This window comes from Chaetodon trifascialis, chromosome 4 (genome assembly GCF_039877785.1).
Source record: "Chaetodon trifascialis isolate fChaTrf1 chromosome 4, fChaTrf1.hap1, whole genome shotgun sequence".
Classification (NCBI taxonomy): Eukaryota; Metazoa; Chordata; class Actinopteri; order Chaetodontiformes; family Chaetodontidae; genus Chaetodon; species Chaetodon trifascialis.
Window position 1 is genome coordinate 19,560,407 of NC_092059.1, and position 59,996 is coordinate 19,620,402.

At 42.0% G+C, this 59,996-nt stretch overlaps 2 protein-coding genes and 1 long non-coding RNA gene across 8 annotated transcripts; 1 reads left to right on the forward strand and 2 right to left on the reverse strand.

The window, feature by feature from the left end:
- Positions 1-618: 618 nt before the first annotated feature.
- On the reverse strand, positions 619-42,079 carry dnajc6 (DnaJ (Hsp40) homolog, subfamily C, member 6). 6 transcript variants are annotated; one of them, XM_070960478.1, is made up of 19 exons: positions 41,650-42,079; positions 35,615-35,759; positions 27,754-27,889; positions 18,902-18,951; positions 17,914-18,062; positions 16,421-16,543; positions 14,075-14,208; positions 13,596-13,790; positions 13,351-13,468; positions 12,647-12,726; positions 12,306-12,499; positions 10,476-10,853; positions 10,012-10,080; positions 8,609-8,710; positions 8,286-8,423; positions 7,862-8,194; positions 7,478-7,626; positions 6,859-7,035; positions 619-3,717 (listed from the first exon to the last, which is right to left on the reverse strand). In XM_070960478.1, the coding sequence occupies exons 2-19, from the start codon at positions 35,625-35,627 to the stop codon at positions 3,616-3,618; spliced, it is 2,640 nt and encodes an 879-aa protein (XP_070816579.1). In that variant the 5' UTR covers positions 35,628-35,759; positions 41,650-42,079; the 3' UTR covers positions 619-3,615. The 6 variants fall into 6 exon arrangements, with proteins under 6 accessions (XP_070816579.1, XP_070816577.1, XP_070816576.1 ...); XM_070960476.1 differs by having other exon boundaries at positions 7,862-8,197; positions 9,937-10,080; positions 41,650-41,906; XM_070960475.1 differs by lacking the exon at positions 41,650-42,079 and having other exon boundaries at positions 35,615-36,021.
- Positions 42,080-45,209: 3,130 nt separating this feature from the next.
- ak4 (adenylate kinase 4) lies at positions 45,210-54,102 on the reverse strand. The gene is made up of 5 exons (XM_070961689.1): positions 53,549-54,102; positions 52,544-52,663; positions 50,657-50,829; positions 49,509-49,627; positions 45,210-47,435 (listed from the first exon to the last, which is right to left on the reverse strand). Exons 1-5 carry the CDS (start codon positions 53,688-53,690, stop codon positions 47,309-47,311), a joined length of 681 nt encoding a protein of 226 aa, XP_070817790.1. The 5' UTR covers positions 53,691-54,102; the 3' UTR covers positions 45,210-47,308.
- Positions 54,103-55,090: 988 nt separating this feature from the next.
- On the forward strand, positions 55,091-57,721 carry LOC139330305 (uncharacterized). Its single transcript, XR_011602129.1, has 2 exons — positions 55,091-55,516; positions 56,103-57,721. It is a non-coding gene; the product is annotated as an uncharacterized lncRNA (long non-coding RNA).
- The last annotated feature ends 2,275 nt before the right edge of the window (positions 57,722-59,996 follow it).

A 59,996-nucleotide genomic window follows, 5' to 3' on the forward strand; every position in this document is an offset into this window, starting at 1 on the left:
GTTAAAATGCTGCTTCTCCCCTGAAACCACCGAAAGAACAAAGCAAAACAGTATTGTACTGTCTGGCTGGGGCCTTTGTCACATTTCAGATGTTTTCAGCACTTCCACCCAAGAGGTATTTCCCTCTCTCAACGTCTCAGGTGGCGTCATTTAAATAATGATGTGAGGCTTAAAGAGGCAAAATTATCCAGCGTTTGGTTTTGTCTTTTTCTTCATGAGCCCTCCCTCTTGTGATGCTATGAAAGGGGTTAGTGTGAGTTGCTCAACTAAAACATCCATCAGAATTAAGTAAACTGGGTCCAGCAATAGCAAAACGATGCATCGCAGTGTCAGTAACAATCTAACAATGACACAATATATGAGTCACAGGGTCAATTTTACTGCAGGACAACTACTACTAAAACTTCTGTACTTTTTCATATGAAGGACTTTTACTTGTAATGGTGTAATTTTTAGATTGCTGTACTGCTACTTATACTTAAGTAAATTAACTGAGTATGATTGATCCACTCGTGAGCAGACTGCACACCTCATTTAAGACAATACTGTGGTTGATGTGTTGTGTGCTGCTGCCCTCTAGTAATCAAAAGGAGAAGCACAAAGACACGCAGAGCCTGCTGAATGTGGCCCACCCCTCCTGTTTTCTGTTTACTATTTATTTTTGTGCACTGCACTTGATCATTATGTACATCCTGTAACGGTAAACAGAACTGAAAAGGAGCACATGAACAGAACTTTTACACAATTTAGTAATACTTGAACAGCAGACAGGCAAACACATAACATACAGTAGTCTGTATCCAAATCTGATCACTTCCATACATACCACGACTTCAAACAACACACATCCATTGACTACAATATAGAGGTTAGCTTCGTAACATAGCCGTAAGATTGCAGATAGAGAATTCAGTCGGCGAGGGAGCTAATGAAGATTATTTCACATGTAAGTCCTCAGTGTAAATAGAGAAGCACACACTACACACCTCCCGTGTCTGTCAGTCACCAAAGAAAGCAGTAGCCTCTAGATCAGAGTTCAGCGTCTTGTTCAGGGATGTGATCCATTCTGGGTCCCAAACCAGCTGAAGAAACAGCGCTTTATAGTAGGCATACTCTTTTTCCACAGCATCCAGTCCTCAATGTAGATGACTAAAGTGGGAATACTGGGCAATAATGAAGTCCAACAGAGGGGAAGAAACCATGATGTTTATGAGGATTAAAGACAACAAAAATCATTTAATCCTTCATCTAAATTTCCAAACCAGAGTAAGAGAGCATGAAAGCAGTAATGATATTTAGAGTTCAAGCAGTTCATGAGCATGTGAAACGTGTTGAAATTGACTTTAAACACATCTTTGAACTGATAACACATCAGAATAGTGTGACAGTAGAACTGTCAGGAACACAAAGCTGGAAGATGAGGAGGTTATAGGATCATATTAGTGTCCCGTGAAAACATCAAACTCCTTCAGTTTGCCCTTGCTAATAAGTAAATATATATTTTGTTCTTGCATATGTTTGTCTTCGCCTGCAGACTTCATCCCAGGACTATGAAATACTTTTTACACAAGAAAATGTCAATTTCCATCATACGAAGGAACAATCACATCAGTCAGCATATCAGTGAATTACATGGAGAGAATCAACATCTGTTCTGGATTCAGACTATTAGAAACACCACCTGCAACATGTACAGCTCCTGAAAAAAGGCTGACTCTGAGCCACATGTGTCCTGTCTCACTCTTGATATGAAGTAGTGTCTTCCAGACAGATAGCTGCATGATCATTATAAATAAAAGCAGTATGACAGAAATGTCTCACAAACGTAAACAAATTACATGAAGAGATTAAAAAAAACATATTGCAATCGCTGCAAATCAGTGTTTTGATAAAAGTGTCATAATGACAGCAGATATATGTTGGATCTGAGCGAAATTAGAGATAGGAAGCAGCGAGATGCTGTAAAGCACATTACTTGACTCATCAGCCTTACACTTCACATATCATCTTATGAGAAAAAAGGTGTCTGCAAACTCAGCCCACAACACGTCTGTGGGGTCAACAGAAACGTCAGATGTGCAGCGCTGCAGTGTTGGAGCACATTAAGTGCCATTTCAGTGAGTTGGAAACAGATATTGCAGACTATGAAAGGCTACACACACAAAAACTGTGATATAGCCTTTCAAATGATTCCCTGGTTGTGCTAGCTCGTCAGCCGGTTGATGAGTTAATGGCCCAAAAACCCTGAACATGTCCTTTACATACAGTAGCTGTTGACACGTGCGGTTTGTTTGAACCAAAATGCAGCAGGTCGGATACACGAAACAACAAAATGAAGTCAATAAATAAATAACAATGGCTTTCCCTTCAAAGCTGCACCGAGTAAAGTTGTCAGTTTGTGCTTTCACAGAGCTCCCTTGGAAAAAATACAGGTTCCTGTACGAGTGAGTATGCACGAGGCCTCAAGGTGCTTCATATATGGAACTGTACATGTGCTAATCCTAAAATACAGTATACAATCACCAGTTCCCTGCAATCATGGAAACACACAAGGCTTGACTACAGCAGACACACCAGTGATGAATGACATGAAGTCAGGATTTTCAATGGTAGCAGCCTTCTGACCTGCGTTTTCGCTGCCTTTCTTCAGTTTAGTTTTTCATGTTCAATTATCCTCAGCAGACTAAACCCTGAGGCAAATGGAGATGAAAGCCAACCTGTAATCAGAGTTACTATCTAAAGCCGTCGTAGCAGTTAGCTTTCATTCTCTTTGCACTTTCATAACACTTTTAAATTAGACGGATTGTTACCTCCAAACAGCCTATTTTTGACTAAGAAAAGGTTTGGCTTCGGTTCACTTTCACTTCTATCAGTGAAAAACATCCAGTTACTCAACGTCGCCGTTCTTTTTTGCATTTCTCAGAACATTTAATCGTATGAAAAACTGTGATTTGATATGACAGAGCTCACCGTGAATCCGCTTTTCACACAACGTACATATCAAAATCTACTTCCCCGACAGAGTGTTTGTGTGTAAATAGCATGACTGCTGTTAAATGCTTTTTGTGCCTCACAGACTATCTGGCGCTCTGAATGCTGTATTTAGAGCAGTCTGTGAAATGCTTTTTCAGTTTACTCCCTGATGTGTTTTTCTCTTATCTGTCTCACGTGTCCATCGTCTCCATGCTCTCTTTTGATCTGAATCCTCTGAATCAAGCCTTTCTCTGTTTTTCCAGACACCCCGGTGACGTCTGCTTTGATTGGTGGGTTGCTTCAGGGCTAAGAACACTCGACAAGAAGGACAATGTTGCACCACATACATACAGTAGGTAGGTACATTTGAGCTACGGGGAGTCATTAGTTCAGTTGCTGTTGTTGTTATTCTGGACACTGGAGTTCTGTAGTCTTTTGCCGTCTTTGCAGATCAGCTGGATGTTCTGTGTTGTGTGTGTGTGTGCGGTGAGAAGAGAAGTACAGGTCAAAGCACGAGTATGAAGGCAGATGTTGTCGGGTGCGGCTGTAGTATGAAGACGAGAGGTGGTGACAGATTTTTTGAATTTGATGACAGAATCAGCAGGGACGGCCGCTCCTCGCTCACTTCCTCTCATTATTTATTCAGTAGAGGGGTTTTTGTCCTTGGCTTTCAAATTCTGACCAGGCGTCATTTAGTTCCATGAAAATCATCTTGGCATATTGTTCATAGGGCTGTCCTGTTGCCTGTGAGGGAAGACAGAACAATGCATAAGTTTAAATTTCAAGAGCTGTGATATCAAGCGATATGTGCTTCTGTCCGTTAAAAAAAGAAAAACATCACATACACACGCACAATATCAATGCATTCAGTCACGCACAGGTGAGGAGGTGCTGGAAAAAATAATAAATGGCAACAAATGAACTGTAGTCAAAAGCAAACAGCTCAGAGAAAACAAGCAGCGGCTCTGAAAATGGATTGCCAAGCAAACAAACACACACACACACACACACACACACACACACACACACACACACACACACACACACACACACACACACACACACACAAAAAAAATGGGGTTCATCAATTACAGAAAGACTCTTTAGCACAGATAAGTCACTATTATTCATTTGAATCTATTCTTTTATTACTTCTGTATTGTGTTTCTATTTCATGTCTTGCTTTTATTGTGAAGCTACTGATGATGATGATGATGATGATTATGATGATGATCTATATTTTCTCTTAACAATAATCAACACCTACTGTATGTGTGTTTAAATACGTGCATGCCTCTGTGTGTGTGTTTATGCATCCACCGCGGTGTATACCAGGAGAAGACCGTTTTTATGTCTTACTGTATATTGATATTCATCTACCTTTGGCTGTCCTAAACAAAGGTGTTTTTCTGGGATTATGCAGCAAAGTCACATCTGATATAAAGCTGCCTCTCAGTTTGTCTGTTGTGATGACTGAAAACCAGCCACGTTGTAATGATTAATCAGTGGGTATTGATCTTGTGATTCACTCACTGCACCCCTGCATTTTGGGCTATGCCTACACTCTGATAAAAGAGAGGGTGAGAAGTCTTGCACTTTTTCCTTGCATGCCATGATCTAACGACAGATCTCAGAGCCACAACCTGAATGCTCCGACAGTCAGAAGAAAAAGGCTGCCCTGAAGACTGAAACCACAGGTAAGGCCATTTTATAAGCTGCTGCTCTGCTTGCCTTTCCTTTGCTTTTCCTTTCGTAAGGCCATGGAGGAACCTAGCTTGCTGTGCCTTTGTGAGTTATTCTCTGTTCTCTGGATTCTTTTCACATATGCGAACAACCTTCCAGACTCCTGGTGATGGTGCTGATGTTCTGCTAGAGGCTGCTGACTCGCTCTGCATGACGGAAACACATCTGCAAAACTGCTCTAGACTCCAACCGTGAACATCCAGAGCCAGATATTTTGGCTCCATGGCTCCCACTGCAAGAATGCCCCTGATCCCACATCTCCTGACACTGATCTTAGTGGCGTCGACCATGGGAGCGCCACAGGGCAGGAAAGCACCGGACGTAGTAGCTGATATCAACATTTTTCTGACAATGGCATGGCAGGTAGCCAGCCACATACACCCGAATTCCAGCTGTTATGTCTGTGGCCTAATGCCCTTCACAGCTGGAGAAGGTTTACCTCTAATGGCCTTACCTGCTTCTGACTGTGACACCTGCCACCTGATGCATATTCCCATGTCTCAGTCTTATTCTCACCCTGATTGTGCCCAAATGTCCAAAATGAGACCACTCAACTGCTCTGGAGGACATGCAAACTGCCACAGATGTCTCAAAACCCCCAAACCTGTTCCCATACTGATGATTCCACAGCCGTTCCCTTGGTGTCTGCAGAATGACGGCGACACCCCCGTGGGAGAATCTGACTGCCTTCGTACATTCAAATGGGACCCGGAACAAACCAGTTTTGACTTTAAATCTGTGGATTCTGCACCTCAGCACTGTCTGGAGACAGCAGGCCAGGCTCGCCTCAGCGCTCTAGCTCACCGCACTGCTAGCTGCTCCATCTCCTCTCCTGTAGGAATGTACTGGGTATGTGGGAGCCTGGCATACCCATATCTTCCTGTGAACTACAAAGGACGCTGTGGCTTAGCATACGTCGTCCCAGCTATGAGGGTGGCTCACTCCCTGCCTCAGAAGCCTCTTCTTAAACGAGCACGGCGTGGAGTTTCAGATGTCTTCGGGACTCATCATCAGTCACCTTTCAAGAATGCACTTGGTCCCCTTCTTCCTTTTTACGGAATCATGTCGGCTTTAGATCAAATTGCTGATCTGTCTCATGCAATAGAAGTTATAGCTAATGAAACTGGTAAGGCTCTCATGCTCATATCGAGTGAACTCGCCTCTGTTAGACTCCTAGCTTTACAAAACAGAGCAGCTTTGGATTTTCTATTAGCAGCCCAGGGAGGAACTTGTGCTGTTATTGGTTCTGAATGTTGTACCTTTGTGCCTGAATATAATGCAACGATTGGTGATATAGTAAATCACCTTCGAGATACTGCTAACTCTGTTCACCAGGACAGCAGTTCTTTATTTGACTGGTTGAGAACTACTTTTGGATCACTGAGTTATCCTGTTATTATGGTGATGATTGCTTTGGTTTTATTCATTGTATTACTAGCTTTGTTTATTTCATGTGTGAAAAAGTTCCTGTTCAACTGCTGACCAGCATTACTGATCCTTCAGGGACACACTTTACACTGTGTCTGTACTTGGCTGTCGTGCCTCACTTTGGTGCTTTGTTTTCCTTCATGCTACATGTGTTGTCAAATTGGTGAAATTTCTTAATTTGCTTGGGTTTTATCTATTTGCATGTGTTTCATGTGTAAGCAGCAGTGCATTGAGCTCTCAGGGTCACAGTAGTAATGTCACCATGCTGGTGAACAAATCTTCTCTGAGAATGACATTTGGCAAACAAAAGGAATGTATAGTTTATATAACATATAAAACATGAAATATTTCCCTAGTTAGTGTAAGAGCACTGCTTTATGGTCATTTTGTGCCAAAGAGAGGGGTTACCACTTCAATACTTCTCTACATATTGTGTTTCAGTATTAAGAGAAGAAGAAAAGAAAAAGAACATTTGAATGGATAGAAACTGGATTGAAATTTGAATTATTCTTACTGCTTTTTACACAATTAGAGGGACCCCAAACACTGAGGAATTAAAGGCAATATAAACAAAGCACAAGCGCCAACAAAAGAGAAGCTGTGTGATGCAGGGACAGAGATGCCTTGTTTTCTCACCCTTCGTGCATAAAGATCCTCACTTCCATTCCTCCAGTCTCATAAATAAAAGTACATTTCTTTCTTTATCTGTCTCACCTTATCTGGGTGGACAACCAGGACTGCTTTGCGGTAGACCTTCTTGACCTGGTCTGGTGTAACCAGGTCAGCCATGCCCACAGGCTTCCAGCGCGTCTCTCCCTCCCACAGCACAGTATGCATGGTGGACAGCAGGGCACGGATGTTACGCTCCTTCCCCTCAATCCAGTCCAGAATCTGGGTCACAAACAGGAGAGCAAGGGAAGTGGAACCATTAGCCAGTGATGACCAGATTTGGAACAATAATTAGCAGAAATGCTTTCAGTGAGTTTGGCTCTGATGAAATGTTTAAAGGAATAATTAGAGGAACCCAAATTTGGTCATGGAAGACCTACATTGGTCGCTTCATTAATTCTGGAATAAACAGAGAGGCTTTAACAGCCAAAGGTTTTTGAGTACACTATCCTTCTTCTGGGAATCACTGAACTGTTTCTATTGTGCAGCACTGAATAAACAGAGGACAAAAACCCAATGAAATGATGTCAAACTGTAACTCTGTGTAGTGATGATGTAGTGATGCAAGAGTCATGGGACTTTGTGCTGTTTGTCACAGAGACTTCAACAGCAACCTGCTCATTTCTCATTAGTACACAGATGTTACCAGAAAAACAGCCCCTGCCTTTAGTTTCTCGGGGTCCATCTCTTTGGCCATCTCCTCCTTCCTCATCTCTGCTATAGTCCTGGGCCCTTTCTTCTCTTTGGCCCCTGCAAAGCCTTGACCAGACAGCAGGTCATCAAAGTTGGCATCCGAGGCCTTGGGCTTAGAAGCTGGCAGAGAGGGACACAAACACAACGAGAGAAAACACACTTTTTAAAGCTACTTATCTTCCTGCACTGTTGGATGAAATGTGCTGTGAACAACTGACTAAAAAAATAAAGTGACACTCCTAAATCCTTGAAATATTCAAGTTTTTTAGAAGAAGAAACAAATTTCAACCAAATGCTGAAATCTGGTCAACATTTAACAGAGAGCTCCAAGTCTAATTCCACATCTCTTGCTCACCCATGCTAGCCTGTGCTTTGCCCCCTGCGCTGGGCGAGCCCCCTCCCATAGCAGAGAAACTGACGTTGTAGTTGGGTCGGTTCTGGGGCGATGTGTGAGACATGGGGGTGTGGCTGGGGCTGGGCTTTGGCTGCGAGGCAGGGCCCTGTCCTTGGGGCTGCCATCCTCCACCGCCTCCAGCACCTGGCTGCCATGAGGGGAAGCTGGCTCCTGTGTGGGACTGCCACCCTTCTGCGTGCTGGGGAGATGGAGGAGGTCGCGATGGGGAGCCCATGGGAGGGATGGAAGGTGTAGCTCCAGTAGGTGTGGTGGGTTTGCTAGAGAAGCCAGAACCTGCCGACGGAAAGGACAGAGATTATGACACAATGTATGATGGTGAAAATAACAAAAACTCATGAACTTCACAAGATTTCCACTGCCTGACCTCCAAGGCTTCCCCCGAGGTTGCCTATGTCAGCAAACGGGTCCAAGGTGTTTGGCTTGGTTTGGTGGGTGGGGGTGCTGTGGAGCGAGCCTGTGGGGCTGGTCGTAGCTGAACGACTGCCCATACCAAAGCCTGCTCCTGGATTAATCAGCAAACAGCAACGACAGGAGAAAACACTTTTAGTTCTTTTGATCTTTAGCATCAGTTTCCAGTGATACACACAAAAAGTTGTAACTGGTTCCCGAATTAAAGTACGAGAGAAACATTCAATGTTGTTTGTCTTCATGTGAGCGTGCGCATGTGGTCGGGTTACTGCTCCCTACCTGTGCTTGTGGTAGCAGGTCTGTTCCAGTCCCATCCTCCCATGGCGTTTTGCTGCTGAATGTTGACAGTTGGGGTGGTGGGTGGGACAGGGGAACTTCGGCCTATTCAAGCACATAAAGGTTTGTCACAGACTGAGCAGTCTGAACCCACACAGCCAGAGAAGTTGAGCTCATGAGAGGCGTTAGAGAGGCTGTTGGATGTCTAAATGGATCTAGCTGTTAGTTCTTGACACTATATTTACTGCTGATATCTTGTTGCTTACATGGTACTAAGGTAAAGGGCACAGGTCATGTACATTATTTTTTTCACAGATTCAGACCTGTTTTCACAAGCAGTACTGTGAGCTCAGGTTGGGTTCAGGCCAGCAACAAGCATAAAATAAATATATATAAAAATAAATGTTACTTTCAGTTTAAAAATGAGTAACACTGATTATGCATTCACACACTGCTCTATAAAGGTATAAAGCAGTGGTGGAGGAATTATTCAGATCCTTTACTTAAGTAAAAGTGCTAATACAACACATTAAAATACTCTGTTAAGTAAAAGTCGTGCATTGTAAGTATTACTTTAGTAAAAGCAAGTTTAATCAGGAAAATGTACTCAATGCAGAGAAATGTCCCGAGACTGTTAAATATGTATTATTATTATTATTAAGCCGATAAATGTAGTGGAGTATAAAGTGTAATATTTCCCTTTGAAAAGTCGTGGAGTAGAAGTCAAAAGTGGCAAGAAAAGAAAAAGTAAAGTACAAGTAATTCAGATGTACTGTATTGTTCTTATGCAGTGTACTTGAGTGCATGTACTCGGTTATGTCCGACCACTGAGACTAAAGAAATGTGGAAATGTAAAGCAGCAGTATTTCCCTGCTGTGTCTGAAGTTACAGTACTGGCTGTGGGATGAGCTCAGGCTGAAAATGTTGTTAGTTAGACAGGGTTTAATTCCTGCTGCAGGTGAAATATCAAACCCATGCAACCTATGTGCAATACTAATCAGAGAGGCTGCAAATACTCATGATACCCACTCAAACCCATTCACTGCCAAAAACATAGGACAGCAATATAAAAACGACTTCTCTTACAAAGCGGGTGTGTGAGGAAGCAGTACGCAGAGCAAAGCCAAGAATGCAGGAACATATGAAAAACATGGTGCAGTTGAGTGAATCTTAGGAAAATAAATAAATGAACAAACTGCATGTTTATGTGCGCAGGCGTGGCGGCAGACTTGCATCCCGTCCAGTATAGCATGCCTTACCCTGACGTGGACTCTTTCAAAGGCTTTATTGCATCCAAAATGCTGTGAGAGAGCAGTAGCAGCATGCCTTACCCAAGCTTGTAGGCTGCAGGGTGGGTGATGGAGAGCGAGCAGCATGCAGGAAGGGGTCTGGCTGCCCCATGTTACCTGGTCCAAGGAATGAACCCATCATGTCCTGAGGTTTAGGCATGGGACCCGCCCCAAAGGGATCAAACGCTGAGGGAAACAAACATAGCCACTGTCCTGCTTGTTTCATTCTAATTTGTTTGGGAACACGCTCATTTTTTACCCTTTTAAGTGCTGGACTGATCAGACAGAGCTGTCAACTCATTACACTCATTACAACTCTACTGGCAGGGTTTATCCACATTTAAAAATCACAGATTACAGCATTACAGCATTAATTCTTGTTTATGCATTTATGTTTTAAGATGCAGAGATTTAACTGCATATCATCTGATGAAAGTGGACTTGAGTTCAGATTCCTTTGTCAGACTACTGAGCTCAAGTATAAGCTTTCATGCTTAATTAACTATATCTATATTTGTTTCTAAAACTACTGAAACATACATACATTGTGCCACATCACGTGGATATTTGTTTTATCTCACCTGGTGGCGCAGGAGAGGGACATGGCGAGGCAGTGTTTGGGACTACTTTATGTGGTGTGGACTGGGCAGATGACGGCCCACTGGTTGGCTGGGGTGGCGCCCCGAACAAGTCTCCTAAGAGGTCAGTGGTTGTGGCTGCAGTAGACAGGGGCTGAGACGAAGGACGCGGGCAGTTGATCCCCTCCCCATCGAGGCCAAGAAGATCCACTTCCTCGGCGGGTGCATGGGCGGCAGGCATTGGAGCAGGGGGTTCAGGTTTTTGGGGGGCTGCACTGGCGTTGCTTCGCTGGCTGGAGAGAGAGAGCATCTCATCGTCCGAGGGCTCGCTCTCTTCGCAGTGGCCCCGGCCGTCTGGACCTCCATGGGGCCGGCTTGGCTCTGCAGCAGAACGAGACAGAAATAGAAGGAAAGAAGTAGAGAGAGAAAGAGACAGAGGAAAAATGTAGGGAGTTACCAAATGAAACAGCCGCATTCAAAGTGGAGAAAGTAGAGCGTGGAAGACATAACAAAGCAGGGAATTAATTGGGGCAAAGCAGGCGGAAATACAGAGTAGGTTAAGAGAGAAAGGGACAAGACCGGAGTAGGGAATAATGGGCAACTACGTAGGTCATCTCTGCTACAAGCACCACCTATTCTCCTGATACTGTGTGCTACAATACACTATGCTGCACACTTTGCAGTTTGGTAGCTGCTTTCAGCTCAAGTGATTGGAGGAGATAACTTCTCAAACAGCATGATAGATCTTTATTTACAGGAATCCAATCAATAAAATATAGAGTATGCTTTTAAAGAAGGGCTGAGACATACGGTATGAGTGCAAACCTCATATAATCTGGAGCAATATTTCACTTTGCTAGAGCATTTTTAATTTGGACCACTTGTATAAGCTGCACTTTGCTTCCTCTAGCTATTTTGACTGGTATGCTTTTTTCCCAGATCTCCTTATTAACAAAGACTTCATAAAAACATTTCTCTGGATACGGGGCAAAAAATCCACTAGTTTCCAGTAGTCATTTACTCGGGGAGGTGTGTTAGGGGAATTACTTGCACAGGCAAATTATTCAGGTCCCCAGATGACTGATATTTATGTCAAAGATACAGTGGATTAAAATTATCCACCAAACTGATATGTCACTACATAACAAGGATGGGGTTGGCTTAAATTCAATCATTACAGATCATAAATTGAAAAAGCCCAGTGATTTTCCAATAACAGAAGATAAAATTATCAATATAGTTATTGAGTATGATTGAATTAAACCAAATCCTGGTTAACTACTGTCACTGTGCAGCTCTGCAGTCTCCTCTACTGTCTTACCCTCCAGATCCAATCCCTCCATCTCATCTTGCAGGGACAAAAATGAGAGTTAGTCAATTAGTTTGATCATGCGTCTGCATGTAAACATATGTGAATGTGTTTTTGCATGGCAGCACTTGTGCACCATCTGCAGTGGTGGAAAGTAACACCACCGCAGATGGTGCCAACCGTATACAGTAGTACTTCAAATTAGCAGCCAAGTTATGACACTAAAGTACCACTAACATATCAATTCATCAATACTGATCCAATGATATAATAGTGATGGGGACTTCTCTGCATTATGTGTACTTTTACTTTGACACTCTGAACACTTTGTTTTATTTTCAATGGAGTGTGTTTTCACTTGTTTGTTGACTTGTTTCTAAAACGACTTTCAGAATAATGACAGTTTCACAAGTCATTTTGAGGTTAGGACAGTTTCTTTCGGTTTATGTTTGGTTTTAAGACAGGCTAAATAGCGAGCTGTTAAAGAATTGTGTAAGAGCTAACTGTTCCCATCCCCACAGTACCAGCTATAGCCAGTGCGTCCTGATGCTCCTGGTGGCAGGAGAAGAGCACGTTTGGGCTGAGGTCTTTACAGGGGAACTGCTCCCACGGCGGCGTCAGGTCTTTTTGCTTGTCCACCCCCTCCACCTCCACATCCAGTATCACATGGAAAAGCTGGGGGTACTTCTCAGGAGAGTCACATGCATCCAGCTCTGGTCTGAGGGGACAGATGATGTGTATGAGAGGGAAAATATGTGTGTAACAATGAAAGGCAGAGAGAAGGGAAGCAGACTGGAATTGACGGGACTGTTTTTAAAACATGTCTCTAAAAATCATAGCTAACATATAGAAGAAATGTCCTTACTTGTTAAACTTTAGCATGGTGGTGCCAGGAGCAATGAAGCCAGTGTGGAACTGGATTTGGAAGATCTGGGTGTTGGACACCTAACAACAGTAAAACGTGTAAGTTTGGATGATGTGATATTTCAGTGTATCATACTGAAGTGCATCAATAGTCAAATAGTAGTAGTGTCTCATTGCATAACTGTAAGCACAATGTTCTGGAGAGTCTCAGAAGTCTCAAAAGGCACATCAGCATGCAGTCCGTCACACTGTAACCCATCTACCTGAATGGATTTATGGTTGAAAAAGAAGGTGAACTGTCAAGTTATTACCTAAGCTGTCTGTTGTGAAGGTCAGTTAGATTTTGGCAGCTTCTTTGTAGGAAACTATTTACTTACTGACTTACTGTAAAAAGTATTACTTACTGACTTACTGTAAAAAGTATTAAAAACCTGCCTCCAACATGTCACTTCTTGCTTTTTCTTTGCTCCTCACATTTTCTGGGTTTGTGCTTGGAATCAAAATAGGCTGCAACCACACCCTGATGCACCCTGAGATAGTTATGATCTAGTGCCAAGATTTTTCTAACTTTGTTGTTTTTGTCGAGACTGATTAGGATGTTGACTTTATCAGCACACATGCATGGTTTGTAGTTTGGTCCCTCAACAGTTGCTGGTGTTTACAGTTTAAAGACTTTGTAGGATACAGCAGATCAAATAAGTTTACCTTGGCCTGCAGACGCCCTCCAATGGTCGACCTCATGTGATAGACTGAAACAACGACATCTCCTTGCACACTCACACCCAGAGGGAAACCTACTTTACCCTCTTGGAGCCTGTGCTCTCTGGACACAGCAGGGAGAAACATGAATGTTATTACAACGACGTCACATAATCAGTGAATGTAGTCAACATGAAAACAGCAACTGTTAATCTCACTGTGTCTGAGAGATTTAAATGTCCCCATCCTACCTCATCCTCTCGTACTCCTGCGCAGTGGTGAAGATCTTCGTCTCTCCGATGAGGACGTCGCAGAAGGGCCGACAGCCGCTACGCTGCTTGTTGAAGCAGGGAACCGGACTCATGGTGAGGGCCTTGATCACCAGGGGCTTGGAGTGGGGTAGACTGGGCTTCTCTGATACCATGCTACACACATAGCCTATGTACCTGCATGGGTAAGGGAAAGGAAAGATGATCCTTTTTCATCCTGAAGTGATAAATGATTTATATGTACAGCAGCTGCATCTACAAGCAAACACTCAGCAGTTAGAGGAGGATGATCACATCCATTGAACACAATTATTCTATTGCTGCCATTCCCATAAACTCTCAGTCAGCTTGGACCAAACCTGTGAAATTGAAATTTTCTGTCTTTCTGTCTCACTTCCCCCCTTCTCTTTCTCACTCTCTGTCACACACACACATGTTCGCACATGTTTGGGGATGCAAACCTGCGGTGTGAGGGCCAGAGGCCAGAGCCTGGTCTCTTGGCGCTGAGCAGCTGCATGGCAGGAATTGGGTTGTTGAAGAGGTGGCAGAAGCAGAACATGGCACAAACCAAAACACCCGACGGAGCGCGACCGTCCTGAAACACACACAACAAAGGAGACACTGAGACAATTTATGAAAGGCTGAGCTGTTTTATATTTTAAAGCTTGACCAATGCACTTTCTGGTCTTGTCCATGTTAGCACTGCTTTCACTGACATCTCAGCCTTACAGCTATGACAGTATCAAATGTGAACATGTGTAGATGACAACACTGAACACAGTGACTCAAACTGTCTGAAAGCTCGCTGTAGATCCACACTATAACTCAGCTCCAAGGCGAACTGTTAAAGTAGCCATCATAGCCATCGCCATAGCTCAAATAATTTCATACAGTATATACGTCTGAGAATATGTCTGATGATGAAGTCTTGTATCCCCATAGGCCAACACTAAATGTAATGGGAGTAAATATGTTTGTTCACTGAATGGATTTCTTTTATTACACAAGGTCATAGGGCTCCATATACATACATAGTGACCTTGACCTCTGACCTCCGACCACCAAAATCTAATTAGCTCATCCTTGAGTCCAAGTGAACATTTGTGCCAAATTTGAAGGAATTCCCTTGAAGTGTTCCTGACATGTAACGTTCACCAGGGTGGGACGGACGTCCATACGAACGTGCGTACAAACAAACCAAAAACATGAAGCTTCAGGACAAAGCTGTCACCGGCAGGAGGCATAAAGAATCTGACAAGGTGAGGACACGGATCAAAAGCTGCATTCACAGAGCCTTCATGCGCTGCAAAACGTCGTCCTGCATTAGAAACGCACGCAAGTTAAAACCACCAAAGAGCCAACCTTCACAGAGAAGAAACCACTGACTGACTCCTATTCCTCTTCACAAAATCTACAGAAGCCACACTATTGAATGCCTGTCTGTAAATGACTTTTAGCTGTAACAGCGTAATGGTGACATTGAAGAAAGACGTGTAAGTGCATGTACAAACCTCAATTCCATTCAATTTAATTCACAGGTACACACACAAACACACCTGCTCACAGACACATACACAGCCAATAGCATTAAAATGACAGCAGGGCTGATGTTAGTAAAAATAGAGATCATACAGTATAACCAGATTGGGATAGCTCGCCTACTTGTAAACAAGGAAAAGCAGTCAGTGATTTGGGTTCTCAGCCAAATTATGTGACTGTTCTTGTGATCTGAAGCAGAGAAAACAGTTTTTAGGAGAGAACTGTTTGGTGGAGGTTATGCAAGATGGAGCAATCTGCCAAGCCACAGCCAAACCACAGTAACTTGGCAATAACATGCTCTGCCACATGCCAGTGTACAGAACTGCTTTCACTGAATTAGAACAGGCCGAAAGGCCCAGTTTCAGTGAATACTTCAGGGGCGACTCTAGTCCAAAACATATGTAGTGTTGTGTTATATTTGTGCTTGCTGACACTATCAAGCCTTAATGTGTCATCATATGTCGACCAAAAGTACAACTGGCTGCCCGGGAAAAACTGATCTCTGTCAATCAAAATGCATGTATTTTGGATGAGAAGACTTGTTTATCTATCCCTGTCACTGTAAAATCTGTTTTACCAAACACTTCGAGAATACATCAGAGTAGCCACCCATCCTTTCCAATTCCTGACCAACACACTGAAACAGGACTCACATCCACACCTGCACTCAATTTGAACCTCCAAGGCCAACACACTGGAATAAAAAGCTCCTCTCTTCCACTTTGTCAAGGACAACATTCTCTTTTCAATACGAAGAACAACTGCAAAGCAACAGCAGAGATAGAGAAAGTGTCAGCGCTGATAGGAACTAAACAGACATGATGAGAGCGGTTTGACAAGCTCCAAGCTGTGTTTCACTGTAAAAACAAGGCAGACCAACATTGCCACATCCAGACTGGCAACAGGGAGGAGAGGAAGAGCAGAGAAGCGGGGAGAGGCTAAAAGTAGGGTCCCTCTCACTGAAGGTGTCCCCTCTGTTGGAGGAGACACTAAGGGACTTTGAGTGTGTTTGAATTTATCCCTAGCATGTTAGGAGTGCTGTGCGGAGACTCAAAACTGGGTAACATGACAATTAAAATGCAACTCCAACAACCTGAAGTGATGTGGGACAGCCAAAACATCATCGTGAGACATGGAGGATTCATCTGGATGCAATCTGCAACCTCACCATGAGGATGCCACGAAAGCCCACACACTGGACCTTTACATCAACTATCACTGCACAGGGATGAATATGATGAAGGTATTGGACGTGAGTGTCTCCTTACCGAGCAGGTGATGACACACACATTCTTGGGATTCTGTTTTAGCCAGTTGTGCATGTTCTTACACACAGCAAACAAGTTGTGAAGGCTGGGAGCCTGGCGAGAAGGCCAATTACACTCTGAAACCTGGAAAGGAGTTGGCACAAGAAACAAGAGAGGGAGGAAATCAGGGAGAGGCATGGAAACAGATAAAGAGGAATGGTAGAGAAGAGGCAGCTTGCAAATGAAAACGAGCAAAGGAAGGCAGAGAGACAGGGGAGCGACGAGAGAAGGTTGAGAAACAGGAAGGTTTTGAAAAACAAAAAACAGACATAAAAGCAGGAGGGGAAAGGAGAGGTGGAGGTTAGCAACAGCACTGCAACAGCAGAGCAACACAACACACCAGTTGCCACGATGAGTCATCTGCTAGAGATACAACGACTTCCACAAGCAGACAGGGGGCCATCTTGGCCAAGTTAACTCCACAGCTTGACTCCTCATCTTTCCTGGATGTTTCTATCTTAAGGTGGCAGCCTTTAATCTATCGATCCCATGTGTGCCTTCACTTGAATACAAATCCAAATTCTGTTCTTTGAATGGTTTGAATTCAGATGGGACAATTGGATGAGGGACCCATCGATTACATCTTATATTTAAAGACATCCCCGGTCACAAGCGGTTATGGCTGTAGTGAAGGATGTATAACATACATTGTTTTGAATCACTGCTGTTACATCATCAACATTCATTGAACTTCAGTTAGTCAGTTAGTCAGGAGTTCAGATGGTGTCTGTCTCAATGAAGCCTCCTTTTTGATGCCAATTAAAGGAGGTTGGAGTGGAAAGACACAGCATGACATGATACATTATTAGCTTTTGTGTTGATATTAACTTTAGTATCAAGTTGGAGCTGCAAACACAACATTGACCAAATATTAATTATAAAGTTGACCTGGCAAGCGTGTTTTAACTCTCTTATTGGTCCACACCTGCTCCTGAGGGAAATACCTGGCTCTTTGGCATCTAAATGCTTCACTAAGTTCACCAACTTTGTCTGTCTCAAGTAGCATACTGCAGCTTTATCCCAACTTTATCTGAGCCGCTGAAAATAGCTGCGACTGGACGCGACACTGATGAAAGTGGTGTGTGAACCAAAACTAAAGCTGCAGGTCATGAAACCGAAACAATAAAAAAGATGCTGTGGAGACTCGGGTCATGATTCTCTGAGGACAAAAATGACTTATTGCAGCTTTAATGACAGAGGAGTGGTGACTATTGGTATGCCCCATTGGGGAAATCTAATTAGAGACTCCGCTCGGTGTGTTTCCACAGTTTAGGAGCAGTTTGTGGTGACAGACCCCACTTAAAACGCTGTCAAATGAGGATCAAATGTATGAAGCAAACTGTAAATAAGTCCTCACATCTCACTCTAGTGTAATAATGCAGCAACCACTAACAGCTAGGTCCAAGCTAATACTCCTGCGAAAGCTTTATCTGCAGCTTCAGAGCCACACTCACCCTGCTGGAGAATTTGGCGCTGCGGTAGTTGCGCTGTGATAGATTGAAGACAGTGTAGTGGTCGGCATGGCGACTGTCGAGGAAGGAGCGGATGTCCTCTACGTGGTTCTGGTAGCCAATCTGCACTGACTCTGCTGGGTAGGTCATCACTGGAAAATAAATCCATTATTCAGCTGCTGGATGAGACGCGTTCAGGTTGAATTGGTTGATGTTCACATGCACAGTGTGTTTAATAGGTTCACGCTCTGACTGTGTCCTTTACCTTCACTCCTCTCTGCTTTTATTCAGCCATAAGTGAACTGAAATCTGCTGAGCAGTTCCACATGTAGGGCCCTCAGGGGGCAAACGTCCAGCTGATGTGTTCTCTAAAGGACACGCTGCTGAGACCTGAGGGTGCAGGTGTCTATTCATCTGTGTGCATTGGTGTTGTGTGTATAATAATACAAGTATAAGCCCTATTCGCATGAGACCATCACCAGGGGGCCTCATGTGATTGAGGCACATTCGCACAGCAAATTTGTATTTTCCTTGAATGTACTGACATCATCCCACAGATATGATGTCAACTTTCCTCATCAGCTTCTTCCCCTGAGCACTGGGACATGAACACATTACTGCCAGCTCTGTATTCCCATGAACCAATCAGGATTTAGCAACACTCACATTTTCATCTATTGGTGGTTTTGGGTTGATTGGACACTGTCAATCAAATCTGATCAGAAAGCTGATTAGTGAGTGTTAAATGCTTAATACATGATAACTTAATGCATTATGCTGTTGTCTTTTCAGCCATGGGTGAGTTTTTAATGTCATAGAGAATCACTTAAGATTTGAAGCTAACTTTAAAATGAAGCTTTTTAATTGTGGGTTTTGGACATTGTGCACCAGACAGATGTTTGCCCGATTATTATTATTATTTTTTTTTTCATCTAGAAACACAATTCACACCTGCACACACAGTCCATTCACTCCAGCCTAGTGTGTTTACCTATGATCCGTGATGTGATGTAGGCAATGTCCAGCTCCCCTTTAGTGTACCTGTAACACAGAAAGTAACCTTTGAAGATTATTTCAAACATTTTTTCAATGAAATTCTCACGACACATAGAAAGAAACAGCAAGAAGAAGAGAAAAAGATTAAAAGCAAAAGCTCTGATGACCTTCAGCTATATTAGAAACACAAAAAACACAGAGTGAGTCCACCGAAAGCCAGAAAGATTTGCTCAGAATTTGTGAAATCTGTTGTATTATAGGTATACTTCTTAGTTATTCATCCATGTTTATCATGCTCGCATTGTGAGGAGCATAACAGGACTGCAACCTGCAGTTTATTGTACAACCCTGTGTCATAGAATGATAAATAAACAAACCTTGTACTTCGAATACTATTAGATACAGCAGGTGCAAGTGTCGATGATTTTCAGACAGGCATTTAGTCAGGAGAGGGAAAAGATTCCTCACTCCTGAGAAATATCCAATCATTAAAAAGAGATCGATATACGAATGTCCAGCATCCAAAAAGCTGATCAACCTCTCTGCCTCTCTCCGTCAAATGCATTAGGCTGCATGTCATGCATATCCAAGTCATTAGACTTTATAGGCTTCAGAGCAGAAGCTTCCATGTGTTCGGCTGTGGAGAGGTCGTCTTTCTCCACTCTCGGCTGAACTGCTCCAGATCAAAGGAATGCCATATGTGAATTCTTCAATAGAGCATCATTGCCATTCATTGCCAAATTTAGCTATTCCATATGGAGATTTACCTCCACTCAGCAGCTGCAGTGCACACACATACTGTAAATCCACTACTGCTGCACCGTGGAAGTGCTGGAAAACACGGTGTTAATGAAAAGGGCCGTGGCGAATAGTTTGAAGCTGCGTAGCCTCATTCATAACATTGACATATGAATTCTAGATCAAAACTCAAACGCTGCACAGCCTTTTGTTTTCATGTCTATTCATTCTGTTTAAAGCTGAAATTTCTGCACAGTTGCAGATAAACATTAGGCTACACCAACATTATTAGTAAATAAAAACTCATTCAATCCAATTAATCACTTTTGTCAAATTGCAGATTTTGTTCATTTTGGAGCTTTGACAGAAGCACGTCCATATGACAGTGACATCACATACTGGTCCTTGTCTCATGCTTATAACATCTCAGTACACACAGCTCATCATTGCATCTACCAATGCAAGTTAAGACTCTACCACACAAAGCGAAAGCCATACATCTACCACATCCAGAAACGGATGGACGTCTGAGATGGACTGACATTTCAAATTGCTTTGGAAATCATGGACGTCGTGTCCTCCAGTCTTCAGTAGAAAAGATCCATCCAGATTGCTTCCAGAACAAAGGTCAAAGGGCAGCATCTGTGTTGGTATGGGGGTGTGTCAGTGCCCATGGCATCGGTGCACATCTGTGCAGACATCATTGATGCCGAACGGTGCATATGGCTTTAGGAGCTGCCAAGTAGACAACGTCTTTTTCAGGGACATCCCTGATTGTTTCAGCAAGACAATGCACATATTAACACAGCACGGCTATGAAGTAAAAGAGTCTGAGTGCTAAACCGACCTCCCTGCGGTCCAGACCTGTCTGTCAGTGAAAACATGTGGGATATTATGGAGAACAAAATATGATGGGAGAGACCCCGAAATGCAGCAAGCAGCATATCAAAAAAGAATGGCAAAGAATTTCACTTTCAGCAGATAGTGTCCTCGCTTCCTAAACACTTGTTAAACGCTGATGGAACACAGTGATGAACATAACCCTGTCCCACACTTTTCTGTTGCAGTCATCGAATTCAGAATAATGTGTATACTCACAAAAAACAAAGTTCATCCATTTGAACGTCAAATATCTTGTCTGGTATCAAAAATCTGTTTTTATTTACGTTTCACACAGCATAGCAACCTTTTTAAAATCAGGGTTGTATCTTGGATGAGAAAATATGATTTGATCATCCAAAAGTAAGAGCTGATTTGAAGAGTTACTTCTAAAAAAAATGCTTTTACCCAACAGCAAGCTACAGACGGCTGGACTACCCACTGTACTGCAGTTATCGTGCAAAACACAGTAGTAGGCTAATGTGTATCAGACTGAGTTGAGTTGTTGCCTACTGTGAAAATCCCCCAAGCAGGGCTGATCTGGGGCAGTCATCTCTGTGTGGTCATGGAGGAGTGCCATATGGCCCTGATGCAATCCTAGACCTGGTTATGTAATGTAGTGCTACTCAACTGGTCTGCTCTGGAGCGAGAGCAGGCAAAGTGCGTCTTGGGATTTTCTCTTGTGTTCTAGATAAATGCATTTTTTTGGATACTTCTTAATTGTTGAAAAAGCAGACACGCTAAAATAAAAGACAAACATCCTGAGTTAAATCCATCGTAGAGAGAGGGGGGAGGAGACTGTTGTTGTGTCTTTAAGCCTGGATAATGAAGTAATTGGACCACAGTTCAGGTTTCTATTTTCATGCAGTTGTGTGTGTTTATCCCTGAGTCTAAATACAGAATGCAGGTTCCACAGAGAGACGTGAAAAGTGAGTATCTGGACTGTATACTGCCCTTTAAGCCAGGATATAGATTACTTTCTTTTATGCTTAATGAGAGGTTGCAAGAGCACAAGTTGTTTATTAACTTGCAAAAGAAGAGGAATGCTTGAAGAATCTTTAAAAAAATATCTTAAACACTGCATGAATTTCAACCACTCGGTGATGAGATGTCTACAGGATACTGTCAATGTACTGTCAGTGAGTAAATCTGTGGTTTCACCTGCATCCTCCCTCAAACAGCTAGCTGACTAATAGAGGAGAGAAGCAGGTCAGGTATAAGGTTTAAGTGGTCATGGCCAATAGCCATGCAGTATGCAAATAAGCCGTCTTCCTGACCTCTTGAGGTTAGAACTGCAGCCAATTAAAATGTACAGCATGGTGTGCTACAGAGAACGAATGAGGGGAAGGACACCACTGGAAAAGACCCTGCCACTGGGGAATTTCTTCCTTTTTATGGAAATTGCTCAGTAGATGCTGTCCACCTCCAATATGAAGGATAACATGCAGAATAATGAGTAGAATTTAAAACTAGACTGTTTTTCTATTGGCTATGTACTTGGATTTCAATGGCTAAACTCTCAGAATTAAGATTATATAGAGCAAACTAATGTTCATCCTCCCATTTTTACCATCTTTATATATGTAGCTTTCTAGCCAGCTCACAATCAGATGCTTTTCATAGTTTGTGGCGCAATCAAATATTTTCCCTCACTGACTTTTGAAGAGTTCTACACATTTCTTGTCTGGCTCCACAAAAAACTGACAGAAAGTGAAAAAGTACAAAGTTCTGGATAAAAAGCATCTAGCTTTAAATATTCTATGACCCAGTATCAAGTGACTTGTGTTTATATAACATGTTTATACAGTTAAATGTTCTGACACCAGCAGTCGGTTTCATTATAACATGTAGCGACCCTGGCTGCACGGTGGCGCAGCAGGTAGTGCGGGTGCCTCACAGCAAGAAGGTTGCCGGTTCGATCCCCGGGTCAGGCGGGGCCTTTCTGTGTGAAGTTTGCATGTTCTTCCCGTGCATGCGTGGGTTCTCTCCGGATACTCCGGCTTCCTCCCACAGACCAAAAACATGCTCATTAGGTTAATTGATGACTCTAAATTGTCCGTAGGTGTGAGTGTGAGAGTGAATGTTTGTTTGTCCTTGAATGTGGCCCTGCAATCGGCTGGCGACCAGTTCAGGGTGTACCCCGCCTCTCGCCCATTGAAGCTGGGATAGGCTCCAGCCCCCCGCAACCCCGAAAGGGATAGGCGGTATAGATAATGGATGTAGCGACCCCTGTCAGCGCACATCTATTGCAGTACTGAAAATACTGACGTGCACCTTTTATTTACAAGCCCAGTTCCAAAAGAGTTGGGATGCTGTTTAAAACAGAAAGCTAGAATTTGCTAATCCTTTTTGACAACTGAAAACATTGCAAAAAAACATCATATTTATGTTTGACCTCATCCACTTCATTGATTTTTTGTAAATATCTGCTTATTCTGAATTTGATGCAGTAACACGTTTCAAACACGTTGGGACAGGAGCAGCTAAAGACTGAGAAAGTAGTGGAATGCTCCAGAAACACCTGTTTGGAACATTCCACATGTAAACAGGTTGATTGGTAACAGGTGAGAGTATCATGAGTTATGAAAGGCGCATCCTGGAAAGACTCAGTCGTTCACAAGCAAGGATGGAGCGAGGTTCACCACTTTGTGAACACATCATTGTATAAAGGAGATTAATACATGGGCTCAGGGACACTTCATAACAGTATCTCATCTTTTTCTAATTGAATCACTACAATTTAATCTGTTGTCCAATTCTGTTTTCAGAGTTTCATAATTGCTTTCAGTAAAAACCTCAAAGTTCAGCTACTGTCTTCAACCTCTACTGGAAGTGTGTTTAGCTCACTGCATAGCTGTGCACTTACACACACAGTGAGGGCAGAAGAGCGACGACAAACACACACACACATACCCACAAGCACCAGCACCGACAGTGCCTGTTGTTTATGTTTCCTACTGGAGAGTAAACATCTGGGGCACAAACTTTAGGGCAGATTATATGAGTGGAGAGGTGCTTTAACGGAGTCTCCAGTGACTATAGTCTCACACAGACAGACACACACATACATCCAAACAAACACAGTGTAAGTGGGTTAGATCCCAATGGATATTAGATTTGGCTTTTCTACATTCCCTCCATGCTCCTCTCCAAAATTCTCTTCTTGACAGCCCTTTTGTCTTTTTGAACACATTCTTATAGCATCTGCGTCATAATGGATATCAAGCAGAATAAGAGCTAACAGAAAGCCACTGGATATATAATGTTTGCACTGCAGCCCGCTGACTCCAGGGCCTGATTTAACGTGTTTGTTTTCAGCAGGAGATGCCTGCATGTTATGATTTATAGAATTTAGCCACTGGAAAAAGACAGGACAACAGTTACAGAGACAAAATGCCAATGAGACATCAGAGACAAAAAAGAATATAAGAGAGAGAGGGTGGATGAAAACCAGTCAAAGTGAGCAGAAAAGACAGATGAATGTGTGTCTGGAGGGGGATGGTGGGGTGAGGATGTGGGTGTGGGGGAGGGCGGGGGCAGTCTGGGAGCAGACCAAGGACACTGTGCCTTTCACAAACCCAGATCAGGCAGCCAGACTCCATCGCCGTTGTGTCTTTCACAGATAGAGAAGCGCAGGGTTGATGGTTGTTGTCAGATAGGTTTCCCTGCAAGACTCCTTTTCAGTCAGGTAAACAAACAAGCAGGCTGCTTTCAATAATTCAGCAACAGCCTTTTGCCTTGAATATAGATTAGACAGGAGCAGAGAGTAGCCAATCAAGTCCAGTTTGATGTGTTAAAAGAGGGCCGGGCACTCACAGGAGGTTTTGCCTTATATTACGCTTGTTCAGAGGAATTTCTACTGAAGTTTCCAACAGTCAATGAACTGAGGAGGAAGAGGTCACACATGGTCAGCCTTTGGCAGAAATTTCTACTTATTCTTCTCCTAGAAAATATTCAGACTGCAAAAAATCCCCTTCTGTATAAAAGCAGAAGCCAATGGAGTGAACAGAAATGGCAAAAGATTTAGTTAAACTAGAATAAAAATCAGGCCACCAGTTAAGAAAGGCTGAGGAGTTATTATGCTCTTATTTGGTTACGTCTTATTTAAACCTGCAAACCTTGTGTTTTTTGGCCACTTTAGGGAAGCACAGAGAGCTATCAGCACAAATCGTGGAGTTGCTAACTTTGTTGTTTGCTGTTTGATGCTGAGCAGAGTGAGTGCAGCTGGAAGCAGGGTTGATGAGAGCAGTGAGACTGGATCAAAACAGTTAAGTTACTCACTGTAAAAGCAAGACGGAGCCGAGGGAGAGAGTCAGATGATTAAGTTCTGTGGGTTTGAGCAACCCCTTTCACAAAAATATTGATCACCGACTCAAAAAATATATGTATTTGCAAAGTTGTTTTTGTCTTGCCTAGTTTTTACACTGGTTTGAGTCTTGAAATAATAGTACAAAGGTTAGGGGTTAGAGGTCAGGGTCTGGGGGTGAGGGTTTGGGTTAGTATATGAGGATATGAGTGTGACAACTATGCAGTCCAAGCTTCAGACTATTTTGTCAGTTCTAGCTAAAAATAAAAAAAAAATCTTATTAAGAAAAAGAGCAGTTACCTTGAAAAGGGTTTAATGGCCTAAAGCAAATGGTGCCTGGTAAGATTATCTATCTTGGATAAGAAAAATATGATTTAATGGTCCTAAAATAAGTTATAATGACTTCCATGAATTGCCTTTTTTGCAGGGTGAAATAGAGCAGCCGACCTCTCAGGGATACATCATTAGATCCTGCAGCTCTTTATTATTTCTCTCTAATTAACTGTTGGCTTCGTCTCCAAGTTTCACCCTCATGGGGCAACATGGGGAAAACACAGATGATGATCAACAGGATGCAGGAAGACATCGTATAAAGTTCCACCGTCATGCTTGAAACAGCCCCGTACTATACTAGACAGTCAGTCGTATAGCTCAGTTCACAAGGTCTTTATTTATTCATGAAGGCAATAAACCATGGAGTACACCCTCAACCTTGGGAAATCACTTGTGTTGTCACAGCCATCTTTTCTGTTCTCCTATTTCTGAATAAATCTGTTAAATGTTATACATCCAACAGCAGAATGAGCTCGTCAGTGTGGCAGACTGCAGCGGGATGGTTGATGCTGACAAGCGTACGCTGCTAAACTGTGGCACGTCAGCGTACCTCCATCTACCTTTCCTTTCTGAGGCTTTCTGCCGGTTGCCACGGTAGCCTGCCTCCCACTGCCCCATTATCCCAAACACCCACTCATACATGCATATACAGAACACACAAACACGCAGCAGCACACGCAGGGCCCTGATGAAATGAATCCTTCTGTATCAGCAGCGCACTGGCCATTTGGCACAATGAACTCCCATGAATAATTCAGTCAGGAGAGGAGCGATAGACGGCACGGTGAGGAGAGGAAGGGAGAGGAGAGGAAGGTGGAGCCGAGAGGAGGGGGGAGTGGCGGCCGAAAAGTCGAGGGAACGACAGGACAGGGGGAGTGGGAGCTTGCCAAGATGTGAGCAGCAGAGGAGGGGAGACACAAGGGAGGAATAATCACCATCAAACTTGCTGAGTCAATAGTGAGAGAGGAGCTGTGTGTTTCTGACAATACAGAGGCCCCTTTGTGCTGCCCTGTGCAGATGCCTGAGCACAAACACACTGGGCCGGCCGAGCCGTGCCAGACTCTGCTACCTCCCTCTTTCCTCCCTCCACCCACACTGCTCTGTTTCGCTTCGAAAGCTGTCGGCGACTCACTTCACAATGTAATCAACAACCAACAGCACACTAGTTAGATGAACATATCCCAAAACTAGCTATTTTACTCTTTGAGCAAAGTTTCTGACAAGCATTCTTTGTTCAGCATAATTATAATTATTCAATCAATCTACAGTGTAAATAGAAAAAACAGATGCTAGCAGTGACATCATGTCATCAGCTCATCCAACAGTACTCTCCTGCTTTGGAGTGTGGACTTCAGGGCAATATGTCTCTCAACAGTAGCATTGCACTAGCTCACCAGTGGATTCTGGTCATTTCATGATACATTCTCATTGTTTGCTCTGAGAATGTGGGCTGTAGCAGCTGTCACATTGTGGGATATTGGTCTTCAATTTCTGACACTGTTAGGTTGTTGACGCAGGCTGTCTCTGGTCACCAAGGCTCCAAATTAGCTGTCAGTGTACATGTCTCACAGTGCAATCTAAGACCACCCTTTCCAACTGACAACCAAAGATTTGACAACATTTGACAGGAGACAGGCCACAATCATCAATTCTCATCCACAATACTATCTTTGATATGAAGAAGATGAAACCCGGCCAAAAACGATATCATCCATTTGCAGAACCTAAGCTTTCAGATCTGCACTTCTGGCCCGACACATCCTTTCCAACCTGTGCCATACAGGCAAGCAAATTGCAGGCGATAGCAGCAACAGTTTAGAACTACAAATGCAGCAATTTGCACCATCAGCAGGCAATGAGTGTCAACCTGTGTCCTTTGTCCTCTCTGAGGAAAGGGTGAGAGGATGGAGATCGTGACCAGATTTCATTTATCCGAAGGAAAAAGGCCATCGGGATGAAGAGGCAGAAAGAAGAAAACACAAGAGGATGCAAGGTAGGTTGATGAGGTGTGTTTGAAACCTAGAGCCATGTGATCACAGCTCTCACCTCTTCAGCATGCAGTTATCTCTAGATTAGATCCCTCAGGTAATGTTACACAGCAGCAGGTTGAATCGTCAGAGGCATTTACAGTTTACAGTCTACCTGGATGAAGCGTTTGTTACACATTTCCACATACTATGTCTCGTTTTCTCGTATCACAACTACAAATATAGCTTAGGCTCCTGTCCGGTGCACGAAGTGTACAACTTATACAGCACAGAAGAGAAGAGCAGAGTCCGTCTGGGGATTGAACCAATGCTACTGAAAAACCTGGCACAGTTTGTGGACATGTTGGATTTGAATGCAGGAACCCACTTCAGTAACATACAAAGTGCCAGGCCACAAGCAGGGCTTTGTCATCCCATACCATCCAAAAATATCTCCAAACCTCTGTCATTCAAAGCAGAAGCAATCATACAATTGATACAAAGATTGGCAGCATTTGAATAAAGTTGATACTGTAGCTACAGAGCAACAAAAGCACAGCCGACAGTGGGTGCTGTACTACAGTATTGCGGTACATCATGTGTATGTGTGCAGCGGGAACTTACGTGGCAACCTGATGCATGACCTTAGTGGACGTGTCTTTCAGCGTGTCCTTCAAGTTGTCCTTGAAGTTGCTGAAGAACTTCCCGGCTCCTCCCTTCACCATGTCCAAGAGTCCTCCGCCATAATTGGCATCCATATCTGGGGACAGAGGACCTTTAGCCAATCAGAATCCAGAGGGACACAAACACAATGCACATACTGAGGAAGCCAACAGAGAGGCACACCTATATGTACATTCACAGAATCATCCTATCTTACCTACTGTGTCAACCGAAAAACAATTGCTGCTGCAGATGATATATTTCTATATTCGTATGATGTCTACTGAATAAACATGATGGTCAGCTCTTCACCAATTTAGAGGTTTTCATTTGACTTCAGTGATGAACAGATGACTCACTGCACAACACACCAAGTAAACACGTGTGTAGGTGTAAAGGAATGATGGACAAGGATGCGAGAGACAAGACACACAATGAAATGCATACCATCTGGAGCTGTGTATTGCTGTGTGTGTATGTGTGCCCATGTATTACTCACGTTGTGGGGCCATAAATCTGTTTACACAGTCACACTGTGAGGACTCGCCGTACTTGTGGGGACAAAATACAGGTCCCCATAATATAAATCATTATATTTTAGGGTGAAGACTGGGGTTAAGGTTAGGGTTAGGTTAGGTTTAGTGTGTGTGTGTGTGTGTGTGTGTGTGTGTGTGTGTGTGTGTGTGTGTGTGTGTGTGTGTGTGTGTGCGTGTGCGTGCGTGCGTGCGTGCGTGCGTGTGTGTCATATCTTAGTCAGCTTGCCTCTGGTGATCTAAGAATGTCTCTCCCTCCTCTTTCCCTCTCTTTCTCCTTCTCTTCCCTTCATATATCCACACACAGCAACATGACTTGAGATGTAAGCTGGCAGTGCTGACAAATTTGCAGACAAAAGAGATTTTCAGCATTTCCAGATGGTGCACCTGGGCGCATCAAGCACTTCTTGTTGTCCACAGGAAACCACCCACAGACCAACCATCAATCAATCATGCTGGGCTCTAGCTTATCATGTGACACGGATAGAGCGGTTCTCTGAAGCCGTGCTTCTTACAGTCAGGGCCTTGAGTGTAATGTCCTACTGCCTGACAACAGAAGGTCTTGGAAAAGGAGCACGTTTCCAGTTGGGACTGGACCATTTAGTTGGAGACAGCTGTTTGCTAAGACAGGATGTAGCTATTTTCCAAAATAATTACATTTTCTTTGGCCTGTGGCAGTTTGTGTGAAAGCAGGGTATTTAATGCTAAACAGGAAAATATAAAGAGACACAGGGAGTGAACTATGTGTCGCATTAGCCTGGGAAGCTAAATCTGGATTTCTGATCAATGGAAGGGACTTAAACCTTTTGATTTATAGTTCAGCATCTCATTTTAGCTGCTGATAGCAGCAGATGCATCATACATATACTGTATCATGCTTAAAGTATATTACAGAAACACAAGCATCCCAGTCTGACCACAGTATCTCTGTGGCGTACCCTGCACGGCTACGTGTGTCTGCTTCCTAGCTAATGTACAACTTTAAATGAAGCTTACGATCAGTAATGGAAGGAATTAAATTAGACCTTGTTCAAATGGACCTTCTCAAAATCCCAAATTATCCAGGAGGCGGCTTCTTCATTGTAGTGACATTGTGACTTTGTACTGGTTGAAATATCAACTTCAGCTGGGAGGTCTGAGTGTATCAGCCATGTTCATCCAGCCAATACTGGGAGTATGTGATCAATGTGAGGCAGATGGTTCATTACGGGGACACAGTATCTTGTCATTAGCTGGTAGTTGGCTGCAATTTCTGTGATGTATTTGCACTAAAAACATTACTGAAGAAGAATAGCTAATTGTCCATTAGAGGCCATTGTTGCTTTAAGCTGGTGGGTCACTGTGCCTTATTCCACCTAGAGCTATTAGTATTATATTATGACCCCTTCCAGAGTAGATGTTTTTTTAATTCAAGTTCTAGTGCGTCCAACTCAGGCCAGTGCAGGCTGGGTTCTGGTCTCTGGTTCTTGTCCATGCCATACATAGTATCCCCTCACATACGGCGCTAATGTGATCAACTGGATCGATAACAAGAGCTAGACGATATTTCTGGTGGAATGAAGGCGCACACTTTTCATTGATTTTAACAGCAGACTTTCACACTTACGCACAAACTCACATTTCAAAGACTGTCTCTGAGGAAATCTGTCTCGAGAGAAACGCAGGCTGCTGAGACAGTTTCCTGATTAATCACAAACAGTAGCTGCTTTATACTCTCTCGCTCTGTTCTCTCCCTCCTTACTCCTTCACCAACACTACTTGTCTACTTTTGATCCCTCTTTCCCTCTTGTCTGGTTCACTCCATCCTGTCCTCCTCCTCCTCCCGACAATTCTTCACCAAATTCCAAATTTAGACTTTTCATCTCCAACTGCAGAGGCTTGAAATGTGTGACAGGGATTTATTTCTTGTGAAGAATAAAGCTCCTGCTTGTTGAACTCATATAGCATATGATCCACAGAAATTTCCAAAAACTCAAACAGATCCTTGCCCACGGCAATCAAAACAGATGTTGTATCTGTTTACTGAACTGAATTACAGATTTTAACTGTAATGTTTAACTTTTATTTTAACTGGCACTTGCTGCATTAAAAAAAAAACTTGGGATATGGAGTCTGAACGACTTAATTAAAGTGTATTGGTACATCACTGGAGTGCCATTTATATAGACTTTTATAAATTAACAGGTATTACATTGTTGCATTGAGAGAACGAGTAAGTAAGAAGTGAAGAACTTTAAGCTTGGGGTAAACCTGAAGACTAGCGGAAACCTGCAAAGACTGGACAGATGTTTTAGTCTTTCACAGTCAGGAAGGACCACAAAACTTCAACCGAGTAAATGCACTAAATCACTGATTCTCAACTGGTGGGTCGCAGACCTGTTTTCAGTGGTTCGCGAGCCTTTCCCTGGGCAAAAAAAATGTTATGAAAAAAAACCCTGTGCTTTAATTTTGGAGGGGATTTTTACTTAAAATAAAATTATATGATTCTATCGGCTGACGATCAGCAGTGACTGACCCAGGCTGGAACAGACCCGGTCCAACTTGGTCCGATCAGTCATCACGTCATTACGTTCATAATCAGCTCAACAGCTGTGATGTGTGTCCCCGTCTTTATCCGCCCAAGGTCATTAAATTTCTTCAGCTGACATGAAAACCACTAAAACTATTATTACTATTATAGTTATAGGATTCTCACATGAAAGCACAAGCATTGAAACCCAACATGAAAGGACTGAAAAAGAATTAAAGTCAAGTACTGCACCACTGACATTATCACATCTGTGCCTTTCAACCTTGCAACCTTTTATCTGACAGCAGGCCTGTTTTTTCACATCCTGATGTACTGTCCTCAGCTTTTTGTGGTGAAGGTTTGTGTGAGTTTATGTCACTTCATCTTTACTTATCTGTACAGCAACACACAGAAAAAGAAAGGCAGGATAACGTGGAGCAAAGGCTGAGCAGCCTAATATACAGAGAATAACCCCGTTAACTCTGCTGCTGAGTGAATTAACTTCGAAATCATTTAATTTGTTGCTTGTATCCTGGGCTAACGTCATACAATTACCAATTAACCTTCATCTAAAGGAATAGTTCTACATGCTGAAATGTGTTTTTTTTTTTTTTTCCTTTCTTGCCAGAGGTCACATTAGAAGATCAATATCACTCTCATGTCTGTGCACTAATATGAAGCTACAGCCTCTGGTTAGCTTAGCAAACAGACTGCAAACAGCTAGCCTGTCTCAGTCCAAAGGCAACAAAATCTGCCTTCAGAGCTAATTTTTGTATGGATTAAACAAGATAAAACATGTGAACTCTTGATCTTTAGAGCTTTAGAAATACCTATTTCCTCCTGTCTTTTTGCTAAGCTAAGCTAACCAGCTGCTGGCTGGAATAGGTAGCCTGGCTCTGTCCAAAAGTAACAAAATCCACTTACCAGCACTTCTAAAGCTCTAAAGGTCACAAGTTCACATCTTACATCTTGTTTTATTCTTAACCTTCAACTATGCAAATTTCCCAGCCAGTGAGCCTGACAGGATGTATGAACAAAACCTGGATCCTGCTCCACCTTGAACTCACAAGCCATATGAGATCTGCCAATCATGTTTAGAGGCCTGCACAGGTAAAGAAACATTTGAGGCGATGAAGAAAACAATGTGCTTGGAAGACATCTCACTAGCCTACAGGGAGAGCTGTTCCATGAAAATAGGACCAGGCCAGTAGCTCAACCCTCCTCCCTCCTCAGCTGCCCCCCCATCACTTTCCCAGAGTCAACCAATAGAAGCAGAGAGAGGGAGGGAGAGAGAGATGACTGAAGAAAAGAGAAAGACAGTTCTAGTTATGTCCACAGGGATCAGTGGGCTGTCTGAATATGTCTCCCTCCTCCCACAGCCCCAAACCGTTCTCCCTTAATGTCTGGCTGGTGTGAATGACACAGATGGACGCATAAACACAACAATGAAGCTTGACAAGCAAACACACTGCGCTGCACTCCCTCTCAGTGTTACTACACCGTGCTGGGCCTCGTCGTGTCCTGGTCCTGAATGACTGTGGCGTAAACCCGGACTCTAATCTGCTTAATTATAGATGCTGCTGATGAGTCAAGGAGTGTATGATTAATCATCTACTATCCAGCTTCACCGGGGGAGAATGACACTGCTCTGAATGGCAAGGAAGCTCTGACAGGCAGCTAAAAGCATAGTACCCCAATAAAAAGCTGTGAACTGCAGATGCACGCTGACAGCTCAGTAGTCAAAATTTTGTATAAAAGCTCTGAAATTTTTAACTAACTCTGTAGCTGAGCGTAGTTCTGTGGCACTCAAACAAGCTCATAAATGAGTCTATGTGTAAACAGGTATTGCCTCTTTTTTTAGTTCTTGCCATCAAATGAGACAGGTCTGATTCATTTGTGTTGACAAAGTGACAGCAGCAGCATGACAGGAAATGAGGGAAGAGAGAAATGGGAAACGATATGCAGTAAAGGCTCTTGAACCAGTCATGTTGTGGTTCGTGGTGAGTGCCTTAACCCCAATAGGCCACCAGGGCGCCACAACGCTGCAGTCAGGGTATGTGAGTCGCTGCATAACAAACAGAATCCATCACTTTGAGAGTCAGACTGGTTTTACTGCTATCAATCAAAATCTCAACAAAGCCACTGGCAGGGAGACACCTGACCATGTTGAGTGAACTTGCTCTTGGTATACTTCTGAAGCCATATCTAATTATGTTTATCACTTATCTTTAGCCTCTTCTTTAAAACTGTGTTTTCATCACACAGCTCTGTAAGAGACCATGAGTCCTCTCTGAAGAGGCAGCTGCTCAATACAGGATTAGACCTAAACTGTTTGGAGACAAATATAAACTAGACATATAATGTAGTTAGCTGCTAACTTGTTAGCATTAGGCTATGAATGTAAAAATGAGGTCACACACCATCATCAATGGTTCCTTTGGTCCCACTGCCTAATGGATTTGAACCTTCTTGAGTGACTGGCTTCTATCTTATCATCTCTAAACAATATCAGAGATTCATTCAGGTGTTTGTTTATTTACTTTTCATTGCCAAAGCTGTCTTCATAAATGATGCTGTATAAATCAGCTATGTCTGCAGTGTGAATGAACCACACCTTTGCTCCCTAAATCTATGTCCTCCTGTACATCATATGCTTTATATCACATCTATTTCTCGGCATATCTGTGTGAATCTAGCTGTGCTAGCTGGTCTGGTCTGGTGTGTGCCTCTGTGTCTGTGGCCAGATGGATGTGGGAGTGCGCAGACTGGTGCGCCAGCTACAGTGACAAACCTCGCTGATACAGACACCAGAGGAAGCTCTAATATGGGCTCCATCAGGTGAATACAGCAGCAGAGAGCCCGGCAGTTCACAGAAAGACAGAGCGGGGCACCTACAGAGCCCAGAGCTGCTGGCATTGGCAGGAAGATCAATGGTTTGTTTGAATGTGTCTCCCTCCATCTAGAGTGCCAACCTTTAGCCCTCACTATCAGGCTGAATGAGACAGACGGATACACAGACACACACACACACACACACACACACACACACACACACACACACACACACACACACACACACACACACACACACATAAAAGAGACCATCCATAAGGCCTGGCAGGCCACACAGACATCTGACACTGGAGCCCACCCCCTCTCAACCCCCCACCCAGCCTCCCCAGCAACAATCCCAATCCCCTTTCCTCACTGACCCCTCCACCCTCCTCATCCAGCTTCTTCAGTTTCACACAAGTGTTCATCCCTGGAGGCTGGCTGACTCCACAGAGCCCTGCAGTGAGGTGAAGACAGGGCAGGTCCCACAGACTTTAAACACCCACAGTAATAGACTTCCCGATTAACTTTCACTTTCATTAAAGCAAACAATTACTGGTTTTTGTTGTAATATTAGCAGCAATAGTTGCAGCACTGATTGTATTGGACTATTGTCTGTTGGCCTGGAAACTGCACAATGCTTTGAGAGAAAAAAGAAACTGATTTTGTAAACATGGATGATACAAACACTGAGTCAGCTGTTTCCGGGAGATGAGAAAAAAAGCTGTTTATAAGGATCAACTTAAGACTTGTGCCATTTATTTTCTCTCTTTCTAACTATTCAATGTACAATTTCCTCAAAAGAAAAATCACGTAAAGATGCTATTTGAATCTCTATGTTGTACATGGTGATAATGACTTTATATTTTGATGTGTATTTGTGTAGTATAATCTCATGTAGCACAGGCCAAATGTTTGGCATGATACATAAATACAGACTAAGTCAGTAGTAATAGCAGTTACAGTTACTGCAGTAGTAGGATACTTGTAGTAGTGGCAGCAGAAATGGTCTCCGCAGCAGTAGTAACATAAACTGTTACAATAAAACTTTATTCTTCTCGAGAGGCTCTATGACAGAGGACACAATTGATCTCAGTGAGCATAAAGCGTCGGAACAAATGACTTTTGGCCAGAATCAATAAAGCACATGGAGGATTTATCACAAGATTAATGAGGAACAGATGGATTATAGCGTGTGCCTTTATTATCATGAGGACCATGTTTTTTTGTTTTTAATTGGATACATGAGCCTTGTAATCCATCATTCACAGCTGGTCAGATGACTAAACTTTGAAACTGAAAGAATTTTGCGCTTCTGCTGCCTGAAACGGAAGTAAGACTTATTCTTCTGACTATACAGTTTCACATTTAGAGCCCACACAGAAAAGTAAATAAACTATATAATGTGGTTATCGTGGTAGATATCTCTGAAAATTGGCAGAAATTAGTTTTTCTACATATGCTTCCATCTTCTATAGGTTGTAAATGTATTATGGACACTAGAAAAGAGTATTGTGTGCTACTAAACGCAGGCAGTGTGTTGCAAATATTATGCCAATCTTTCTGATACTTTGCACAGCTACAGCGTGCCATTACCTTTTACTCTAGTCTGAGCTGTATCGGTACTAGCTTTCCTTACAGGAACATGTGCAGGACTGGGCAGCACCTAATGCAGACGATTTAACACAAAACCAACGGCACTAGGACATGTGTTCATCTGTCCTGCATACAGTAGCCCAATATAGCATTTAGGTGGGGTCTGGGAGCCACTCTGAGCCCAGGAGGGGACTCCAGGAGGTGCACAGCCACACTGCATACTTTCACTATTGTTAGCTATTGTGGTACAGGCTACCTTAATACTGTCTAAAGTCATCCCGTCTCACTCAAGCACTCTCCAGATCAGGGTACAATCGCCATCCCGGTTGCGGGAGGCGGTGAGGACTCTTACCTGAGCTGTCCATGGTGCTGCAGTCCTCCTCTCTCAGCGGGCCCGCCTTCGGTCCAAGGGTGGCCGCTATGGAGCCTGCGAGTGTGCTGCCGCCGCTGCTGCTCCCTCTGCCGACACTGAAGCTATCTCCGCCGCTATCGACCAACTGCAAAGATTCATAGCCATCGTAACTGGTCTTTTTCTTGTATGCCCCCAGCAAGCTCATTACCGAAGGACACACACGCACACGAAAAGGAGAAATTAAAGACAAAAGAAGCCCAAAGACGTAGCAGGCTACGCCGCGCCGTCGCCGCCGCCACCGCCGCTGCCGCCTGTGCTGCCACTAGCTTACTGCTGCTGAGTGCACCACATGTCCGCGGAGGAGAGGACGAGCGGTCTCCTCTGTTTTCTAGTGAAAGGAATATTCTGCCGGGAGGTCTCTCTCTCTCTCTCTCTCTCTCTCTCTCTCTCTCTCTCTCTCTCTCTCTCTCTCCCCTCCTCTCTCTCTGTCTGTCTATCGCCTCCTCTTTTCTCAGCGGCACCGCATTTTACTACGACGCTGCTGCTGCTGCTGCTGCTCCTGCTGCTCCTGCTGCTGTAGTCCCCGACTGAGTAAGAGGGAAATCCACCCCAACACACAATCCCCTCATGTTATTGCTGCATCTATTATTCACACACTCTAATTGTGCATACGCCTAGAGGCCTATTTTTCCTCAAGCTCACCAGTACACAACAATTTCGGGGTAAAACTACAAAATTAAGGTCATGTAAAAATAGATTGGAATAAGTTAAAAAATGTCAGTGAAGTCATCATTGAGCGCCACTGACATATGACAGTCACTGGTGGAATGTCACTTATTTTTAAGTACTTGTACATTACTTGAGTATTTCCATTTCGTGCTATTTTATACTTCTACTCCACTACATTTACCTCACAGCTGTACTAATTAAATGTACTTTGCAGATTTAGATTATTAATATAACACATGACACTAACAATTAATTATGAAATTAAGGATAAACTATCCAGTATTATAAATGTAATTAAAACTATCCCCACCTTTACCAGTAAACATTAAAGTAATGAACACGTTGATGCACCAGTAATTATAATCCAGTAATATAACATATATGATTCTAAAATGGGCCATTTTACATAATGAGTACTTTTGCTTTTGGTACATGAAGTTTATTTTGATGCAGATACTGTAAAATTTTCCATGTAGGAATTTGACTTCTGAAAGAGTATTTTTCCGCTTTAAATTTGAAGCCATCTTATGTCTATCTTATGTGATGTCATTAAATTTGCTCACATGCCTCTATGTAAAAAGAGCAGGATCCCAGTTTTATGAATAATGTCTGCGTGGATTTCCCCTTTCAAGGCTCTTTTCAAAATGTCTGTGGGCGTCCAGCCAATTCTGATTGTTCTATTAAAGAGGTGGAAGGCAAGTGTTCCATCCTGCACAGTTGTTTCCACTAAATATTTGCTGGGTTAAATACAACATTGTGCAGAATTAAGTAGGCTACACAAAGATTTAGGTTTAGTTAATCATAATGTCTCTAAAATGTCAGAAATTTGTGAAGAATCAATGTCACAGAGTTAAAGTCTTAACATTGTTCATTTTGTGCAATCAAAATCAAATCATCAATCAAAAAAGATATTAAATGTACAATCATATAAGCCAAAAAAGCAGAAATTACTCACTGGTACCAGCAAATGACTGACATTTTAGCTTCAAAAGTGACCCAAATGATTTATCAATAATCAAGTTGACAATTGACCAATGTAACTGAGTCACCTAAATGCAGGCCAGATGCACCATAGATGTATAATGGATGGAGTCTGTTGTAACCATGACTGTGCACAGTGAAGAGGCACAGCTGATAATGGCATAAAGTGAGCTATAAAGTAAAATGTGCAGCATCATCTATTAAAGTATGACCTCAGGGAGTAGAGAGATATAAGAAATCTTGAGTTAATTTAAAGAACCTCTTGTTATGAACTGGTTTGTTGGGTATAAATAAGGAGCAAATTAAGAGTCTGGGCCCATGATAGAGCAAATCCCTTATTTGAGTCCTGTGCTGAAAATAAGTCTAGACCCTTGGCCTTGTCATAGTTAAAGATTCAAATAAGAGGTGTCTTGTATTGCAGGACAACAGCACCATGCTTTGTCAGAAAAGGGAAACTAACTCTGCATCATGGGGAATTTTCTCAGCCTCTACTCAAGCACCAGCTTTAAATGTTAATAAGCTCTTTGTAATTAAAATCCAACTGATTTTTAATTTTAGCTCCAAATTTGTCATTTTAGCTTCAATTTTTGGGTAGTGACCCTGGTTCCATGCAGGACAAAACACTGACCACTGATGGCATGCTTCCTCCCTTGGCCTTGTCCCCTGGCAACAGAAACTCTGCATGGTTCTGAAAAGAGGACATGAGCCTGGGAAACTCTTTTAGGAGAGCAGACGGGAGCTCAAAGCCCAGCGGGAACGGAATGTCCAAAACGGAGGAACGAAACCCCCGCCATACCGGACGCAGAGTGCTGCCGCTCCATTGTAGCAATGGAGCTTCCTGTCTTGTTCCTAACTGTGCCTACCAGTATTTACCCCGGCTGAATGTGACTGCTCAGGATACAGGCAGCAGGTGCAGAAAGGACATCACAATCTGCCACAATCAAAGGTTTACACAGGAAGACACAACAAGCCCAATCAAACACATGAATTGAGCTGAAACAATTAGTTGATTCATTTTTTTGTCTGAGCCCATCAATTATTTTGTGAATCGATAAATCATTTCAGTCATTCTTCAAGCCAAGTTGCCCAACATTCATTCCATCCTCTCAAATGTGAGGATTTGGCTCTTTGTCACCTTGAGCTCTGGGAGGTTAAAATGATCATATCATATTAAAGATTAATCAATTAATAGAGAAAATAATCAGACTATAAGTAATGAAAATAATTGTTAGTTGCAGCCCTGAAAGAAAATATTGAAAAAATATATCTTCCAGCTTGAGCTACATTGCAGACTTTGCATAAAAAAGCTTATGGGACAATATCTGGGCCTATATCACACCTCTGATATAAACCACATTTCTAACTCTTATGGGTGTTGGCCAACCATTACATAAATATGGGCACCTGGCTTACCATAAAAGTTAATGCTCACAGTGCACCGCTTGGCTGAGTGACCTGTAGTGATAACAGGGACACCTGATACCTGCAGGTTGTATAATTCTAAGAGACCATGTGATGACTTTTGAGGCATTCATTTATATCCCCCTTTTTAGGAACTCCTGAAAAGCCTTCAAATGCAATGCAAAGCGCCATTTTAAATGTTTTATGACACCACTGTAATGTGAAACTGACTGTGGCCTTGTATCTTAAATGACATATCAACATTTTCATTGGTTTTACCACCATTCTCAATGAAGGATTAAGGATTAATGATTATCCTCATAACAGTTAAAGCAGCATCCAGGAATCTGCTGGATCAGCTGTAGGACTCACTTGACAAGACACCCAGTGGACTTGAATCTGTGGCTAAGTCTGTGAGACTTTAGCTCCTGTAATCCAAGGATTCTTGTTCTCTGTGGTAAAAACTGAAACAACACAGATACACACTGGCTTCATGTGTCTTCATAGAAAACAACAGCATCCATGCTGCCCTGGTTTTACCAGTGAGCTGGCAGGTGGCCTACTTTAGGGACTGGAAACTATCCCATCTATCCTTCTGAAGGGCTGAGCATGACAGATTCTCTACCTGTTTACTTAGTGTAAGTCTCTGCCTTCAACCATTAGAAAGGCTTAAACCCCTTGTGCGCCTGCTCTTTTTCATTGCACGATAAACAAAAGCATTACAAAGAAAATAATCTATCCATGTAGTAGTGAAGTTCTATGCTTTAAAGACACAGTGAAATTAAAAATATATTTTCCAGGCTCTAATCCAGTACACTGATCATTCACTGGATCTTGTTACACATCCTAAATGTGTGTCAAAACATTTTTATTATTATTATTTTTAGACTGAAATGTCATTAGTACAATTGTGAGGTACATGTACTTTCTTTGGGTATTTCAAAATTCTGCTACCTAATTTTTATTTCTACTCCACTAGAATTCAGAGGAGAATATTGCACTTTTTACTCCAACACATTTATTTGACACTTGTTACTTTTTTTGTTACCATTTTGCATTTTTGGTACTTTAATCATATTTTCATGCTAACAGTTTTGTATTTCTAGTTAGGTACAAAATATGAATATGACTTTTCCTTGTAAAAACACTATTTCTTCACGGGGACATTTTAAGTACTCCTGCAACACTGCATAAAAAAGCTAACTGTTAGCTAGTGTGGTTAGCCAGCAGGGCATTATCATAGAGGGTGTGTTTAGCTGGAAAAAACTTTGGTAACATATCCAACGGATAAGGTCGTGCGAGGTCTGACTTAATAATTTAACCCTGCAGGTGAAAGAGGTTGGTGAAGGCTAACGGTGATGTAGCTCCATGCTACATCTCTCAGCAGTTAGCTAAGACTCATTCACTATACCACGCCCACTTCTGAGTGGCCTAATAGAATATGTATGATAACTAAATCCCACCCACTCATGCCATTGAATATATGTCACATTAAAGAAGCTAAACACTCTGTCCTCACTTTCACTGGGACTTTAATGTGGAAAAGAAACAGACAGCCCACTTAATAATCACTTCCTGTATCTGTCTCACACGGGTGTCACCACAGACCCGCCCCTTTAGGAAGCTAACAGCTGGTCCTGAGTCTGTTCATTCCAATGGGAAAACTGAACGTGAGCAGAGCAAATTATGACCCATTTCTGTCGCCAAAGTAAGTATTTGACCCATGTTTCACAAGCTGCATATCCTCCCAGAATTCTGACACTTCAATTAAACTTTCCAAATCAGGAGGGCAACACACTCTCCTGACAAGCAATAATTCATCAGTAATGCCTTAACATTAAAGATGCCCAATGGGGATGGGTTTGAGAGGTGATCACGCCCACTGAGAAGACAGGAAGTGCATACATTTTCATACCACTGGCAGAGCTTCTGAGTCATCATCTCGTGTTATAGAGCATCTTTGATTAGGTGTCCGCCTACTATGTCAGCGCTTAATGCAGCAGAGGCTGGTGACTGCACAACACAGCAAGATGTGACTCAGAGCCTCAGATCACAACATGAAACCACACCAAGCTGTGTTAAGCTGCTCACGTGATATGCGTGACGCTGGTGGTGATGTGACGATCGCTATTGGTCAAAACAGGAGAGAAGCTGTCCTCTCACTGTAGAGCCAGCCCTGGGTGATAAAGACGGTGGTTTAGATAAAACTGATAATCAAGATCGAGGAAGAGGAATCAGTCATGTCCGAATGCTGACGAGGCTGTGTTAAAAAAAGAAGAAGAAGAAGAAGAAGAAGGAAAAACCTGTCCTGTGGAAATAAAACACTGATTTGTGTACAGAGTGTTGTGTGCCTTTAACTGGTGTCCTCCTGTCATGCCGTGACCGAAATCATCATCTGACAGAAAAATCCATATGAAGTGGCAACCTTCATGCTGTTAATTCAATCTGATCGCGAGGATGTCATCAATCATAAGAATAAAGAAACAGTAGCAATAATTATCAGGAAATATCACATGTCTCGTTATGTGACGGGAAAAGAAATCGACACCTCCTGAACAAAAATAACACAAATGATGTCATTCATAATGCTCATGTGCGCATCTAGCCACACACAGGGCCTGAGGACAGGGACAAGTTTGTGATTTTAGATTAATTCGTGTCCAGAGTGGAGACAAACGGAGTATTTCCCCGTGGAACAAGTGCATGTTGATGATAAGCTCTCAGGCCACCGTGCAGAGATGCACTGTGGGGGGAAGTGGTGTGTGATTTCCAGAGGTAGCCTGACATTATGTAACATCCACACACGGAACACGATGCTCTCTCTCCTTCTCTGGCTGTTAGAGGTGTAAGAAAGGGCCAGTAAAGCATGTCTCATGAATGACATCAAACTGAGCACAAACAGAAAATGCTGCGGATGACTTTACCTGTCAGAGCGCTTTCTACCATTCTCCCGGGCGCGCCGTCTTGTGCTGTGCTGGAGATGCGCTTTGAACCCCGGCTCTGCTCACAGACACCGACCTTTGATTTGTCATTCGCTGCCAGTCAAAGGTCGAAGCATTCAGCGTCCTGTGAGACACACTGTCCTGCGAGGATTCGCCGGCAGCTCCCAGTTGACCCGCTGCTAAATTTGCTGAGGCAGCACCAGGCTACGGCATCATCATATAATCACATTTTGGCATATGAGCAACAAAACAAGGTCCCACGATGGCGATGTGTAGATCTGTACAACATGTGGATGAGTCTTAACGAGTTGATACAAGGGAAGGTGGATGTGGATGAATGTGTAGGGTGCAGCAGAAAGTGCGCCGCTCAGCGCATCTGCCTGCGCCGTCAGTGAGGCTGAGCCAGTCTGGTAAAACCTGGGCTGGACTTCAGAAACAGCCTGAATGTTAGGAGAGCATGGGGATTTACTGCAGGAAACTTGTCTACCCATAAGCACCGCTGCAGCAGCCAGTAAAAGAGCACAACAATTATAATGGAGATTAAAAATAGCACCGCCTCCCTACAGTAGAGGTCCCCATAAGATTAAAAATCCCTGAAATGCATGCAGCAATTAGAAGACTGTCCCAGGAATCAGTCTATCACAGCAAATTTCTGGAGTGGAATAATCTGGAGTTAGACAAAAAAAAAAAGTCCAAGACTAAACTGGTGGGCGTGGAAACAAAACTGTAGATCACAACACCTGAGCAGTGTTGAATCCAGCCCCTCAACACCCAGAGAATGAACACCGAAATGTTACACCAGCAAAGAGTATCCCCAACACAAACTGTAGTTTAACTTAGAAAATAAACTCCAAAAATTTGACTCTTTCACACTTTTTTGTCTAAATCCAGATTATTCCACTCCAGAAATTTGCTGTGTAGACGAGTTGTGTAATGTCTGTGTGGTCTCAACCATCTGTTCCCATGTAATTCTTGTGTAGTCTTTGGAACAGCTTCCATGTAAATACCTGCGTGGTGGTCCTGGAAGTTTTTTATGGTATTGAGTTGAAGTTCCCAGGTAATTCCTGTGTAGTGCTGGGACAGTTTACACTTAAGACCCGGGGGGCAGTGTAAACCTGTTTCAAGTAATTCCTTTGTGGTGTTGAAATTGTATGAGCAGAAAATTTAAAAAAGAAAAAAAAAGAAAAAAGAGATGTTGGTGCAGCAAGAGGCTGTGGGAATCATGATTCACATGAAAGAGCTCATTATGTATGTGTGTGTGTGTGTGTGTGTGTGTGTGTGTGTGTGTGTGTGTGTGTGTGTATGCCTACAACGTTATGTGTATGTCTACGTGTATGTTATGTGCTATTAAGAAATAGCAAGGAGTTCTAGATAAACCTTATATAAATTCAGAAATTCTATTAGATACAATTAGAGATTTAAATAGGAGCGGTTGATGCTAATGTAATAGAATATATATTGTACAATACTGTACTAATATTCAGCGAAATTCATTTGGTGAGCATTGAAATTAAAATTTGGGTTTTAATCTGGGTTTTAATTTTTTTTAATATTTAGATGTCTGGACAACTAAGCTTGGATTCCAAATAGGGGGATCTCCCAGAAAATAAAATAGAATAAAATATTATAAAGTATTAATGATGAACCAGAGCTTCACCCTATGTCAGAATGGGTACCAGGAAACCCTTACAGTGAATCAAATGATGAATTTTTGTAATCATGGTTTGTTTTCATTGGATCTGTGTTGATGATTTTCCAAAATTGAGATTTTGATGTAATTCCTAAATATGTTCTGTTGACACTTTGTGTCAAAAGGGAGGAACGTAGGAATTACATGACTTACTTGTTGCAGGAATCAGTCTATGAATTGTAGAAGTCTTTGTGGCCCTTTCAGACTATGGTGGGAAAGAGGACAAAAGGACATTCAATGAGGGAAACAGGATGAAGGGGGAAGTTTAAGATGCGATTATGGTACAGTATGAACCCTGGGAAACAAGATGAGTGCACTCCCCCAAATGGTCAACCAGTTGTCCTTTTTATTGCTATACAGTTACATACAACTAAGATGTTGTGGAGATCTGCAGAGAACACTCTGCATGAGTCTTCCCTCCATGCTGCATGTATTAAAGAGACCTGATTCATCACACTGAGTCTATAATTCTTCAGAGAATTAGCAACTATCAACGAGCAACAAGTAGAATTTCCCTTACATGCAACACCAGCTGTGCTGCAAGTGAGGCCTCAGGCGCACTGAGATAATAGATTTCTTGTTATGCAAGTGAGAACTTAAACCTGCACAATTGCTCATGCATGTACAAAGTGCATCGCTGCACTTTCTGTCAAAGGTGGAGAGCAGATGAGATTGTAATCCGTGACAGTGGAGCAAGAGCTCCAACCAGCTCCAACGCACATGGGGTTTATTTACAGATCTGAGAGGATTAGACAAGAGAGGAGGAGATATACACAGCATTCCCATTTACATGCATGTGTATATGTGAGTGTGGTCATGTACTCACGTTGTGGGGACATCTGCTTAACCAGTCACATTGTGGTGACTCGCCTTCCTTATGGGGACATAAGCAAGTCCCCATAATGTAAATCATTACATTTTAAGACAAAGACTTGGATTAGCCACAGATTACAGTGAATATCCAGAGATTCTTTAATGCTGTTGAAGTAAGTTTTGTATAGTTTCAGCCAGGCAGACCACCACCAAAAACCCCAAAGTTGACTTATCTTAAACAAATGCCATTTTAATTATTTCAACACAAGCTTTTATGTATAAATCTTGATATTAAATAACGACTAAACTTCATGTGTTCAGCTTTTTGTGCTTACACCGCCCCCCTTCCTATAGAAATAGAACTAAATAGATAGAAATATATGTTAAAAGCATTTACGAATTAATCTGTGTACACCCAACCAAAATAACTGGAACCTGCTGGTAGTCTTCCACAAAGAGTGGTGGAAGAAGTGTTCAGATCTTTTACCTGAAAGAAGCAATACTACACTGTATAAATACTCTGTTACAAGTAAAAGTCCTACATTCAATATCTTATTTAGATGTAAAAGCATCATCCGTTATATAAAGCACAAAAAGTTAAAGTACTCAGTGTGCAGAATGACACATTTCAGAATCATATATGTTTTATTACTGGGTTATAGTTAGTGATACATCCATGCATGTGTTCGTTGCTGTAATACTTCAACTGGTAAAGGTGGGGCTAATTTTTATTCCTTTATACTAACTTTAATATTGTGTATTTTGTATTATCTAAATCTGTGAAGTAGTAACTAAAACTTTCAAATAAATGTGGTGGAGTATGAAGTACAACGCTGGCTTGCAAAATGTAATACAAATGTAGTACAAGTAGCATAAAGTGGAAATGCTCAACTAAAGTACAACTACTTCAAAACTGTCCTTAAATGCAGTACTTGAGTACTTAGTTACTTTCTTTGGGTGCCGACAAAGTCAGATCTTAAGACAGTATAAATGAATAATACAGCTGTGAGCATGTAGGGACATTAATCTCATACAAAGACCGTGAAAGCAGCGATGTGAAAATAGTTTTATTGTTCCTGGAATCCAACAGCATGGTTTGAAAATAGGGGAGAAAAAAAATCCACTGTGGTGTTACAGAGCAGCAGTGTGCTGTGGTCATATACTGTACAACTTAAAGCATTCAGACCATGCCCATTCATTCGACAACACACACTGAGCATTCAGGCCCTCTGCTGTAAGAGAGACAGCTCCTGCAGACACATGCCCACTTCACCAAATCAGCATCTACACACTTCATGCTTCAGCTGAGTACACTGAGACAGTTGCTGACATCTTATTCTAATGTCACGTAAGCAAAAAACATTATTGAGTAAAAGAATAAGAGCGTTTCCACCAAAAAAACAAGGCAAGGCAGTTTTAGCCTCATGAAAGAATGATTAAAAAAGGTCATTTTACATGTGATTGGTCACTTCTGGCCGATCCCTGATACTGATGGTCATTCATAATGGATTTAGCTGATAACATGTTATGATTAAGTTTGGAAACGGCAGAGCCAGCATTAATACAGCTGGAAGATACAATCAGAGTCTATGTGTTGGTCTTTATTGCACAGGTTAGTCACTAGTGTGCTTACTGAAAAGGCAAACTTGTGCCATGTTGTGCCATTGGGTGACAATACCGAAAAAAAGAAGCTATTCTGGCAGGTGAGAAAGTATTACAAACCTTTACCAATCACTTATAAAAAAAAATTCTAGAAAGTTAACAGTTTACAGGTTGTTCACCCTGCAAAATGATACAAACAATAAGAAAAATAAAACTACAAAAAAGTGACCTGTTACTTGCCGACATTATATCCAGCATGTTTAAAAATCGAACAAATGCTGCAAATCTGTACATTCAACAATCAGTGGCGTTTTGATGAATAAAATCACGAGGCAACCTTTTCCGTATATTTAAAGGGTTGTAACAATACTAAAGGCACTCCATATTCTGTGCATTGGTCTTCATCCCAGCCACAGAGTGTGCTGCAGAGTGACTGTGAGTGCTTCTTGAATCAGTCCAGCTCCTGCCAAGTAGATTCTCCTGCATTTTAACAGATACAGATTGCATAGTATTCTGCAGCATTTCAGTACAAGTAAAGAATAGCAGTTAATACAGTGAACAGCCTTTCCGTAACTGATGGATATATTCATGAAACACTGAGCTGATCAAAAACTGCTTCTGCACAACAGGTACATATGTAACAGCTGTCTCGTAGGCATTATATTTAGCATATTAAACAGCATCCAGGCTAGCACAGGCTTCAACTTTTTAGAAAAAAACTGACCCAAATAATGTCTAAGGCTGATTTTGGCTTTTGATAGGATCCATCGTATCAGGTCTGCCCTCGGTCAGTATGTCAATTAAGGCTGTGGTGAAACTGATTTTAATACAAAAGATTTTGTTAAGTGTATTCTGCTCAGGGAAAAACTACAACTCCACTTGCACATAGAAGGGGAATAATATAAGGGTTTCAATCAGCAATCTGCATAATCATTGAGGCAACAATGTGATATTGTTTGCGTGATTACAAAAATCGAATGCAATTAATCAAATGTTGGAGTAAGACACTTAATATTTTGTTTTTGGTTTGATACTCTTGGAGCTACGTTACCCCTCTGTTGCAAGTTTCTGGTTGTAAAATAGTTATAATAAATCCCTTCTATGTATAATATACTTTTTCCTTTGCTTTTAATCTCTGGTTTCACCACGGCTTCCCTGAATGAGCTGAGTTTTGAATTCAATGTGACAGAATAGTAACAGATAAAAGACAGACTTTTAAAGAACTGCTCGATGGTGAGAGCTGGTGTAAAATTGGAATTTACAAAAAAAAAAGATCAGCTGTAATAGTTCCTTGAAGGATCTAAACATTTCACTGTGACGATGCAGAAATCAACACAGCAAATCTTTGCACACAACCATTCATGTGAAAAAACAAGTGATCAAATCACAAACATGTTGGACGACTACAGCTTTGATCAGCGTCTTTGTCCATCACTCTAAACTTTAGAATCAACGAGACCATCTTGTGGACACATCGCTCCACCTCCTCTGGCGACTCCCTGATGTTTCCCTGTGGTCTTTTCATTCAGAGCAGTGTCAGGGTGTCTGTGTTTGGAAGGCATCTGATGGCTGTGTGTCCATCTTGTTGCTGAGGAGAGAGTTGATATAAGGCCAGATCCGGTCTGTCTCTGTTCCGGAGAATGAGTGCAGGATTCCCTGTGACCTGAGTCAAGAAATAAGGGATCAAATAAGAAGCAAAGCTGGGGAAAGTTGCATTACCCACAATGCAATTCAACCACCAAAAGTTCAGGTGGAGATTTGGATGCACCATGTTCATTGTGGTTAACGTAGCCTTCAGCCTTTAGCCTCATAGCATCAGTCAGCCAGGATTTTTTCAGGGACTGTTGAGACCACATATTTTCATCAGCGTGCCAGAGGCTCAATCACTATTCTGTTAATTCATTCAACGACATTATAACTCAACAGACATTCATTTAAATGAAAATCTTCAAGATCAGAATCATGTGTTCCTTGTGCTGTTTGCTCCCTTTCCTCTCCTGCCCTCTCTAGCTCTATCCAGGTGTGCTACATCTGACACTGAATGAGGTGCACCTGACCTGTGATGGAAAAGCTTAAAAGCTCCTGTGCCAGCATCAGATGAGAGGCTTCTGGCATGGGGCGGGCTGGTCTGGCTGCCCCTCAGCCTGTGACTTTGTGTCATTTGTTTGTAATTGATTTGGTGTCTTGATTGTTTGTATGTCTTTGTGTTAATAGATCCCATGGATATGGTGGTTTTAACCCTCTATGGTACAGCGTTGCCACATGGCAACAACCCCATTTTAAGCCTTCTACACACAGATAATACATCCCAAGGTATGATGCAATGCATTAAAAAAGAGGTGGGGTTCTAAGTAAACCATTAGCAGTGTTTAAATTTGTCACATGACTTTCTGGAGGCTATTTTGAAACCCTTTTCTGCAGACATCATCGACAGGAGGAGCCTCACCATTTGACTCCTAAAAATTCACCAAAAAAGTGTTTTCTCGAAGTTTTTCAACGGGGAAAAAAATATACACTCAATAATAGGTGAGTTAAGTTCATTATTATGTAGTTTCTTGCCCTGTACTTGATTAATAAATAATAGAAAATGTTAAAAATGTGTATGTTGCCATATGGCAACACCGTACCATTATGGATTGCTAGCCTGGCATGTTGATAACATGTTGTATTTAGTTAGAGGCCTACTTTGCAATTGCATTGGTGTACACTGATCTTCTATAGTCTATAAACTATAATAATGCACTTTGTGAGTCCTTTCCACATTGCATATGATGATATTTGACACATCTTTCTTCCATTTACAGAATGAATGCCAATTTTTTTTATGGTAAATCACGGAAATAAGCTGAACTAGCCCTCCCACTAGATGATAGTGAAGATGACAAGGGATTCAGTGACGAGGAAAATGAGCTGCTGGAAACACAGCAGAGTGAGAGTGATGAAGACAGTGAGATGGATGAAGACTATGAGCCAGAGAATGAGGACAGTGGAGACAGTGAGGACAGAGACAGTGAGGGCAGAGACAGTGAGGGCAATGGAGACAGTGAGGTTGAAAGTGAAGTGACAGGTATTACCAGTAAGAGAGTGTAAAATGTATATGGTAATCATGTTCCAGCCTCTATTTATGTATTGCATTAAACTAAGAATATTTACTAAGGATATTTGCTTGTTTTCTAGGTCCACCTCCTCCACAGGAAACGGTAAAGGCTAAAGGGCTGGTGTGGAAGAAGAGCAGGAGTATTCTTGCAATTCTTCCAATGTCTTTTTAAAAGCTTTTATTTCACATGAGATGCATTATTAACTGTTCAGGCTACTGGGGATTGTTTATACTAAAACATGAGTTTTAAAATAACTGTTCTATACAATTTTAAACAAAACTCTCTTGTTTTCATTACTTTCCATTATGGTACGGTGTTGCCATATGGCAACGAACCCTAAAAACTACTAAAAAAATAATATTTTTTGAAAATGTCTCTTCATTATGTTTACTTGATCTATTTTAAGACAAAAAAACAACCCAAACATTTTTTTACCAACTGGGATCATAGTGCGTACCATAGGTGTCTTTTTGTGGTTGATTTGGGTCAGTGGTGGAGTGCTGCTTGCCCCATAGGGCCACCGAAGAGTGGGTTGTAATAGTATAAAATAAATTGTTGATCACAACAAAATATCTAAGGCTTGAGAAATCCTGAGAAGAAATACTGAGTATAGACATGAAAGGAATACATTTACTGACTTGTATAAGTCTATAACAGGCTTGGCCACATCTTTGTAGTGTCTCAGTCTGGCCATCAGAGCTTCTGGTTTGTCATCATCATGCTGAATCAGTGGCTCGCCAGTGATGTCATCTTTACCCTGAGGAAGGCAACACAAGGTCACACATACAACAACGCAACAAAGGTCAGCCCCAGACAATGCACTGAAATCTTCTGGCATAGAGGATTACAGCACAGGGTACACAGTAACATTAAAAAGTCATGCTACAGGTAGACACACATCTGCAGTCATTTCAATATCAGAAAAATTTGGAGCTCAGTAAAGATAACGAGAGGATGAGTTCAACATTGGCTGTGAAATTTGGTAGAGAATTCCAGTTGTCACATACAGTGTCCTCCCTTTTTCTTTCCTGCATTTTGTTTAATTATATGAAAAAATGCTGCTAAATGGCTTAATTGTGTGGCTAACTTCATCTTGTGAGGCCTTGCAAACCGATGCCAGTGGTACACGCAGTCAAGTAGCAAATAAAGGCTTTTACTGTCACCTAAAGCTCTGGACTAGCCTTCCACTGAATATGAGGTGAGCATCATCAGCATCCTCTTTTAAAACTCCACTAAAAATGTATTCACACAAATTCAATCAACAAGTTAAAAATTTTGTTTCAAAAGTTAAAGTAAGTCATTTTTTTATGAGTTTCTCCTCTTTATGTTTATGATGTACGTTCTGCATGTTTGTATGTTCATTGTTTTATCAGTTCTTGTGTCCGTGAAGCACATTGTAAACTTGTTTTGTGCCATGTAATTAAAGGTTTACTAGACTATATTACCATATTACTATTAATAGATTTTGGTTAAGAAGGATAACAATACTGATTAATAAATGAAGTCAGTGTTACAACAAGGACCTTGCAAAGCCAAATAACAATATGCTGGGATAATGAATTAGGAGATTGTCCTTCGTCTGGTTGCAATCTCTCATTCAGACAAGCTTCCACCCTGCTGAAGCCAGAAATTAAATCCCTGCCAGCTCCAAAACACTGACACAAATCATTGCAGGGGAAACTGAGAGGACAAAATTGTCCTCCAGAAAATAAAGTGCCACAAAAAACATAAATCTCAAGCAGGACATTTTAAGCACTGTGACTAAACACTGGTAGACTTTTGAGACCTGCACTTGTGGCGGGTTGAAGCCCATGTTGTAGACTCTACCACTAGCTGGATGGATCCAGCGGTCACTCAGTCTCTCCCTCAGAGTCTCATAGGGGATGTTGAGGCTGATGACCAGGTCAAGCTGACACAGATTGTTCAGGGCTTGGGCCTGCGCCAGAGTCCGAGGAAAACCTAGACAAGGCACAGAAGGAGCAGGAAGAATGAGTGAGGCATCGTCAACCAGGAACAGTTGATGTTTAGTGTTATAAGCTGATGTATGACCTTTATTTTTTCATCAACTGCATTCAAGATTGCAGTACATGCACTTTAAGCCATGCTAATCGATGTGAGTTAATGGGAAGGAAGACATGCTGTGTATGAGTAATAGACCACTTGACTTCATTTTCATTCCTGGAGCTGACGTGGCTGAAAAAAAAAAGGTTTTAGATGGACAGAAGCAGAATTAGAAATAGTACATTGTAGTCTTCTATTCCACTTTTGTTGTGAGACTTTCCTCCCACTCCACCAGGAGGGAAGACACCGGGTGACCTATACAGCAAAGAACAGCACCAGTGAGGTCTTCAGTGCTCAAGGATACATAAGCATGGCACATTAACTGTGAATGTTGTTCCTTTCGTTAGGTCCACTGTCTCTTGCAAACCACATAACTTTTTTTTCCTTTTTTTTTTTTTGCTTTGGTATGCAAAAAATCTGCTTTGTCTTCAGCTTCCTTATATGTGGCCAGCAGAAAGTGGCAGTGACATATACATAACTCTGTAACTTTGTTAAGAGCTGTTAAATCTCTCTAACCAGCAGAGTATCATGCTGCCCACAAATGAGTGATGGGAGGGCACCAATTAAAGGGAGAGTGAGAGAGAGTCAGAAAGCCGGCAAGAAACTCTGTCTTTCTGCTAGAGTATATTCTCGGAGGATATTTACTGTGGATGTGTCTGTAAGCTCAAAAATGTGAAGAACACCATGCAAAGAAAAATATGCTGTGGACACTGACACTTCAGCCTGTCAGTCATGAGATAAACATTGATGAACTGAGATCTATGTGTGTGTGTGTGTGTGTGTGTGTGTGTGTGTGTGTGTGTGTGTGTAACCTTGTTTTGACTGTTCTTTTTTCTTGCTACATCACATTTATTTGTTTAGCGACCATGTTTAAAGGTTAAAACAAGTGTAACACCAACCAGTTTGCTTCATCAATGTTTGGCATTTCCCGTGAAGATCATAGATAATATTCAACTTTGACAAAAGACATTTCATAGGTCACTAATGGCTCAGACTAAATATGTTACCAGATAAAAAAAAACATGTAGTTTTGTTTTTTACCACTTCCTTGACCATTTCCAACCAGTACTTGAACTTTTGTATCGTACATGACAAAAGGGATTTTTAGAGGTCATCTGTTATCTTTGCTTTGACCTTTGATTTTGAATCTGATGCTAATCCTCCATGATGACTGAAGGTTGAGTAACAGTCGAGAGCATACACAAATCTACTGGTACTAGATTACTTACTGGCTACCCACGAATGTTGAGAGGATTTTTCTGCTTTCTGTAAAGGGGGCACCACACACAGCACTTTGGGGGTCATGTTTCTGAATGTGCAGAGATGTAAAAAAAATAAAATGAGAAACGCTCCTATCATGGCCCTGCCTCTAACATGGCTACAAGTCTGGGGATTTTGGGGGTGGCACCTGTAGTGGCCAATCAGATTTAAGGGGTGGCTGAGAGTTCCCACCTCTGGCCATGACGCTGCATTATGAAGAATATTTTCCCTCACTACAAAGGAAGACAAAGGATGGAGGCGGCTGCCAGATAAAGACTGCAACGCTGGTGCATCAGTAGATTAAAGTACAGAGCATGCAGTGGCATGCAAACAAACCCTCTATTTTTCATACCATCCAGCAACCAGCTGTGGCCGCTCAGCTGCTCCAGCCTGGGCAGCATCAGTCTGGTCATCACATGGTCAGGCACCAGCATGCTTCTTTCTACGTAGGTGTTCACCAGCAGACCTGCCTCTGATACACAACAGACAGGTGAAGATAGTCAATGCATGTCTATTCAAAAAAACAAGACAGGACAGGGACTGTTTAATTATTCAAGCTTAAAACAACAACAACAACAACAACAACAACAACAACAACAATAATAAACACTTAAGAGTATCTTGTTAGTGTAACTATCTGACCAAAGACCATAAACAGTTACAACTGTCAGTGCAAACTCCTGCCTGTAACCTCGCCTATCTTGCTGATTTAAAACGACACTCTTGTTGTGGATAATTAAATCACTGAATTAATTATGAGTCACTGCATCCATCAAGTAAACACACCTACTGAACTCTCTGGTTCATAAATCCAGGAACTTGTTTTAAAGCGTATAGAAAAAGGCTTGGTTCCCCTTGTCACTACATCCTAACTTCACTGTAATGTTTCAGTAATGGTAACCAAGCACACATGTTTTTACTTAGGCTCTCTGCACCGAACTTTATTATCAGGAGGGTATACGTAGAGATGGCACATTCTGGGAATTTAATTAATTCCTGTTGTGTAGCTATAATGAGGAAGTTGAAAGAGACACGATGCGTGAATTAAAGTGTGAGTTTGGGAAAATAATAATGGTAAAACGCTTGATTTAACTGGAGTGACGGTGAGTCACTGTGGGTTTGGACACTTACGCAACTTAAGTCTCTACACCAGACCGAAATCAAATCAAGAAAAACGTTAGTTTGCTTGTTTACTATTATAATGATATTAAGGGGAAGAAAATTGTGCAGTCGTCAAACTCACACATTCAGCACAGACAATGACGCGCTGGATCAACTTTTCTGCAGACCTCTTCCTGTTGGCACTGCAGCCTTGATGTTTGGGCTGCAGAACATGAGCAGATGCTCAGTATCTTACCTGTATTTGCCGCTATGCTCTCTCGTAGAAAGTGGCCGCTGGACAGATACTGCAGGCCAAAGCTTTGCGCAATCCTCTTGGATATCGTTCCTTTCCCTGATCCTGGTGGGCCCATGATTGCAGCTCGGAATAACTTGGCCATGTCTTCCTCAAACTCAGGCTCCAACGGTAAAATCCCTGGGACGCACAAATGTTGTTCCTGTTTGCGCACAAGGAGACGAAGTACCTCTTAATTAAAATCCTCACCAGATGCGCGCATGAGCAGTCGAACAGGCTTGGATGTCTTAGAAAATTTTCCAAGTAAAGTAAATTTTAGCCTATTTCTGGAGTCTGGTTCTTTACGCAGAGCCCACTCTCTGCGCACGCGGGGGCTATCCTGCTACGATCAAGCCACAACGCGTCTTTTCTTTCTTTTTTTTTTCCTTCCAGTTCTCTTATGGGTACGTCACGCTCGTCTACGTCTTTAAGGACAGATACTTTTTTTCTGCAAATGAATGAAGGAGTCGCCACAACGCCCTATTTTCCTGCGCACATCATCCAGAAAAAATGCGGATGACTGATCCACACGAACCTTGCGGGGAAAACTGGTCACTGTAGTTTTTAATGTACAAGTGGCGTACAAGAACTGTAGTCTGTTACTGACTGACTGCAGTTTCTCTTAAGAGAAGGAAAATTGTGAAAAGGTCCCAACGAGAATATTATATAAATCTAATAAAAGGAGGAGGAGGAGGAGGAGGAGATGTTTTTAAAAATTTATCATAGAAAGACCAGAATGCTTTCCTTCATTTTGGGAAGCAAAAACAAAAATTTAATTAAATTAAACTGCGTAATCAACTCAGTTCAGCATAACATATTCGTGGTTTAGGATAGCAGGGGAATGCAGGTTAAGTCAAAATCTGTATCAGGTTACATCGATGTGTATCTGGAAAATCAGATAATCCCGCCTTCAATACACGTTGTGGCGTGTGTTGCAAGTTAGTGTATGTGGACACTAGCCAGATTTTGTGTGTGTGTGTGTGTGTGTGTGTGTGTGTGTGTGTGTGTGTGTGTGTGTGTGTGTGTGCCACGCTTCCTGTGCAGGCTCAGGTTCAGGCAGCAGCTCATCAGTGGCACACAGCTGCGACTCTTCCGGTTCCTGACTGTCATACAGGTTTTAACCACGGGGTGGAGCGGTTGACTAACACCTACACCCGCTCACCCTGTAACAGCTCGTTTCAAAGATTTTCTGGTGACAAAGTGTCATGTCAGTAATTTAATACAGACCAGAAAAAGGTGCGGTCAGTTGAATGTCGTCTGACCCCATCAAAATAGTGATAGTGAGTTTGCAATTTGCAAGTATATCATTTACAGTGATAAACTCTGGAAATGATGCAAGAAAAGTTGACATTTCTGTTCAGTTGTGCAACAAATATATTACAGTGAGTTACTGTGCATCGTGCATGCTACCCCATTAAGTGGGCATTTCTTGCATTCCACCACTTGTTGACAGCATTTCTTTCGGTTCAGTGCTTCTAACATTTCTTGTGCTTCATGAGGGCTGGTATTCCCTATGTTTCTGCGCTGCTGGCAGCGGGCGCAGAAAAGCACATGAGTCGCTGTCATTCTGCGCAACGTTTGCGGACGGGAGGAACCGAGTGAGTACTTGTTGCGAGCCATACGGCGGCGGCAGCGTCCCGGAGCTGTCAAATATTGCGCACAGCCTTCAGTCAGTGGAGTAACCAGACTAATCCATCAGACAAACAACTCGGAAGATTAGCCTTTTTCTTTCTTTCTTTTTCTTAGCCTCGCGAAACTAGTTTTTGCCTCCACACCCGGAAGCCTGCTTTTAAAATCATTATCAATTTGTCACATGGCTTTGGAGAATTCAATAACAACAAAAAATGGCGACAATCACGTTGCTCTGTGTGGTCTTGCTGCGTCATTAAAAATATTCATGTAAACACGGGGGATTAAACGGGAAAATTGCAGGTGAGTGAGCCAAATATGTGTTGTACATTTAATGCAGACTGAACGTAATTAAGAATAAATGATTATATTTGGATCTTAGAGCATGCAGTTTGTTTTCGCCTGGGAAAGGGGTGTGTATGCTACGCTGGGCGTCAACGTTCGGCTGCACAACATTAAATACTAACATTGCATTTATATTTTACCCTCGGTCGCTTTTTATAGGGCATATGTCACCTAATTAAAGCAGGTGCGCACGTTATTGTGTAGCGACATAAATACCAGCGCTGTTTCGATTTGGCCAACTTTTGTTTATTTGTAGAAAGCAGCAACAAGCTTTGGCACAGCTTTTATTTATGCTACTGTCGTTATTCTCTGTATCGGAGCCATTGCCTGTTACCTCCACTGTCAGGTTATAAGCCAGTCCCCAGTTATTTACATTGAGGGTTGTTGCAATATGGACGCGCTTTCTTCACGGGGTCTCTGTTTTTTAGACATTCGTGACAGCGAACGGGCCGTTGAGCCCCGACACTGTGTTTGTCCTCCGCCCTGTTTAGTTATAACACATGTTGCTTTGCTTTTCACGTCTGTCGGGGACATTTTTGGCCAGAGCTCTTGGCAGCGGGGCTAATAATGGAGTTGTTTACATGAAGAGCGGAGGGCGGACTGGCGAGGAGGCGGAGCCGCGACCTGCTCGAGAGGCTGCTCGCGCCGAGGGAGGCGGAGCCCGCGTGGAGAATCATAACAAGTCTGACGTCACTCGGCCTTGTGGTTGGTATGAATAACATACAGTAGTTTGTCTCCACCGAGTCCTAGCAGGAAAAGAGGCAGGGGCGGGGGGATCTTTGTACCCGTAATTGTTTTATGGGAGGAGACATTAACGAGGCCTCTGTGCAGGAGCAGAGTGGAAGAAACGAAATACTTTGGAAAGAGACTGTAAAACATGCACCTCATGATGACATGCGCGAGACTTACAGAGCAAGCATCCTCCTCCCGTTTCCAAGAATTATAGTTTTGTTTGTAATGACAGATTCACATCCAGCAAGCCTTTGAGTTCAAATTACACATGCAGCAGGGTTGTGCATTATTTACTGCCCACCAGGCAGACACAGGTAGGAGTTTCATCATATTCTGTGCAGCAGATTCTGTGTTTGCAGGGCAGAATCAGCCACTTGGCTTGTGCAAATATGTTTTAAAGGAAATTTTTTACAGTTGTTCTGATTGGAGTGCATGTAGGAGCTGACTCCAACTTCCAAAACTTACTGCTCATTCACTTTCACCGAATCTGGACCTCTCGGATTTTGTATACAGGAAACCTGCATAATCAAAAGAAGACATGAGGACTGATTTAACTTTCCCCTGGTTTGTCCAGTACTCACATCCTCTTTTGAGGGGACTCTGTAGTTTATGTTTTGTACCCATTTCACTCTGACTTTGTTGATTTATTTTCCTGTGCTTTTATTGTGTTTCAAACAAAAAACAAAACAAAACAAAAAAAACAGATGTATTAGGTTTGGATCCCATTGTTAAAGGGTAAATGACTTCCTGCTTGTGATCAATGGTGGGAAGGATAATTCAACAACTGTTGTATTCAAATTAAGCCTTTTTGTATTGACATGACTATATAACTGATAAGATTTATCAGTCATAGTATTAGATACTTTTTGGTACTTAAAATAATTTGTGTTCAAATCAATGCTGGAAATGCAACTTGTGAATGTTTTGTATGAGATACCTACAAATACGTTTTAATAAATGCCAAAGGAAACTTTGTTATCTTTGCACCTGTTGACATTATGGGTGGATGACAAATGGAGCAAAGGCCTGGACTGCTAGATTTGACAGGCTGCCCTGGTTCAGTTATCACAGTGCTGATGCTGTCCCCATCGAAGGTACAGTACTGTGATAACTGAAGGATGGCTGCCAACTTGACACGAATGCAGCAAGTCAGAGCATATTCTGCTAAACGAGCCAGAGGACCAAAGAGAAGAAAGACATGATTGCGGTGTGTTGATTTAGTAATGTTTGATGGGATGTCCAAAAGTCTGTGTGTTTTTATTGCCATTTAGTTGAGTCTGACCATAGATTGCACCTTGGTCAATGATAAAGCTGTGAGGCTATTTTTGTGTGTTTAAGAAACATTCAGCTCAAACTCTGTACGTAATTATTATTTTCTTTACTCATGTAACTTCTGCTTAACTGTAAGAAATAAAGGGAAATTTATTTGAATGTCTGTGTTCTTTTATTTATCTCTGCTTTTGAAAATTCAGTGGATGTTACGTGCACAAGGTTGCAGCCATAAAACAGTCGATGACTGGCAGACTGAAGGTTCATTTGGCTGTAAAACTAATGTTCGTCATGAAAGCTTATCCACATTCATTTCCTGCTTCCTTAGCCTCATATCTCTAGTTGCAACATACCTCCTAGTGCCTTATAGATATAAATTTAAGAAGAGAGGAGGAGGAGAGAGGTGGTGTTCTCTGAGTTTTTTCTTGATTTTGCTGTTAGGGATTAGGATCTTCACTGGGCTGTCTCTCACTGGGGGCTGACCAAGAGCACTATTCTATAAACTGAAGTAGAAGACAGTCCAAATGGTTGTTCCACATTGTTATCAACAGGGGGAGCTAAAGATCTATTACTGATGTGCTTTGAATAGCTACGAGAACAACTCTGTGTAGCCTGTCTCTGAAATGTAAATAATGAATATGTTGATGGCAAAGTTAATCAAAACAAAAAAGCTGCTAATTTATCCCATTCATGTATAATATAGTTTTGACAACACAAAAGAAGAATATCTAATTCATGGTATTTCAGTGCAAGCCTATGTGAATAAGAGTTTTTTTTTGTTGTTTTTTTTTCCAGTAAAACAGACCAGTTGATTCAAGACATGGACAAAATGTATAAATCACACCAACAACAGCTGCAGCCTCCATTTTGGTACAAAATGTCACAAAGTCATAAATGTCTTAGCCAATCTTAGGTCATGTTCGATGTACAATATCAATATATCACAGATCAAAGCACGCATATACTGCGATCTGTGATGTCAATATGCTGAAATGAATCATATTTTTCACGACTCTTCTGAATAATACATACACGGTTTGAGTCGTGTCTGATGAATTACAGGTCACTCTGCACCTGTCCTTAGAATGTTTCATTGAAAGGGTACATGCTGCGGCTGCTGTGGAAATCCCCAAAGAGTCATGATACATATTTTGTTTTTGTCTCACTCTAACCTCAATCTGCTCAGCTCGCCTTGATTCACATGTGTTTTTTGACTCACCCTCTGATATCTACATGTTTGTTGCTAAGCATATTTTTTAATGATAAACTGTGAAAAGTTTAATGAGGTTCACATTTCATGAAATACCTATTTTTTAAGAACACAAGTTCAAATCTGTTAAATTTCATAACAGTATACTCAAGTAATGTTGACATTGACAGCCATGATCATGGGATCAGACTTCAACAATGCAAGGCAGCAAGTGATAACTGGGGTGTGGCACAGCATGTCCCTTCCTTAAAATTGCCCCCTTTTTGTCTTCATGTCTTTGATTGCAGGAACAAGGCAGTTTTCCATTGTATCATTACAGCTCCCTGTCTATACCCTAAGCTGCTCGAACAATAGAACAAGTGACTAACAGATGACAACTGCAGCAGTGATGTGATTTGGAACTGAAGGCCAGTCAGCAGTGCTCACTCACAGCTTTGAGAAGAACTGTTGCTGACACTGACCACAGCAAGCTGAGGACTGATGTGAGAAAAAAAAGTGTGAGAAAATACGAAAATACCAAACTTAACTTGGGAACACTTTACTGCAATAAAGTATGTTTTTAGCTTTTATAAGCAGAATATAAACATTTAGGAAATAGTTAACAGCATGCTGTAAATGTAGTTATAGTTGAAAAGTAATTCTAAAGATGATTAAGTGTTTTTTAAAACCATAATTTAAGTTATGCTTAAATGGACACATGAAATGACACTGAAAGACTTTTGTGATAACATAAAAGATCTGTAACTGCTGGAGAACACTGTGCATTGATGAACACTTGAAAATGTCCTTCAATTGCATACAAATTATCGTGAGCTTATTACCATTAAATGCTGGTCTTATGTTATAGGATTGTGAGTAATTAGACTTCAATGTAGCAACTCAGGGACGCTATATCTAGCAGACCTTGACCTTACTAATGTCAATCAGTTATGCATAACTCATCTGTTCGATCTGTTTGTTTTCTTTCCACATTCACAGTACTATTCATAGATCATGAAATATGTTAATATCTACACCTGGTGTCATCGTTTCATTGTATGCTGCCAGTGGGGAAACTCCGTTATTTGTTTTTGTGGTGACATCACCCCTAGAGTTTGCTGACTCCTAGTTTTAAGCTGAGAATTTGCCACATATTTTTTCAGCATTTCTTGGAGTGATATTAACAAGTTTTCTGATTTTGTCTTTGTTACAAAATTCTCTTCAAAAGCAGAAATTGATGAATCACTT

Bases quoted from the DNA above. Each gene is read 5' to 3' on its own strand.
- dnajc6 (XM_070960472.1), bottom strand. From the start codon at position 35,819: ATGAGCTTGCTGGGGGCATACAAGAAAAAGACCAGTTACGATGGCTAT. The intron at 18,952-27,753 runs GTAAGTTCCCGC...TCTGTGTTACAG, and splicing joins GTCATGCATCAGGTTGCCAC to GTACACTAAAGGGGAGCTGG. The intron at 16,544-17,913 runs GTGAGTGTGGCT...ACTCCTTTCCAG, and splicing joins GCGCCAAATTCTCCAGCAGG to GTTTCAGAGTGTAATTGGCC.
- ak4 (XM_070961689.1), bottom strand. From the start codon at position 53,690: ATGGCCAAGTTATTCCGAGCTGCAATCATGGGCCCACCAGGATCAGGG. The intron at 50,830-52,543 runs GTATGAAAAATA...TGCCTTGTCTAG, and splicing joins CCACAGCTGGTTGCTGGATG to GTTTTCCTCGGACTCTGGCG. The intron at 49,628-50,656 runs GTCTCAAAAGTC...TGCCTTCCTCAG, and splicing joins TCAACCCGCCACAAGTGCAG to GGTAAAGATGACATCACTGG.